Source organism: Nuphar pumila, chromosome 6, assembly GCF_984573655.1.
Source record: "Nuphar pumila chromosome 6, dmNupPumi1.hap1.1, whole genome shotgun sequence".
NCBI lineage: Eukaryota > Viridiplantae > Streptophyta > Magnoliopsida > Nymphaeales > Nymphaeaceae > Nuphar > Nuphar pumila.
The window spans coordinates 441,227-513,315 of record NC_143254.1 but is presented as its reverse complement, the minus strand read 5'-3'; the positions used below and the strand labels follow the sequence as shown (position 1 = coordinate 513,315).

The 72,089-nt window shown below is 39.5% G+C and overlaps 1 protein-coding gene and 2 pseudogenes across 2 annotated transcripts; 2 read left to right on the top strand and 1 right to left on the bottom strand.

The window, feature by feature from the left end:
- The first annotated feature begins 5,406 nt into the window (after nt 1-5,406).
- Nucleotides 5,407-7,976, top strand: LOC149833584 (protein SCARECROW pseudogene; annotated as a pseudogene).
- A 31,098-nt stretch (nt 7,977-39,074) lies between these two features.
- Nucleotides 39,075-39,169, bottom strand: LOC149833583 (U6 spliceosomal RNA; annotated as a pseudogene).
- Nucleotides 39,170-41,141: 1,972 nt separating this feature from the next.
- Nucleotides 41,142-69,185, top strand: LOC149833582 (putative galacturonosyltransferase 7). Of its 2 annotated transcripts, none has more exons than XM_090010881.1 (8): nt 41,142-41,811; nt 42,423-42,454; nt 48,775-48,883; nt 48,975-49,027; nt 49,199-49,494; nt 67,056-67,413; nt 67,501-68,052; nt 68,394-69,185. In XM_090010881.1, the coding sequence occupies exons 1-8, from the start codon at nt 41,673-41,675 to the stop codon at nt 68,667-68,669; spliced, it is 1,815 nt and encodes a 604-aa protein (XP_089867007.1). In that variant the 5' UTR covers nt 41,142-41,672; the 3' UTR covers nt 68,670-69,185. The 2 variants fall into 2 exon arrangements, with proteins under 2 accessions (XP_089867007.1, XP_089867006.1); XM_090010880.1 differs by having other exon boundaries at nt 49,193-49,494.
- Nucleotides 69,186-72,089: the final 2,904 nt, after the last annotated feature.

The following is a 72,089-nucleotide window of genomic DNA, read 5'->3' as shown; positions in this document are numbered from 1 at the left end:
TAAATTTCAATCCAGATTGAGTTTTAAAAGTTTTCAAAAATCAATTTCAAACCCTGTGTTTCCAAAATTGACATTTTTACCCCCAAGATTCTAAATTTGAAAATATTTTCTCAAGAAAAATAATCTGGATTTCTTTCAAACTCAACTTTTCGAATTCTAAACTGGATTTGCTTCGCAACGGGGTATAAAACTTCAAATTCTGAGCTTATTTCAAAAACTGCAAAAAATAGCTCGTTTCGTCCAAATTTTTTCTAAAAAGACTATTCTAACCCTATGATTTTCAAAATGAATTTCAAAATTAGAAAGTGAGCCCATTCTGAGATGGCTCCTTCATTTATATATATATTTTCATTTTAAAATATATATATATATATTTTGTTTTCTTTGTTTTCTTTTCTTTTATTTTTTTAATTTGTTTATTTTTGTATAAGAGGAGGTGGGACCCACAAGGGGGTCGACCCCGCCTTCCTCCTTCTTTCTTTTTTCTTTCTCCCTTTCTCTTTCCTTCTTCTTTTTCCTTTCTTTCCTTTTTCTTTTTCTTCTTCTTCTTTCTTTCCTTTCTCCTTCTTCCCTTTCTTTCTTTCTTCCCTTCCCTTCCTTTCCCTCCTTGGTCCAGCTCATTCACGTAGATTCATTACCCCCCTCTCATTAAACCCTAACTTCCTTTCTATTTTTCCTAAGTTCAACAACCCAAGCACTATACGATGGATGTTTTTTTTACCTCTCTCAACCCTCTTGCTCTCTTTCCAGCCCTACCTCTCTCTCTCCTAACTCCCTCTCTCTCTATCTCTCCTTTCTCCCTCTCTTGGTTCTCTATTATCTTAATCTTCATCACCCAACAACATCACAACAGCTGTCATCCTCAGTCTTCTATTGCAGCACAGCAGCAACCCCCACCGGTGGCCACCATCTTCTCCAACAAGTGCAGCCACTGCACCAGCGCCAAGCCATCGTTATAGCCCATCTTCAACATCATTGGCGGCAATCATTGTTGCCATCGCTTCAACTCCTCCAACAGCGTAGCCACCATCTCTAGTAGCCCCTTTTGGTCGGTGATCATCTGCTACCTCCTTACAAGATCTCCAACATCCTTGCAACCCTCTGCTTTAGCTGCATCGATCCAGTACCACCACCAACCCCTTAACTCGCAATCTTCCCTTAGCCGATCCAAGGTATTTCCTCTTCCCTCTATACTTTCCCTCTTTAAAAATTTATGGTTATTCTCTTTAGAGAGGTCAGTTTAAGACAAAAGCCCCGATTAAATCCTAGATTTATTGTGTTGATCATTCGTTTGATAGGCTTTACCTTTTGATGCTACGTAGGTGAGAGAGATCCACTCGATTTGTGAATCGGATCTTCCATCTTCATAGCTAAAAAAAAATTATAAATAGGATTCATATCCCCTTGTTGTTGATGTGTTTGTTTTCTTTTCATTATTAAGCATGCATTTTAGACATTTTATTAGGTTAGTTTTGTCATTTTATAAATAGTTTGTTTAATGTTATGAAGATTCATGTTAAGATTCGTAGGTATTAATTATAGTGTAAATTATAGTTGTTATTTCATATTGAATTTTGTTCCAATAAATCTTAAAAAATTTTACATTAATATGCATATGTTATTGATGTTCTGCAAAAAATTTGAGTTCATTTGGGTTTTTCAACCTCGTTAAATAAATCAAATTCCAAAACCGGATTTCACCCTTCTGGGAATTCCAGGTTTGATTTTAGCAGACAAGAACATCCAAGATCTCTCAGATGGACAATCCAAATCCTCCTTAAAAAAAATACAGCGGATTCCTGTTGGAATCTATTATTTTTTAGTGTTTTTCCAGATTTTTTCAATAAGGTTTAGTTTCAGCTAAAAATTGAGTTTTCTCGAAAATTGTAAAAATCTTAATTTTCCCTTGTCAGGGTCTAGAGTGACCCGAATCTGTCGTGATGCTTCAACCTATAGGTTGGATGTCAAAACTTCCAACAGATAAGTTGTTACTCAATTCCCTCTATCATTCTCCCAAAATTTAAGAATTTTAGGAGCATCCTAGATATTTTTCCCAGAATTAACTTTCCTATTTGTCAAATTTCAATGTCTGAGAATTATAGAGATCTAGATCTCTGATAATCCTCTGCTCTCTTCCAAATCATAGCCTAAATTCAACAATTATAAAAAGAGAAATTTTTCCTTTGTTTGTCAGGGACATTCTCCCAAAATTTCAGTCATTTTCTTCACTGTTTGCTATTTTTCCCATAATTTTTCCCGAAATCTGTCAATCTGCTTTAGATCCTAGAGTCGCCGGATTCCGATCTGACTTGCCGAAGCTGTCAAGCTCCAACCATAGGTCAAAACCAGAACCTGCAAAAAGCAAAAATCTTTGTCTAACTGTCCTCTGTCACCTCATGAAATTTTACATTTTTTTATGGTAGTTTAGTACCCAAAATTTAGTTTAGAGTTAGGATTTTAGGAAAAATCTTGTTTTTTAGGTTTTTTAGTTAATTTTCATATTAAAAAAATATCAAAAAATATATTTTCGAGATTAATTCTGTTTTTAAGGTTAGTCTAGGTGTCCATGCCAAATTTGGCTCAATTCCAAGTTTATTTATATTATGTGTTAGTTTACTTTTAAATTCAGAGGCGAAAATAAAGTTAAATTCAGTAATTGATAATATTTTTGCCATTTTAGGGTTTTCATCATGTGAATAAGCATATCATGTCATCTTAGGGTTAATTTCAGCCTCATTTTCATTTTAATTTTCCATTTTTACAAAATTTATTTCATAAAACCCTGGTTTTAAGGCCATAGTCTTGTTATCAGGGGCATTTTGGTCATTTTGACCGTAATTTCGAAATTCCAATCTTTAATTTTCTAAATTTTTAGGTCACCAACAACCACCCTCAAAGCGACTGACAGACTGAGAGGGTGAATTCTATCTTGGAAGAATATTTGCACCATTATGCTTCAACCAACGAATAGAATTGGGTTGATTTACTTGATGTTGCCTAGTTTTGTTATAAGCATCAGAGTAGCTCGAAAGGCAAGAGCCCCTTCGAGTTGGCTATAGGCCAACAACCCTTTACACCACCGGATGTGGCTCTTTCGGTTCAAGGAAGATGCCCTTCCACTGTCAAGATGATTCGGGACAGGCAAGAACATCTAGACGAGGCTCATGACTTTGTCTAAGGCGGTGAAACGAATGGAAAAATGCCGGTAAATGCAGGTGGCCCTTCGAATTTTAAGTTGGTGATAAAGTCATGTTGAAACTTACATCACAAATTTGGAAAAAGATCAGTAGTAAGACGATGCACAGAGGACTTGTTGCCCTGTACGATGGCCCCTTCCCAATGATTCGATGGATAGGCAACATGGCTTATAAGCTGGCTTTGCCGACTCGCATCAAGTCTCATCCTGTTTTTCATGTAAGTTTTCTTAAACCTTACTTGAAAGATGAACAATATCCAAATCGGTCCCATCTTTTTCGTGCTCTTCCAAGCATTTTCAAACAATTCGATCGGTAAGTGGAATGCATTGGTGATCATCGACTTAAAGACCACTGCAATGCAAGTTATTATCATGAATTTTTGGTCCAATGAAAGGGCTTACCAGAAAGTGAATGAAGTTGGGAACGAGACAATACTCTTTGGCAATTTGAAGACAAAGTCCAACAGTATCACGTGGCTTCGATCGAGACGTCGAATACCACGAGTGGGGGAGGCTTGTAACAGTGAAACTTATGGGGACCAAGCGAGAGGTCTTGGTCCCAACGAGCCAATGGTTAGGTGGCTATTGGAAGCTAGCATGCGGCCGGCAGATGGAGTGACTACTAGTGCATAAAGCTTGAGGGACAAAAATATTGAGCAGCGACTACACTAGAAGGCAAGGCAACTCGGCTGAGGCATTCGAGCTCACAGCTACATAGGCGGTGCCTACAAAGCTAACATGAGCAAGCGAATATTGGCGAGAAGTCAAGCCAACTAAGGCAGTTGTTCTCAGGAAGACACTTGGACTAAGGCAAGGTTCACGAAAAGATGGCCGAAGAACAAGTGTTGTGCAGTCCAGACAACAGGTGGGAAACTTTGAAGGGCATGGAGTGACCGGCCGAAAGGCTTGGGCCATGAGAGAGTCGACCCTAAGGAGAAGGCAGGAAATTGATAGTTATTATCAGCTGCCTGACCGCATGGTGCCTTGGCACGATGCCGAAGTCCGAAATTACGGGCTGAAAATTGGGTGGCAGTCGCGAGGCTTGCCCCCTACTCGGCCGTTGTTAAATGGATCCAACCACTGCAGACAGTGAGGTGGCAGCCTGAAAAGGCAGCCACCTGCTTAAAGCCGTTGGCAGTTGCCTCAACGTCCGAGATAGGTGGGAGTCTGTCCAGGCATCATCCGAGTTGTTCAGTTATTTTATAAAGTTATAAAATCAGACTTATAAGTATAAGCACAACAGAAGTGCCAATTAAGAGTTTTGGATAAGTCCCTTAGGGCGTTTGCATACTTCTCAGTTTGTGAGTCGGTGATGAGGGATGAACAGAACCATCACTTAGGCCGCGCACAAAACCCTGGAAAAAGATTGACAGTGTGACACCTATCCTACCTATTTAATATTAACAAAAGAATTAGGTAAAATTAGAAGCGTGAGAGAGACAGAGAGACCCCCCTCTTTTAAAATCATGAAAAATGTTCCAGATTTGTTTGTTCCTCTCATCAGCTACTTATTTTAATTAATGGATTTCCTTGTCTTCCCCTCAACAAAAAAACAATTGTGGGGATGTAACGAGTCGTCCTATTCTATTTCTTTGTTTCAAGTTTGATGGATGTGATGGTGGCGATGATGATGGAATTTGGAAGGGGTCTGGTCTCTCGAGGGTGTTGGGCGTAGGAGTTAAGGGAGTAAGTAGGGTTTGGGGCCAGACGGGTGGCATGATGAGTACGACAGCAGCCCAGACACGCCTTGATGACTCTGACTCTTCCGTTCTAAATACGTTAAACGCTCAACGACGAGCAAATCCTGAAAAAATACGTTTGCTGTGAGTGCCTCATCACACCATCACGTTGCACCCCTCTCAGTTAGTAGTCTAGTGAGTCTTTCCCATCTCTCTCTCTTCCCCCCGTCTGTCGTCTTCTTTTAATTTTCAAATCACAACAACAGCAACAACATCCAAATCCACCAGGTCCCCCCTGACTGCCCCAAAACTGGTGCTGTCCGTTTCCCGGCCTCCTTCCCTCCTCATTTTTCATCTCTTAGACTCAATAATTTTTTGCTCAAGGGAATCCTCCTTGCGTTGCCGAATGTCCGATTCTAACCACCGTTTTCCCCCTTGTCTTTTGAACCCCGATGCCTCCGTTTAACCACATGTATACCCACGCACCTTGCTTGGATTCATCTGCTGAGCCACGCCGGTTGTTCCTTCTTCATGGCTGCTTGCCTTACGCTCGGAAACAGATCCTCCGCCTGTGCTGCACCAAGGCAGGAACGCTCACAGGCACAGGCACGGACACCACTCGGTGATTCCCACACCCCAAAGTTCGCAACGGCATCAGCAGAAGCCAAAATGGCGACCAGGAAGAGAACGGCGGCCGAGATGGACGTTCCATCCACACAAATCCACGGTGACAACCACCCACTACCGTCCTCACCATCAGCATCCCCCTCGTCCACATCTGCTCCTCAGAGGCCTTTCCGGCGATTCGATGGTGCTGCTGCTGCTGCTGCTACGACGGGTCAATACCTCGTAGACGCACAGCTTGAAGTAGGAGGACCGCAACCAAGGTGGTGGTTTCAACAACAGGAGTTCGACAACGCTCCTCCTCCTCAGATGGGGGTTTCCGCCTGGCATTCGGACATGTTGCCTCCCTCACTCCCTCGACAACACATTCCCAATCCCACCGCCACGACTCATGGATTCCCTATGAAGGAGCCTTTTGTCGACCCTCCACAACCACCTACGCTACCCCTAACCCTACCCATCCTCCCACCGCCTCTGTGTGGTGGGACGGAGATCTCCGCCGTTGTGCAGCAGCAGCAGGCATCCTTCACGTTAGCTGAGAGGGAAGGCAGCACGTTCATTTCAATGCCTCCTCCGCACGCGTCCCCATCTTCCACTTTCGCGATAGACGAATGCTCCACCGGGACTAACGCAAGCGCCACCGCCTGGATCGATGACATCATCAAAGACTTGATCCACTCATCCACCAATGTATCCATCCCCCAGCTGATCCAAAACGTCAGAGAGATCATCTATCCTTGCAACCCCGGCCTCGCCCTCCTCATCGAGCAAAGGCTCCGATCTCTCACAGAATCGCTTAACATCGTCGGCAGTAGCATCAGGAAGAGAGATCAGGCTTTCCCCGGCTCTGGCTTGAAGTTGTACCTCGACTCATCAAGCCTGGTGGAGAATTACCCCCCGCCCCCCAACATCGATCACCACCTCAACAACCCCCCCTCGGTGCACTGGGGCTCCCGTGCCCAAAGCCAAGAGGGAGCGGCATCCCACGCTACCTCAGCCGTCGGCATCACCACGACCTCTCCCCATCTCTCCTTGCAATACAACTTGCCCCCTCAGAATCAGAGGTTGGCTTCTCCTGCTTGTGTTGCGGTGCCTCCGACCTCCTGCAGCCAGTCCCCACCCGCTTCCGCCAAGAAGTCATCCAACGATCATCATCACAAGGCGTCGCCCGCAGCCGGCCCGGCCACCACAAGCCGTATCCAGCAGCAACAGCAACAGCAGCGGAATGAGGAAGGGCTGCACCTGCTGACGCTTCTGCTGCAGTGCGCCGAGGCCGTTTCGGCGGAGAACCTGGAGGAGGCCAACAGGATGCTGCTGGAGATCAGCGAGCTCTCCACGCCCTTCGGGTCGTCGGCCCAGCGGGTGGCCGCCTACTTCTCCGCCGCCATCTCTGCGCGGCTCGTGAGCTCGTGCATCGGCGTCTACGCTCCACTGCCGGCGTGCACCCACAGCCAGAAGATCGTGGCGGCCTTCCAGGTGTTCAACGGCATCAGCCCGCTGGTCAAGTTCTCCCACTTCACGGCCAACCAGGCGATACAGGAGGCGTTCGAGAGGGAGGATCGGGTCCACATCATCGACCTGGACATCATGCAGGGTTTGCAGTGGCCGGGGCTGTTCCACATCCTGGCGTCCCGGCCAGGGGGCCCGCCCTTCGTCAGGCTGACGGGCGTCGGCTCCTCCCCGGAGTCCCTGGAGGCGACGGGCAAGCGGCTGTCTGACTTCGCGGAGACGCTGGGCCTGCCGTTCGAGTTCATCCCTGTGGCCGACAAGGTCGGGGACTTGGACCCCGACCGCATCCGGGTGAGCAACGCTGACGCCGTGGCGGTGCACTGGTCCAGGCACTCGTTGTACGACGTGACGGGGTCGGACAGGAACGCGTTGTGGGTGGTGCAGCGGCTGGAGCCCAAGGTGGTGACGCTGGTGGAGCAGGACGTGAGCCACGGAGGTCCCTTCCTCGCCCGCTTCGTGGAGGCCATCCACTACTACTCAGCCATCTTCGACTCGCTGGGCGCGAGCTACGCCGAGGACAGCGAGGAGAGGCACGCCGTTGAGGAGGACCTGTTGTCCAGGGAGATAAGGAACGTGCTGGCGGTGGGTGGGCCCGGAAGGAGCGGCGAGTTGCGCTTCGAGAGCTGGAGGGACACGATGAGGGAGGCGGGCTTCCGGGGGATGTCCCTGGCAGGAAACGCTGCCACGCAGGCCACCCTGCTGCTGGGCATGTTCCCGAGCGAGGGTTACACTTTGGTGGAGGAGAAGGGCATGCTCAAGATGGGATGGAAGGACCTCTCCTTGCTGACAGCCTCTGCATGGAGGAGGCCCATCACCATGCCCTCCACCTGCACCGCCGCTTCTGCTGATACTGCTGGTGCTGGTCGTCAGCATTTACAACACCACCTCTCCTAGCTACTAGCTAGTAGTTATTCTCCCTCTTCTTGAAAGATGAGGATGGCTCCATCACATTTTATCATTGCAGGTAGTGTAATAACAAATGCGCCGTTGTTCTCTCTCTCTGCTTGATTCTTTGTCGTTAGCCATAGCTTAACTAGTCCATTTTGTTATTCATCCATTGCGTGCTCATTCTGCTTGTTCTTGCTATCCCATCATTTCTATGTTTGCATTGTTGTTGTGGTTGGACGAATGGTAATATTGGCCTGGTATCGGCCTTCGTGTGGCTTAGAGGAGGTAAAGCTATTACTGGGAAAAGCCAGCGAGTCATTTGAGCTTGAAGGTTTGGAGTTGTTTCTGTTTAATGCGATGTGGTTGGTTCTGCTGCAGTGGTAAGTTAGAACGGCAATTGAAGGCGATTACCAAGGACACCGAATTTTTGCATTTAAAACGCAGTTCTCTCTCTCTCTCTCTCTCTCTCTACGGCACGCTGTGATGACCGTCGATAGAAAGGCAACTGTGTGGTATTCGGGACGTAGATAAAGTCATAGGCCCTTTTTCCTTGTTGACTTTGTTCCGTCTTTCCTCCCCTCGCTTTTACAGATGCAAATGTAACAGCTTCCTTGTTAATCATGCCGCTTCTTTACTGTTTTCTGGTCGGTAAACAACCAGAGCTTTTTGATGTGGCGTAAAAGGGGAGGTTGGGGTAGTGCAAATGTCCTTGACCTGCCATTTCGCGTACCATCTTAACTGTACGAGCTAATTCCTTTTTTATCTTTTATTTTTCGCCAAAACTTCATTTAGATTTTAGAGTGACCGTCCCAAGGGGAGGTTGGGGTAGTGGGGGTGGGGCTTTGGCTGCTAGACGGGCAATCAAGTTTCGATTATCATGCCTCTCTGTACAAGCCAAGGCCCTTGGGTTAGGGATCCTAGCCTCGAGTTTTATGCTGCCGGATTGCAGGCTGAGTATAGGTCTTCGTTCCAGGTGCGGTTCCTTCGGGTTATAACTTAAAAAAAAAAAATTAGAGTGACCCTAACTTTCGTGTTCCAAAAACTCGACCCACGTTTTCGGTGAGGACATTTTGAAACCGATCTTTTCAATGAATTTTGGTTAACTAACTCTATGAAATATTTGCTTTTTGCTTATATATATTAGCTTAGTAAATTTATCATGCACAACCACGGTTGCCTTGAGCTGATCAGTCTGAGGTCCTTGTTTCATTATTTCATTGAAAAGGTGGGTCATGAAATGTCTCTTCCTAAAAACTTGACGCTGCTTTTGGGTATGAGACAGAAGTCGGGTCGATAATTGGAAATTTTCCTTTACTTTTTGAACTTCAGTTTCATGTCGTAATTGAACAAAACCGAGTCCTGGAAAGCGGAAAACTGAATCAGAGAAAGAGAAGAAGAGAGTGGCTGAATGAAGAAAAAAAACTCTGCCTTTCGTATTGCGATTGTGTGATGTCGGTCTGTGGTCGTTTCCGATTTCCTAATGACGACCTAATCATCCATCTGTAGACTACCATCATATCTCATGCCCATGTGGCTGGCTACGGTGTGTGATTTCCAAGCAACTGCATATTTGTTTTAATATGAAAAATCTTTTTTGGACTATTGATGGTATTCCTAGCACCATTCCTTCTCAACTTGAAATGGTTGTCTGTTCTCGATAATAAGTTTTTTCTGCTTGGCGTGGTTTCTCCGCACTTCACACCTTATAAGGTTACATTAATGTCTGAAATTTTGAAATATTCATCAGATGAAATGGGTGAGGTTTATAGCTCTATCCCTTGCGTTCGTTGCTATTTCTACGGGGAACACAATCTGCTGATTCACCATCCACACTCTCTCTCTCTCTCTCTCTCTAACATACAACTCCAACCTCGTCATTCATTTTCTTCTCCACTACCTTTTTCTCATCTCCTCTCCACACCGGGTAGACTCTGTTTTGGGAGCCTTGAAATGGAGGTGTATTGCAGTATCACCCCGTGCTCACATGTCCTCTACTGTTTGGGAGCAGTTGTGATGCTAAAACAGTGCATTGGGAACGGAGTTGACGGTAGTCATGAGTCATGACACCTCATTTCAACAACCGTCACAAGCAGAGTTTTTTTGGCAACTCAATTGTCATCACCGTATTTTGGCAACGCATGGAAATGGTGTTTCCATTCATTCCATTGTAGGGCTCTCAAACAGAGCCTCGATGGTTTTGAGCAATGTTGTCAGTACCGGTACGTATCGTATGGGCAGAAAATCAATAACCTTCACCCATGAATCAGCTATTTTTTAATACTTTAAAGGATTCATTTGAGTATAGTATCGGGCCCATTCACCTGAATCATTAGCCAAACGATACAGGGTCGATACCGATACTGAACATTTTTTGAGTTAAATACTTTGCCAACATCCTTGAACAATTAAATATATGGCGTCAAATTGTAGTTGATGGACTAGAAATAAATTAGCTTTTTTATAATCAAAAGGATAATATATTAGTGCTAAATAAAATATGCTAAATGAAGCATTCTAAAAAGGATTTTTGGGTTTTTTTTGTTTTCTTTTATTTATTTTTTTTAATTCTGACCGTACAGCTGTGATCTATGAACTTGATTTTATTGTGATCAGCTCTTGAAGCGTTCAATTCTAACACACAGGTGGATTTTTATAAGGTTAAAAAAAAAAATCAACGGTCCAAAAACTTTATAAAAAATTTAGGCTCCAAATATCAATTTTTCATCTAAAGCACATGATCCAGATGTGGTTTTCTAGTACATCGACCATGTCCAACACATTTATTGGGTCAGAACCACGAGAAGAACACCCAAAAAGCCTAAAAACTCATTTAGCATGTTTTATTTAAGCATGAATGTATAAACCCAGAGCAAAATTGTTCCCTAAAAAATGTTCATTCAGTCTCTAAAATGTCATCCTTTTATGGATATCACATTGATAAACCCCTCCAAATTACCCGCAACTCCCCTCCTCCCCTCTTTCCGGTCTATCAAATTAATTGTGCAATATTTACATGTTTTTTTTTCGCCAAATTAGTTGACTCATGCTAGACAGTGGTTTCTCATCACACCCGCAGGCCGCAGTTGGTATTTCAATACTTGTGTATTTGGAAAAACCATTTACGTGAACTAAATAGACACAAGGCTGCGTTCAGTCTCACTAGTCTAGTCTTTTAAAACTTCCATGTAATGATGAATTGATGATTTTTGGCAATGGTATTTTTTTGGTGACGGATGCCAATGATGGACTTCTACAGAAATATGAAAAAGATGTTTTCAGTGGATCCTTTTCTGTCTGTGCTTAAATAATCAATATAAATATATTTATATATAGGCAGGGGTATAGAGAAAATGTTAAATTACCTCAATTTTGTAGGATCTCAAAAAAAACAAATGTAATAGAATATTTTGGTAAAACATTACCAAATTAACTATTATCCAGACAACAAGTTTGAAAAAGCTAAATCAACCGCATCTTTACAGATTAACATCTAAACAACAAAACTAGTTTTTCAAAGTTTTTTTTTTTCGACAGAGTTTTTCAGCTTTTAGTGACATGGTTTTGCTTTAAGCCTTTTACAATTACCGGTTTTTTAGAAACTAAGTTTCTCTATGCCTCATACAAATGCCTCTAAAGAAGCAACGAAAGACTTACCATGGAAATGGAAAAGCTAGGGTGGGTAATTCTTTAGTTTTTTTTTCAACAAGTTAGCGACCCTAATTACTAACTTGTATCCTTCCCTCTTCCCCCAACCATTTGCCAGATCAACAACTTGGTACCGCCGCAACATTGGCTTGGCAGTAACATGTAGCCTATCCTTCGATAAAAACAGCATACGCCAAACAAAAGGGACATCAGTCTTGTCACCGGCTTAGAAGTGAAGGCTCCCGCAACGTAGCTTCGGGTAATCGCAAACACCAAAAGCAGGGCTTTTTAACGCACAAGCAATGCACAATATACGTGCACGAGCAGAAGCAAGAGTGTGTGCAAGCATAATTACAAAAAGAGCAAAGAGGTAAGGATGCAAAAAACTTCTTTATAGATACTTAAAAGCAAAGTATATTAGGAGGAGAAGAGAGGGTCCGAATACACGGGGTTCTTAAACTGTAAGGCCTTATGGGAAAATCGAGAGTACCAAAGAGGTATATACATTAGAAATAAAGAGGTGAAAAATATGGCAGTCTGGAATACACTCCCCCGCCTAAGTTGGCGCCATCCTCGATGCCAATTGTTCATAGTAGTCTTTTACAAGCCGTCAATGCTGAAACATGTCGCTGGCCTTTTCCCAGGTGGCTTCACATTTTGACAATTCATTCCACTGCACTAGGTACTTTTTGACTTTATCAAGGTAGTTGTTGGAATGATTGAGGATAACTTCTGGTTCTCTGCCTAGGGTGTTGACCATTGAAGGTGTAGGCTGTGGAATGGAAGCACGTTGAGGCATGCTTCATTGAGGGTCTCCTTCATCTTCGTAGAACGACTTCAGATTGCAGATGTGAAATATCGGGTGCACTTGAAAGTTTGTTGGCAAGTCCAGCCGGTACACCAAGTTTTTCACGCGCTTGATAATGGTAAAAAAAACATCATACTTGCGAATAAGGCCTCAGTGGTGATCCCGAAAGATAGTTGTTCGATCAAAAAAGAGCTTCGCCAACACCTTGTCTCCAACACAAAATTCTACTGGTCGACGCTTCTTATTTTCCCATTTCTTTATGTGTTTGGTTGCCTTATTCAAATACGTCTTTGCTAACTCTGTCTGATCTTGTCAGTTCTTGACGAACTGGTATGCATAAGGCGCTTTGCTACGTCCTCGCCTAGCAAATGAGTGTGGAGTCTGCGGTTGTTGTCCAGTTGCAACTTCGAATAGACTGTGACCGAATGACACACTCTTTTGAAGGTTGTAGCATAATTGAACTGTATCAAGTAAATCAACCCAATCTCATTGATTGATACTGACAAAGTGTCGCAGATATTCCTCTAACATACTGTTGATCCTCTCTGTATGTATGTCGATTTGGGGGTGAAAACTTATGCTAAATTTTAAGTTTGTCCCCATCAAGCGAAACACTTATCGCCAAAACTTGCCAGTAAAGTAGGCATCATGATCACTCACAATGCTCTCTGAGATTTCCCAATGCTTGACTACATTCCGCACGAACAACTTCGCAGTATCGACAGGTGGCAAGGACAGACACAAAGATAACATACTTTGAAAACTTGTCCACAACCACATAGATGGAACTGCAGCCTTGTACTTTTGACAAGCTCACAATGAAATTCATGGTTATGCACTTTCACGAACAGCTTGGCACAGGTAGGGGCTCTAGAAGTCCACTAGGTCTTTGATTGTTGAGCTTGTCTTATTGGCAAATCAAGCAAGTCCGCACATAAGCATCCACATCATCGCGCATCTGCGGCAAGTAAAATATGCGTTCTAACAACACCAATGTTCTATGATGTCCTCGATGACCCGCTCAAGTAGTATCATGACACTCGTGATACCGGTCCAGCTGAAACCGCACCGCCTAGAGCAAAGACAGTAGAGTGAGTGCTTGTCAGCAACAACAATTAGGCATGGTGGTCTGCAGGCATGGAATAAGATCGTCACCGGCTAGTCTTGAAGTGTGGGATGCCCAATGAGTTGGCGCATACTTCAACCAGCCTATAAATATGTTGTTGCAAGTGTAAAAAGCATTGATGATCATTTTTTGTAAAAGGATTTCAATCAATAGAATTCAACTTCCTTTTGGCTCCAGATTTGGAATGGACTCCACGTGAGGATCGGCTTCTTTAGCTCTTCCACAAGCTAAGGGAGAATTCCTTAGATCGATCCATCGATCTTCTTTATCATCTACAAATGACTTCAATCCTCTTATAGTCGATCAGCCTGCAACATTGGCCGGATTGTGCCTTAGGAAGATTGTTCCAACCTCCGATGAAATTAGATACTAATCTAATTCGCCGATTACTCGGTTCCAGCTAAGTGCATTCACTATTAATTCCAGATCTAAACTTAGAATTGGTTTAAGTATGATTTTTCTGCAGGAACTATTGTAGATCGTCTAGCAAGGACGTTCTCTACAACTGATGCAGATTGAGCTTCACTTCCTCCAGCTCCAGTAGTTTGCGGAAGCTTGAACACCTGCAATCTCAAGTTTACTGGCTGCTAGCTTCTGTGTGAGCAATCTGCAGGCCGACTGTAATATCCGAAAATTTCTAAGTTCTTTTCTATAGCATTATGAAATGTCTTGAATTTCGTGCCACTATAGAACCCTAATTTCTTTAAAAATTAATGTTCGAGTATATTTGTAAGGCTTAGGGAGTTTAATAAGGTTGAATTGTAGTAAATATAAGCCCTACACGGTTTGAATAATTGAGAAAACCCTAAGTGATGCCTAATTGAAAATGTCTCTCTTAAAAAGAAAATGTTGAATTCTCTTTAAGTAAAGTTAATTAAATAATGTGAATTAACAAAAGTAGGTTGTGAACATATACATATTAATATGCTTAATAAGTTGTAATTAGTGGATAATTAATGTCTTTACATTTTATATGATTTGTGGTTGTATAAAACAAAAATGATTTTTGTTGGAATTCTATGGTTATTTAATTATAGTTTAATAAAATAGATTTTTGTTATAAATTAAACCCATTTTATTAGTTTAGTAGGAGCCAATAGGTGGGCCGTCCCATCCTATGTGGCATCTTACTTTAAATTTATTTTGGAAATTTAAAAGTCTAGTGAATTTTAAGTTTATTTAAAACTTGAAAATCAAAGTGGAGAAAAAGGGCTCCAAATTGAGTTTCATTAAAGTGATCAAGGGCTGGAATTAATTTCAGCCCATAACCTAACTTAGAGAGGGTTATAAAACCCTCCCATAGCCCACGCCCCCCTCATTTTGGGTTGGAAAAATTTGAGAGCTTCTCTCTCCCCCAAAAACCCTCTTCTCTCTCTCCTCTCTTTCCCTTCCCTATTCTCTTCTTTTTAGGGTTTCTTTTGGTTCTTGAGTGCAAGATCCTGACCTCAAGGGGTGTGGAGAGGGATCTAAGGTCCTCACCTTGCTGGAAGGAGGATCTGATCGGTGGATCAAGCAAAAAAAGCCGTTCATCTATCAAGAAATACATTTTTTCAATAAAAGGTAGGGTTTCTATGCTTTTCTTGCAAGAACAGAGTTCTTGGCATGGATTTTGATGCTTTTTCATGAGTTTAGATCATGATCAAACCCTCCTAACCGTGGGTTTGACTCAGATCTAATGATCCATAACAAAAACACGTTTTTCTCTAAAGAAAACCATTTTTGAAATCGGGTTTATCATAAAAATCGGTTTCTTAGAAATAGATTCATAAAATATATTTGTATTTGATTTATTCCATGATTTTTATGCAAATATTAGTTTGGATTGATAGATTATAAATTGTTCCATCTACTGTGAATATTTTAGAATTTTCAAAATTTTATTTCATGCGTATTTCCTATTTCTTTTATTTTTTCTTGGGATTCGGGTGACTCGGTTTGATTCACCCAAATGCAAATCTCGGAATTTCAGGTTTTCCACTTGACCTTCGTTCAGTAAAATGGTCGTTTCTCCCTCGTCTGGAAGAGTTTTGACAAACGGATTATTGCGTTGGAAAGCTAACTCCATTTTGCATCTACTGTAGAAATTTGGGCTCTGTTCATGGACCGAGCACGTCTCTGTGACATTCGAAACAAAAACTGATAGGTCTATAGTAAAAATGCATAACTCCCTCATACGAAAGAGTTTTTCCGAACGGTTTGCGGCTATGGATAGCTGACAACAATTCCTATATACTGTAAAAATTTTAGCTCTGTTCATGGAGCCAAAAATTTTTTGTGAGCTCTGTACCAGTCGGACAGAGTTATGAAATTGGAAAAATTAGGGCAAATTCATAAATCAAGGCTTAAAGGGTGCATAGTATATATGTTTTTATTCATTTTTTTTATAGAATTAGTATGCATTATGTGAATGATTATGCATGTCTGATTTTATGCAATCTTATATGATTATGGCATGAATTGTAAATGAAAGGTTACACATTAAAGATTTAGGATCAAAAGGTTCAATGAATACAAGTTTATGTTTTAAATTCTAAAAATGTGTTGACTACATGTATGTCCATGATATCGTGATGATATGATTGTTTCATTGATATGGATGTTCATATATATTCTCCTTATTGCATTGGCCATGTACATGATATGCATTATGCTGTGTGAAAATGAATAAGATGTTTATGCTATGCATGTGCTCAAATGTCTGTTACAAGTTTAATTATATGACTTTGTCCAATGCTTTATAAGAATGCATCCATGACCATAAAGTGGTTTAAGTTTGATGTCTCATAAAAAGTATGACTGTAATCAAGTAATCATGTGACATTAAACTCAAGATACTTGCTTGGAGATAGCAGGTGATACAAAACTTCGTGGGGTAAGTTCTGTTACGGGCACGAAAGGTTGCTCCTCCCCTCCCACGATTTTAGGGGGAAAACCTCTACATTAGACTGCAGCGTAGAGGTTATAGTACTCATGAGGGAAAACTGATGCATCGGGTTGAAAGGTGTTGGGAATCTCTCTCGTATTAATGTTCCTCACCCCGTCTTAGTGAATGGACCTGGCTAGGCTAAAGCCACCCCTGTATGTAAAACACGTCCTGTGTCATGGTCCTGATCTGAGAATGTCTGCCTGTGTCTTATCAGCAGGGCTAAGAAGTGATAACTTAAATGGTGTGTGCATTAATTTGGCATCGCATGCATCATCTAATTAAGAAAATGTAACTAAAAATAAGAAAATATGCATGCAATGAAAGAGCTTCTGCATATGGTAAGTCATGCAATTTAATGGTTCATGCATTTTGCATTTTGCATTTTGAATATATGGATTTATGTTTTTCTGTTAAATATGAAAATTCTAAACATGCATGATTTGTTGTATAATTGTTTAAGTTAAATTAAATGTTAAACCATGAAATTTCTATTGAAATCTTTGTCTTGTTATTCTGTCTTACAAGTTTAGCATATTTACTCTACTGAGACATGTTGTCTGACCCTATATGGTTTAATATTTTTCAGGTAATGAGTAGGTACTTATGTGCGAAGGTGGAAGGTTGCGACGATGACTGAGCCTACCTTTCCTCTGCTTCATGAATTTTGAACTCTGATTTTTTTACTTTAATTTAATTCAAGGACAAATGTGATTAATTTGGATATTTGTGAAACCTAAATATTATTTCATGCACAATTAATTAGTTGTTAAAGTTTAAATTCTATAATTGTATGGTTGCAAGCATTCATCTGAAGTAGCACGCCAAGTTTTATGCCCAATGTGTTTTTCCGCTGTTAATTGCTAAAAGATTTAAATGTATTTCAAAAAAAAAATTTTCCACCAATTTCGGGTTATAAAAATTGGGGTGTTACACCGACAACTTAGTGTACACTCTAAATTGCTGCAATTGAGGTGCCTGTGTGCGTTGAGCAACTAGGCAGCGTTTTAGGTGCCTGCGAGCACTACTTAGCTTTGGCAGAGATCCACAATTCTAGTGGGATTGTATCACTCGTGCATCAAGCACCTCCGTAGAGTATCCTATCACAAAATATATAGGTGGTCGCCGATTGAGCGGAGCAAATCGTTTTCCAGCCAAAATCTTTGCGTCTTTCCTTCCTTCACTAATGCGGGCAGTTGTTGAATCGTTGGGTCACTCTTTAAAGCTTCTCGAACCTACTCTAGAAGATCACTCATCGGTTGGGTCACACTGTCCTCCCACGCGAGCAAAGCTGCAAGTTCCGCCTTCCGACCCAAGGTATCAGCAACAACATTGGTTCTGCTTGGCTTGTACTTGAGGACCATATTGAATTCTGCCAAAAAATCATGTTAACGTGTTTGCCTTAGACTCAGCTTGTTCTGAGTCTGAAAATAGCTTGTCATAACATTGTCAGTGCGCACAACGAATTGTGATCCCAAAAGATAGTGTCTCCATGTACAGGGACAATGCACGATCGCCAACATCTCATGCTCGTGCACAATGTATCGACGTTTGACGTCGTTCAACTTTCTGCTTTCAAAGACAATGAGATGTCCTTCCTAGATCAACACCCCTCTGATAGCAAAGTCAGATGCATTGCTCTGTACCTCAAACGGTTGCCGATAGTCGGACAACTTTAGCATTGGCTCATATGTCAGGGCGCGCTTCAACCCATCAAAAGCCTTTTAACATGCATCAGACCATAGCCATGGTCTGTCTTTCTTCTGCAGATCTGTGAGCGCAGTAGCAATTTGCGAATATCTCTTGATGAAGCACCGATAATAATTTGAAAGCTCTAAGAAAGAGCGTAATTCAGGAACCTTAGAAGGCGACTCTCTATTTTATATATATAAAAGAAGATACATATACATATATATGTACATGTATCCATCTACTTATATATATATATAATATATATATTTTCTTGTATTAGCTGTAGGGGTATTTTAGTCATTTTACGCATATTCATGTTGTTGAATATGATTGTAATTCTTCTTTTTAAATTTTTTCTTATTTTTGTAACTTTTTCTTTTTACTTTATCTTTTATTTATGTACTATTTCTGTACACAGTCAGTAGCTGACTGTGTACAGTGTACAACAGTCAGCCACTGACTGTTGTACACAGGTAAGAATAAGAGACGTTGGGCTGACTCCCAACGGCTCTAATTAGAGCTGTTGGGAATCAGCCCAACAACTCTTATGAGTTTCTAAAGCTTATAAATAAGGGCTGTAAGCCCATTGTAAAGAGATAATTTCAATAAGGAGTTGTCTCCTTAAGCTTATAAACACTGTGCATTTATTGCACTTCTTTTGTGGTGTAAAACTTATAAACATTGTGCATTTATTGCATTCCTTTTGTGGTGTAAAGCTTATAAACACTGTGCATTTATTTTGTGTCTTGAGTATTTGAATTATCAAGTTATTTGAAAACTTGATTGTTTGCAAGGATTCTTCACAGTATTCACCTCTAACTTGTGGGGAATATTGAGACATTTTTGTCTCTCTAGTTGATCATGTGTATATACCTTTTTTGCCCTTTTTGTGTTTTCATACCGACGTAACAGAGAAGGTTGAGGGAGATCTTTTTCACTATCTCACTCTTCCTTATTCTATTCTTCTTTTTCCACCAACTTTTTCCTTTTTTTCTTTCACTGATCAATCCAAACCCATCAAAGATGTAGATTTCAGTCTTTTAAGACCAAATAATTGTTTTTTAATCAATAGTGGACAAGTTTTGATTTCTGCTATAGTTTAAGTCTAACTATTCCTCTCATTCTCATCTCCTACTTGTCTTCTTTTTCTTCTTCTACTCTCACTTTCTCATACTCATCTTTTCACTGTGGTTGATTGATGAGGGAGCTTATCGATCTTATAGAGCAAATGCAGAAGCTTGGGTTGCGTGATGAGGGAGCTGGTTGGAAGTAACTATTTGTTTATTTATTGGAGAAAGTTTTGCGTAAGCCTTCTGTAGCCTAATTGCCTGAAAGCCCTGCATTGCCCACACGGCCCATTGGCCATGAGGCTTGCACTTACCATGGTTACTAGTTGTGGCACATTAGTCACAAGGTACCTAGAGGCTCAGGTACATGTGTAAGCAAGAGGTGGCACTTCCATATGTGGGCGAGCTGTCATGTTACTTAAATAATCAAATGTTTTGTCCTAAAAATATAATTAATCAAATATTCTAGGAAAGCGATTAACTAATCTAGGGTAATTAAAGGAACAATTTTTGACAGCCTTCTTTTCCTTTTGGAATATCTGGGTTGCTGAAAGTAGCAAACTTGTTGCTGAGGCACCCTATCCAGAACAGGTAACCCAGTTTGCAGTTCAAAGAATCCTGTGACCCTGGTTGGAAGTTCGATACTAATGATCCAATTTCATGGGGCTTCAGCAGATGCACATATAGTAGGCCATACTGATCAGGAGAAACTGTAGGCAACTAGTAATTATTGAAGGATCTAGATCAACTGAAGAACAAAAGACACTGAAATCTTTGCTGTAAGTTGAATTTTGTTTCCTGTAAGTCGAGCAATGAATGCTTTAATGTCTTCATCCATCTTTAATTCTCCATTGCTTTGGGTGTCTTTTTCTCAATGAAAGTCACTTTTCACTTAAGCTTGGGACAATCGGATTTGATATGTCTTCACTCATTACAAAAATGACATACAATTTTTATTCCTCCATCATAGTTATTAATTCCAAAATTTAGAGGCTTATATGATTTTACATTAGTTCTCAGTCTAGAAACCACATATACTTTATCAAGTTGTTCATAGATAGACGAGTTTCTTCTTGGCCAAGCTCGACGAGTGCTTCATTAAGAAGATGAGGAGAGGTTCTATAGAGCAAAGATCTTCTTATTCAAGATCGGGACGGAGGCCGTGAAGAAATTAAAATAATTATTTTGTCTCTATTTGACGTTGCCTCGTTTCAATAGCTTTTTCAACCTATTGAGGTTCAAGAAGAGCAAATTCATCTAAAAGTGCTATAATAGTCAGGAATCCTTGCTTTGTAGATCTTTTTTTTATATAAGAAATAATGCCTAGCAAGATCTTTTTGTGTTAACATGGTTTTTAATCTATCATTGACTATGGTTGAACTATGTTCAATGTTAACTCCCAAACTAGTTCAACAGTCTCTATTAGGTATAACTAGGTTTTGCTCTTTTTTACTTGATTTAACTAGATATGACCTGGTTCACTCGGTTTAGCTAGTTCACCTAGTTTTGACATTTTTTGACCAGATTTGGCTTGATTCCAATATGTTTTGATGTAGGTTCATCAAAGTTGGTCTTAGTTGAAATTATGTGTGGCACCTATGATATGAGCTTGCTTGAGGATCATGTCATCGCTGATGTCTATTTCTATGAAGAGGATTCAAACTCAGTTACAAACTCGATGAGCGCTCAGATGCGCTTCTTGACCGTTACGAATCATCGTTCGGTACCGGCAAGCAAAGACTCATGCAAGAGCTCACAACTTTAATGCGCACAGGCGTTGCCTTGCTCAACACACAAAGTCCTTGACTTCCTTCAGTGCGCAAACAGGGACACCATCGTTACAGGATATGATGTGCCTTTAAGTGGAGAGATTGATCAACTGTTGCAGAGGACCAGCTCCAACCTCTAGTCCCTTCTGCAATACTGAACTCCAATTTGCAAGTAGGAACAATAACTAGCTATCTCACAAACAGAATTGAGTTGGAGGCTATGCACTTAGCTCTCAGCGTTCGAACAATGATTGAGATTGGCTCAATCCACTGGAGTCATCGGACATTGTCCAAAATCAATGTTCACTGGTGGAGTGTGCGTCAATGCTACCTGATCTGTACTCGTTCCCTGTAGAGAGACACGCTTAATCATGTTCTCAACTCAAAACTAGATTTAGTTAAGAATGCACTTAACTTTTAAGATCGTCACAGTGAATGAGATGTTCACTGAAGCATTCGATCTGGATCTGATAGAGAGAATGATGTTATAGTGCTAGACCAGGAGGCGGCCGCCGCAATCCATTCAGCAGATCGCCTATTGGATTGTGACGGAAGGACGCGTTGAAAAGAATGATTGAATGACGATCATTGAAATCTTCTTCAGCTGGTTAGAGCTCAAGAAGCATCTCCTCCTCTTGGAGGCCACTCCAAATTACAATTGGTTGAATTCAAAATGATTGTTCGATACCTTATTTACACTTGATGAGTCTTATTTATAGACTATCTGGAGTGGGCGCCAGCTCACTGGGTGGCCCTCACTTCAAATCTAGTTGATGGCGTCCCTAATCCTTGGTTGCAGACCACTGAACCCTTGTTGACCACATTCATGCTGACTAGGTAAGTTGCTCACATATGCGGCCTGTTGCAGATTGATCCGACTTTGCACATTTACTCTGATGACTTTGCTAGTGCTGACGTGGTTTCAACTGGACCCGTATCAATCCCCCCTTCTTGAAATGATCCTAGTCCTCTAGGATTGAATTCTAGGTACATATTCTTCATGTTGTAGTCTCACTCTCACGTGGTTGTCGCTTCTCCCTCACCATGCCACTCGATCAAGTATTTTCTCATCCTTCGTGCCAATTTGGAATTGAGCACTCGCGTAGGCTATCTTATTGCCTTCTCTTGTATTTTGGTTTGGGGAATTATCCCATGATATGGTTTAAGGCGGGAGACATGAAAGACTGGGTGAATGAGAACATCCTTAGGCAATCTCAACTTGTAAGCCACCTCTCCAATACGTGTCACCACTTGATATGGCCCAAAATATTTTGGAGATAATTTGGTTATGGGATCCTTGCTTAAAGAAAACTGACCATGACGTATACGCTTTAGCCAAACCCAATCTCCTACTTGAAATTTTTTGTCTTTCCTATGTTTGTTGTACACTTGTTTCATTTGCTTTTGAGCTCTTTTGATGTTTCTTTTTAGAATTCTTAGGATCTCATCTCTTTCACGTAGTTGGCGATCCACCATAATAATGTTTGTTGTACCTTCTTCATAAAGAAGAGTCTGAGGAGAGGTTTTTTCATATATTGCTTCATAATAAGTCATACTCGTGGTATTATGGAATGAAGTATTATAACATCATTTCGCCCAAGGTAAATATTCAACCCACTCATCCTATTTCTCACTTGTGAAGCACCTCAAGTATGTCTTAAGAGCTCGATTAACTACCTCAGTCTAGCCGTCAGTTTGAGGATAACTAGCCATACTAAAAAACATTTTTGTTCCCATTAACGAAAAATATTCTTTCCAAAACCGACTAAGGAAAGTGAGATCTCTGTCACAAGTTATGGTTCTCGGCATTCCATAGAGCTTAGTCATATTTTGAATGAACATCTTTTACCACCATTTGAACTCTGTAAGCACTTGGTAGAGATATGAAATGAGTTCCTTTTGAAAGTCAATCCACTACTACCAAAATGACTTCCTTTGAGATATTGGTAGTTTTTCGATGAAATCCATGCTAATGTCTCTCCAAATTTGATCCAGAATGGGTAAAGGTTGTTGTAGGCCGGGAGGCTTAATCCTCTTATATTTACTTGTTTGGCATATTCGATATTCTCTGATGTATTGCTTGATATCTCTTTTAATTCTGACCCAATAGAGCTCATTTCCTATCCTTTTCCAAGTTTTTAGAATACCCTCATGTCTCCTTACTCGTGAGTCATGGAAGTATTCCATGATCTCCTTTATGAGAGTTGGGTTTTTTGGCACAACCAACTTACCTTTATAGAATAATTTTTCTCCTTTTAGGGTATAGGAAGGACAACTCGTTGGTTCTTCTCTTAGCTCTTAGATCATTTTCTCATCTTCACATTGCATTTGAGTTATACTTCCCGCGAGTGGGGAAATAACATGTGAGAGGACTAAATAGGAATAATCTTTCATTCTTCTAAACAAGGCATCAGCCACCACATTTTTTACCCCTTTTTTGTATTTGATTTCAAAGTCATACCCCATTAATTTGGTAAGCCATTTTTGTTGAAGTGGTGTAGTGATCCTTTTGTTGGAGTATGTACTTAAGACTTTGGTGGTTGGTTTGTATTTGAAAGTGTCTGCCAAGCAAATATGGCCTCCATTTTTCTAAGGCCAAAACAATAGCGAGTAACTCTTTTTCATAAGTTGACAAGCTCTTGTTCTTGCTAGATAGAGCCTTGCTCAAGTAAGACAAGGGATTCTTCTCTTGTAAGAGCACAACCCCAATGCCTATATCACAAGCATCGGTCTCCAAAACAAAAGTTTTTTCAAAATCGGGTAGGGTAAGGACCGGTGCTTCTACCATTGCTTGCTTAAGCCTTGAGAATGCTTCTTCGGCTTCTTCATTCCATCTCCAAGCACCCTTTTAAGTAAGGCCGTTAATGGATGTGCCACAATCCCATAGTGGCGGATGAAGAGACGATAGTACCCGGTTAGGCCTAAGAATCCTCTTAGAGCCTTTATAGTATGTGGGGTAGGTCAATTGACCATGGCTTCAATTTTCTCTGGGTCGGCTCCCACACCTTCACTTTCCACAATATGGCCTAAGTAAGATACACTTTCTTGGCCAAAACTACATTTGCTTCTTTTGGCGAAGAGAGTGTAGTCTCTTAAAACCTTCAACACCATCTCAACGTGTTTAAGGTGCTCATATCAAGAAGTGCTATAAACCAAAATATCGTTGAAGAAGACTAATACAAATCTTCTTAACATAGGTCTAAATAAGTCAATCATGGTCCTTTGGAAAGTGGTCGGCGCATTCGTTAGACCAAAAGGTATCACAAGAAACTCATAGTAACCATCATGAGTTCTAAAAGCGGTTTTCTCAATATCTTCCCCTGCCATCCGAATTTGATGATAACCTGCCCTCAAATCAAGTTTGGAGAATTATTTAGCTCCACATAACTCATCCAATAATTCATCAATGATCGGTATTGGATGCTTATCTTTCAAAGTAACTTCATTAAGTGCATGGTAGTCTATGCAAAATCTCCAAGTGTTATCCTTCTTGCGCACAAGGAGGACCGGTGAAGAATATGCGCTAGAACTTGAGCGAATTATGTTACTTTCAAGCATTTCTTGAACTAACTTTTCAATTTTACTCTTTTGCGCAAAGGCATATCGATATGGTCTCACACTTATCGGCCCTTGTCCCGACTTGAGTGGAATATGATGATCTTAAGTGCGCATAAGAGATAACTTCTTGGGTTCTCCAAAAACGTCCTTGAAGTTATCAAGGAGTTCACACATATCGTTAGGTGTGGTTTCTTCTTCTTTAATACCACCTTGATTCAAAAGAGGTTGAGCTAGGCAAAGAAATGCCATGTGAGTAGCTTGAAAAATTTTCAAGGCTTCATGACCATCCACGAATTCACCTTCATGTTCTTGATTAGCTTTATGCTTAGCATTTTTTCGGCCTTGGCGAAGGTCATTTTCATGTTTATGAAATTTCATGTGACATTTCCAAGTGTTCAAAGCCAACACATTCCCAAAACAACATCGGCTCCATGCATAGGTAGGATATGTAAGAGCCTTAGATGTTGAGCTCCATATCTTTGCATAATTGGGTGCACTTGAGATGACTCCCATCTCCCACCATGACATCAAACTTAGAATGTTCACACTCTAGGGTATCCCAAGTCGGGTATCCTCTTCTTTGTTCCCACCACCTAAACCAACGGAGTGCTTCCCCTTCGAAACCCATAAGAGCGCAATGCACAATTTGTTTATACTTCACATTATGACTTGTGAAGAAATGTCACACCTTATAGAGCCATTCCTTGAGATGTTGACCCGAAAATGAAGGAAGTGGTATTTTCACGGATCTTGGGAAAGCATTATCCCTTCGACCCTCTTCATTCCTTGTGGCATTACCTAAAAATTCTTTGTTATACCCATACCAAGGTTCTTCATCTTATTCAAGAAACTCATCCTCCCATTGATCACTTTGAGTTACTTTGTTTATGCCTAAATTTGAATTTTTTTCGTTTAGATTGTGGAAATCACCATATCTTCGTGGATTAGGGTCTTGATCCCTTCCATAAAGCATGGGCTCTTCCCGATACTCCCGTTCATGCATGACATAACATTCATCATCCTCGTAGGGACATTTCTCTTTGGAGGATTTGAATCCCCCTTTGGTTTGACGCACATCATGAGCATCCATCAGCCCGCGGCCATCTAAGGCATGGCGTGCATGGGCCACTCCCCACTTGGGAACCTTGCTGCATTCACCCGACGCATAGCGCCTGTCACGCCCCTTCGCACATCGCACATAAGTGTTACGTGCGTCGACAACACCATGCATGCCTCGTGCATCACATGCATCATCAGCCCCACGTGACCTCGCTCGTAAAGCTTCTTTGTGCCAAGCGACTCGCCATGTGCAACAGAGCCATATCATAAGGCTCGCACATCATATGCATCCACGGGCCCGCGCGTGCGCTGCACATAGCGCGTCTGGCCAACGCCACGTGCGGCTCTGCTATCATCTGTATCAAGGATGTCGCGCACACATCGCGTGTTGCACGCATCCTGCGTCTGTGAAACATGGAGTGCCTGAGTCGACTTCTGTCGGTCTCCATTCGGTTGTTTGACACCACACACATCCGGTTCGGGTTGAAAAGAGCTTGTATCCGATCATTCCCTATCCGCTGTAGGTGGCAAAGCACCCTGTGCCTCAAGAGGAACCTTTTGTTTCTCATTTGCTCGCAGGTGAGCCATCACTTTTGCAAACTTATCACACATATCCTGCTGAAGAGATGTCATCCGGCCTTCAAATTGTTTCATTTTGGCCTCGACCGTAGTTGTCCTTGACATGATCAACTCGTTCTTTTCGTCGACCTTCCGTTGTAGCGTCTTCAGCAGGTCCTCCTTAAATGGAGTCTTCGACGACATGCTCTGATACCAGCTTGCTTGAGGATCGTGTCACCACCGATATTTATTGCTATGAAGAAGATTCAAACTCAATTACAGACTTGATGAGCGCTCAAATGCGCTTCTTGACCGTTACGAATCATCGTTTAGTGCCGACAAACAAAGGCTCATGCAGGAGCTCACAACTTTAACACGCACAGGCGTTTCCTTGCTCAGCACACACTCTCCTTGACTTCCTTCAGCATGCAAACAGGGACACCATCGTTATAAGATGTGATGCGCCTTCAAGTGGAGAGACCGATCCGTTGTTGCAGAGGATCAACTCCAACCTCTGGTCACCTCTGCAATACTGAACTTCAATTTGCAAGTAGGAACAATGACTATCTATCTCACAAATAGAATTGAGTTGGAGGCTATACACTTAGCTCTCAACGTTTGAACAATGATTGGGATTGGCTCAATCCATTGGAGTCATCGAACATTGTCCAAAATCAATATTCATTGGTGGAGTGTCCATCAATGCTACCTGATCTGTACTCGGTCCCTGTAGAGAGACATGCTTAATCCTATTCTCAACTCAGAACTAGATTTAGTTGAGAATGCACTTAACTTTTAAGATCGTCACAATGATAAGACGATCTCAGTTTACTGAAGCATTTGGTATGGATCTGATCGAGAGAATGATGCTATAGTGCTAGACCAGGGGGTGATGTCCACAATCAATTCAGCATATCACTTATTAGATTATGACGGAAGGACGCGTTAAAAAGAATGATCGAATGACGATCATTGAAATCTTCTTCAACTGGTTAGAGCTCAAGAAGCCTCTCCTCCTCTTGGAGGCCACTCCAAACTGGAGTCAAACTGAAATCCACTTTATTGAAACAAATCACAGAGTTACAATTGGCTGAATTCAAAATGATTGTTCGATACCTTATTTACACTTGATGAGTCATATTTATAGACTATCTAGAGTGGGCGCCAGCTCACTGGGTGGCCTTCACTTCAAATCTAGTTGATGACGTCCCTAATCCTTGGTTGCAGACCACTGAACCCTTGCTGACCACATTCCTCCTGACTAGGTAAGTTGTTCACATATGTGGTCTGTTGCAGATTGATCTGACCTTGCATATTTAATCTGTTGACTTTGCTAGTGCTGACACGGTTCCAACTGTACCTGTATCACCTGTGTCTACCAATGCCTTGGTAAGTCTTCCGTTGAGCAAAAGTCCCAAATGCATAAGTTCTTTGCATACGATTGGTTTCACAACAACTATAACCTTCATTGCATTCACCATCTGCATTGTTCCAATTATTAGTGCCTCTACAGGTTGATGACCTTCCTCACCCTGAACAACATTCGCAGCTCGAGGTGCACGATTGTCTTCATTCCCTTGACCGTAATTTCTGTTGGGATATCTATCTTTCCAATGATCACCATGGCAAATATGATAGTCATGACGATGATAGTTGTTGCCCTGAAAGTTATTCTGATTCTGATTGTTATTTTGGCCATCCTATCAGCCATGATTTTGCTAGTTTCCACGACCAGCATTCTGTGCATTGTCATTCCTTCGGTTGTTCCTTTGATTGTTGCGATCATTTTCCTGTTGTCTGCTTTGAAATGTCGCATCGTTCTTGTCAAGCTCGACAAGTTTTCCTCCAATCACAAGCGCATCAGCTAGCGTTGTAGGGTCATGCCGAATGAGTTCAGTGTTTGCCCACCCTTGCAAACCATTAGTGAAATAGAACAACCGATCATGATGATTCATTCTCTCAACTTTTAGCATAATCGAAGAGAATGCCTTGACATAGTCCTGCACTGACCCTGTCTGTTTCAGTGCCAGCAACCTTTTGCGATTATTTTTTCTTGATTTTTAGGCAAAAAAGTAGTCTTGTAATTCTTTTTGGAGGTCCTCCTACGAGTCTATAGCAACCAACCAACGTCGAACATTACCCAAGCAACATCTCCACTAAAGTGTTGCTTATCCCTAAAGTACATTATTGCGATTCACAACCTATACACATCTTCTTCTATTCTCGTAGCTTCCAAAAATTGATCCATCTCATAGATAAAGTACTCGAGATCCTTTGAGTCCCACATGTCTTTATACTTTGCGGGGTCAGGTAGCCTGTAACGTGGTCTATCCACGTATGTCGGAGTACCGCCAATTGGAGCAATCCTCAACTGTTGTTCCAACTGATCATTCTTTCATTAAACAACATTCAATTCATCAACCATGATGTTGAACCGACTCAACAGATCATCAAATCTGGTGACAAAATCCTTCACCGAGTAACCAAGTTTAGTGGTCAAACTTTCTAAAGAGTCTTTCACTCCCTCTACCGATGTCTTGATTTCTGCGTTGAGAACCTTAAAAGCAATACAAGTCCCATTAACCAACTTCTTCATATTGATCACTGTCCCAGTCAGTTGGGCAACATCACACGAGATGACTAACACCCGATCATCGACCATAAAATCTTTTTCAGAAGGAACCATACTGCCTGAAAGAATTATGACATTCTTCTTTGACGCTATTGTCAATCCCAATATCAACAAATATCAAGTATCAACTTATCGCGAGCTAAAAGCGAAGGCCCCCGCGACATAGCTTCGAGTAATCGCACAAGCAATGCACAACACACGTGCATGAGCAAAAGCAAGAGTACACGCATGCACAATCACAAAGTGAGGAAAGATGCAAAAAACTTCTTTATAGATACTTGAAAGCAAAGTACATTAAGAGAAGAAGAGCAGGTTCGAATACACGAGATTCTTAAGCCGTAAGGGCCTTGTGGGGCACTCAAGAGTGCCAAAGAGGTATATACATCGGAAACAAAAAGGTGAAAAACACGATGGTCTAAAACAAGTCTATTGCCAGCTTAAAATCTAAATGACATCACCAGCCCAAATTCTTCATGGCCTTGTAGATCTCGATTACTTGGACGATTATTAAAATCAACATCACTATAATTTTAGACCAAAATTGTGTCGCATATGACCAGCCATTACATAGAGATTTAAGATTTTCACTTGACAAGATTTGTCTTATTAACATATATAATTCCAACCATTTTCTCTTTCTAGATATTCGGAAATCATTTTGCATAACCTCCCTGATTATGCAAGAAAAAGTTTTTAAAAATGGGGTGCAAAAGATCTCGAAAACACATGGAACAAATTCCACTAAAAGAATAGCAAAATCCATACTTATCTGACTTTCTAATTTCTGGCAATGACAATAGTAAAACCACCCTTGTGATCGTGACAGCATACGAACGAACAAATGGCTTATAGGGCAGACCTCAAGAGAGCCTGGAATGTTAAAATAGACTAATACACAAGTATACAATTGAGGAAGGCAAAGGTTGATCAGTTTTGACGTCTTGCCCTGGACAAAGTCTTTATCAAGCCCTTCATGATCTTCCAGAACCAAAAGACGTTCATCAACGCCAACACTGGAGGCACTACTAATTAACAGGCCATAGAAGCCCAGTGGAAACACGGTTTTTACCTGGAAAAGGCATAGCATTTAGTCAGAACAGCGCGCGCACACACACACACTCTCTAGCATATGAAGAAACATAAAAGGTGACATTGTCATGATAATTAAAACGGCAGGATGGACAAATACAGTATGCTTAACTGTACACAGTACAAGAGAACATCTTCAACATCTCACGGTAACTTCTATAAATTCGTGTTACACATTCTGTTAGCAAGAAACACGACATTTTCAAAAAAGATTTCTGTGTATGTCGGAGTTCGAGTACGCACTTATGCACCCGATGAAAAAGAAAAGCAGTGGAGGATTAACTCATCCCTTAGCAATGAAAATCTTTCCTAGGTTTTTCCTTGCATCTTTTTCCATTGTTGATTTGAACTGCTATAGTTATTTTAAAGGGAAGAGCCTACAGTAAATGACCTATATGACTTTTCAGTAAAATGACAGAGGGTAGGTCAGTGAATATAAAGCGAAAGTGGCTTTTCCCTTTTATTTTAATCATTCTTTTCTTTTCGGGATGCATATTGAGACTTGGATTGTTGTAGCAACCTGTTCATCCAGTTAAGTTGGGTTTTTATGCCATTCTTCGTCAATTATATCTCGTGAAAATCAATCTTGTGACCAATGGGAACACCCAATTTATTCCCTCAAGTATTGAATTGCTACAAATCCCACAAACACACCCACACCCACACCCACCCACACACGTGGGCAAGGGACTCTCCAGATGTGATCTGCATGTTTGAGTTAATAGAAATTGGTGTTTGGATTATGTTATTTCAATGTGTATGTAAGATTTTGCAGGGATTGAAAAATCAACGGCCTATAGTGTACCAAATTTTCAACCCTCATAAAATTGTATTTTTATGTCGAAAAAATACAATTCAAGAGTCGATTCCTACTATTTTGACCATGCTGAACACAACCGTGGGGTTAGATTTGGTCAAAACAACTTCCTGTTATAAGTTACCACTAAGGGGTTCCTTACCATATATATATATATATATGTGCTCCTGCCAACCTTCTTGTTCTGCCCCCTCAAAATTCATTGTTTTTGCATTTTTTGTCACATCTAACACCATAGATGTGATCTATAGATTTAGTTTAGTGGGAACAGGTTGTTGGTCATCGAAATCTGACTTGTATACAGGCTTTTCCGGCGATCTAATTAATAGCTATGAAGGTATCAAATTTTTTCGGCTCATAAAAACATGTTTTTTCGTATAAAAAAATTGATCCAATAGTCAATTCCCACAAAATCGAACATGCTAAACACATCGAATAGTTCATATCTAAACACCTCAAAACTATGGGGCAAAACCGGGCAGAACGAGAAATGGGACCTAATATGTCCAGTTCTCATATATATATATATATATATATATATATATATATATATATATAAAACAACCCCAACTCGTATCGGTTAAAAAGTGGCAATTTTTTTTTAAACAATTGAGGAAACATTCTCAAAGACCCAAGGCCTTTATAGTTATAACACATCCATAACCACAATGAATCTTATATTACCGTCATCCAAACCAAACCAACTTTATTAATTAAAATCATATAGTCTGAAGACATGCAAAAAAATATAAATAAAATAAAAGGTGGAGTCACAATGTCCCAAAAAGAATCAATCAAGTAGTCGTGCAACCCTTGTAGCTCATCGCAAAAGCAGTTTCCTTCACTGGGCCTCAGAGACTGTAAAAAAAATACAAAAGTAGGAGTGTCAGAATCAAAGATCATGCGTAAAAGCCCCTCTAATACATCAAATAAGTAAAAAGAGCACAAATAAGAATCATGCAATATTTTAAAAGGATGCAATTATGATAAATTCATAATTCAAATAATCATTCAAGCAATAAGAAAATAATTGCTAAGCAAGAGAGAATTATTATTATCAATAGGAAACATCAATTAAGCAATAAAAAATATTTATCATGCAATATGGAACAAATATCATACAACCATTAATTTAACACACGAAAACAATTAAATATGTATGATCTAATGCATAACAGAAATATGCTTCGCTATTGAATGTGTGTGAGAACAGAGGGTGGCCTTATTGTCTGAAAAGGCCTCTAACAACATCCTTTGAAAAGATGAGCTCGATGTGGGCTCCTGAGGAGAAGGCAATCTAAGTGCAGGGTGGGCCAGTGGCAATGTGGTATGTGAGTAACCTTGTGGAAGGTTACCCTATCTGTGTTGTGTCTGAGAGGTCAGATGGGGAGGATCGTGTAGACTTCTCCACGCGAAGTTTGGATAATTTTGCCATCCTGGGTTATAGGTGAGTGCATAAGGATCGTACACCGGTCTGACGAAACTTTGGGCAACATTCACTTGCTCCTAAACAAATTCAGGATATAGTGGTGTTGCCGGACTCTCAGAAACAAAGTGTGCAGGGCTACCGCATAGCTCACACATTTTTCCTACTTAATTTATCAAAACTGGGTTGGCTAGTACTTGATTTACTTTCATGGTCAACTGGTCCACTTTGATTTGCAAATCATGTTCGAACTCAACTTCATAAATCTCTCCCTTCTTAGGACCACTAGGAACAAGTGTTGTCCTATCAATCTGCGAGGACATGGCATGGTGCATAGCATTTTTGCTCAATGTTTCGAATAGGGCCCATGCCTCATTCTTGCTCTTGAACATGAGCATGCCTCCACACGAAGAATCAATCATTTGCCTGTCCTTCTCGGTCATATCATCGTAAAAGTACTGCACGAGTTGCCAACAGAACACCTGGTGGTGAGGGCACTTCCAGAAAAGATCTTTCATCCTCTTTTAGGTCTCGTGAAAATGTTCTTCCTCAATCTGAGAGAAACTGGTAATGGCTTTACAAAACTGATTTGTCTTACCAATTGAAAAATACTTTTTGAGAAACTCATGCTGCATATGTTCCCAAGTGGTAATCTGAACAGTATCAAGGACCTTTAGCCAGTGCTTGGCTTTATCCTTGATGGAGAATGGGAACAACGTCAACCTAAATGCGTCATCCCTAAAATTATAGATCTGCACCATAGAGCAGATCTCGAGGAACTTATCGAGATGACGGTAGGGGTCTTCATTGTTCAGACCATAGAAAGATGAAAGCATCTAGATTATGTTGGGCTTAATCTCAAACTGTGACGCTCCTACAATGGATCTCGTGATGCAGAAGGCTAGAGTGTAAGCATTGAGAGTGAAGTACTCCCTAAGAGAACGATACAACTGTTGATCTTGGGCCATGGGGTCGGATCGACGGGCCCTTCAAATAAGGGACTCAGAGTCCTCAACTAACTCAACAAGCTCGGGGTCAAACGAATATCGCCTGTGCATGCACCAGAGGGTAGACTGATGCAACAACCATCCTAAGACACTGGTTTTTTACTTACCTGACGTGAAAAGCGGCCAAACCACAATAAACCACAAAGCAAGTAAAAAAGGAAATAAACAAACACCACACACTTGCACCCAATAGATATTTTACGAAAATTCAAACTATGAGCACAATACTAATCGTGGGCAGTCACCTCTAAGGGTATCCTAATTGGTGGGTCGTACAAGAAAGATAAGCTGGTATCTAGGGTTTGCAAGCAACGTGGTTCTAACCTAAATGTAGAAAAGAAACTAAACAGTCCTAAGTAAAGAACAAAAAGTAAACTAGCAACTTAACAAAATGCAAACACACATTGGCAATAAAGGGAATACTCATATTAATCGCTGTTCCCCGACAACAATGCCAAAAATTTGGTGTGACTTTTATGAAAATACTTTTTAAAATAATATTTTTAGTCAAAATCAAGTGAAAGCCAGACACCAAAAATATAAAAACTGGCTCGCACGAGTGGTGGAGTCTGGGTCGATCTTAGAGAATGGAAAATACTTCGTATTCAATACACAATCTAAACTACTATTTATTGCTAAAAAGAAAAATTCAATTAATCGACTGAATAAGGGAAGAGTGTAGCCCTCTGCGAAGGACTTTAAACAATAATTAACGACCTTATTACAACTCAAATAATTGAATAAATAACAGAAATAAAATCCTAATCTAAAAAAAATAAAGAAAAGGCTTCAGTGCTTCGAGTCCTTAGTAGTCTTCTTTTGCTTTTCTTATTTGCATATTACTTTGTGGTCCCTCTGAGGGCTTGAGGGGGCCTCAGAGGGTACTTCAAAGGCACAGAAAGGGCTCTATCATACGTTCCAACACTTTTCTGCAAAACACAAAAACAAAACAAAGTAGTATGAATCGATTTAAATAAGAAATAAAATGGCTAATTCACTAAAAATTCAGCAAAACAACCTAAACAAGAACTAATCTAACAACTGACTAAAAGACAAAATAGTAAAACTAACTAACTAATTATGAACAACTTCAGAAACAAACTACTACTTGAATCAAATATAGAACTAACTATTTCCTACAAATCTAATAACATGAGAAAATAAAAGAAATGTGAGCGAAATTAGGCATGAACTATGCTAACATGAATTATTAATTCTTATTCAAGGAACACATGAACTAAGCTATCTAAATTATGTAAGACATGCACTAAATAAATCTCGGCTAATGGATTACAAACAAAACAAGCCAACCGATTAGCCAAATACTAAATTAATCAACCAACTAACTAAAACACTAATTTGAAACCTAAAAGATTCAATGATCCTATACTAACTTTAACTAAAAAAAATGAGAAACCAAAAAACTGATAACAAACAAAGAAAAACTAAACTGCATTCAAAGTTAATTAACTACGATTAATTCAAAACATCTAAATTAACCAACTGAATTGATATAACGTGTTGTAAAACAAAAAAAACTAATGCACCAATTAATCCAAAAGATAAAATGCTTGAATTATTAACCTAACTTATGAATTTTCATTAACGTCAATGCATAAAAATAAAAAGAGAGAATCTGCATCTAACCTAACTAACCTTAATTCAACATGCACACCTAAAGCACTAAATGAAATTAACATAACATACCTAAACGCTACACGCTGAATAAAAAAAATGACTGAGTGAAAATTTAATCATGCAATGACAAGAGAAGATGTTGAATCTAAATAACTAAAACAAACGACTGAACCTAAGGATAAAAAAAAGAAACGCTGCACTATAACTGACTGTTAACAAACATATAGAACACAATGATTTTTATAATAACTAGAACCATGATTTGTAGTGACGGAATAAAGAATAAAACTCAGAGCTTAAAAATGACAGAATAAAAAAACTAAATATGCAGTTATCTAAACCGACTAAACAATTAAAACGATAAACTATGTATTATATTTTTATTTTTTATTTATTTATTTTCAGATGCAAAACATAAACTAATCTAGATGAATATGCATATGTTATGATGATCTACTAAAACTATATGTTATGCAAAACCTAAATCTACGGTGAAAAAGAGGGAGAAAGAAATGACCTGTCATGGATCACCTTCGATAGAAGGGTTGAGAGGAGAAAGTGGTTGATCCCAGCTGCATACATGCCTTCCCGATGAAAAAGGTAAGAAAAGCTGATGGAGATAGGGTTTAAAAGATTGATGAAATAAAGAATAAGAAGAAAAAGAAGAAAAAGAAATAAAAGGAGAAAAGAAATCAGCCAAGAATGAAGAAGAAGGAGGGAGAAGGGAAGATGGAGGCAAGAGGCAAGGGAGGCAAGAGGGTTGCTGGAAAAAATGTGTTTCAACCCTTGAACATAACTATTTATATTAAAATATTAGGTTAAACACATTTTAAAAAACGTGTTTAATAGTTTTTTAATAATTTCCAAAAAAGGTCTTTTGAAAAACGTTTCTTACATTAATTAAAAATTCCTAAACTAAATAAAATATTGAAAAATGCACGGCAAACTTTGAAACACATGATTTTCTGATAAATTCAATTTCAATGTAGTTTCTCGAAACTAACAATAAAAATAGGGGTTTAAAGTGATTTTAACACAGATCATGCATAAAATAAGATGAATAAAATGCAAATATATATGCGTGATCAGTATGTTTGTATCACAAGTGAAGGAAGACCCTGTGTTGCCAGAAAGTCCTAATTGATTGGTGGACTCATGGCTAGACCTAGAATTTGTTATAAATGCAGTTGAACATCTACCTATTAAAGCATTGATAAAGCATCTAGGGTCATAAAGAAAGTATATTGTAAGTGCATGTGTTATTGCTCTGTCTTTTGCCTTTGTGTTCTTTTTCCCTATTGAAAATGAAATAAAAAATGTATATTGGTTTTTCGTAATATATATCAAATTTAATGTTATTCTTGTATAATTCAATTTTGTACAATATAGTCCGATCTAATAATGTTTACATGAAATTAACAAATGTCAATATATAGTGGTTCACGATGAGGACGTTAGCGTTCTTCTACCTTGTAGAACGCTTCACCACCCGCTAGCCAAGGTGAACACCTATACCAGATCCACTTCATATCACATGTGGGTGATACTTCAAGGAAAGAAGAGATGCCTCCCAAACACCATAAGCCACTGCAGCTCCAGAGCCATTCACGACAGACTCAGGTAAATATTAATCCAGTATTTCTTTTGTACAATTAAAATTTTATTATTGTCATTCCTATTAATATATATTTATTTCTTACAATAAATTAACAACTGTAGAATCTTCTCAGTACAAACGTGGGAAGAACAAGTGTATAGCCCACCAGAAGTAAATCAAGTAACGAAAGACTTCAGTAAGTATCAAGCTTGGGATGCAAGGAGTCGTTGGTGAGGGTGCCTCCATATTCTTTATGAGACTTTCGTGCATCGTTAAGGAGAGGGCCAACAAGACTCACAAGTCATAGACAAAGGTCACAGAGGATGATAAGATGGTATTGCATGAGAAAATTTATGTAATTATATTGCCTAACTATGTTTCGATAAATAAATTAATCCATAAAAAAAGTGTTACTAACTATATTATGATAATTTGATGCATGTAGAGTTTGATTTAGATAAGGATATAATTAAACATCGTGCTACCATGGATAAGCAACTTCAGCTATCATACTCAAGGGTGCAAGAAGGTTTTTACAAGCATTACAAGAGGTTTGAAAACCACGACGAAGCAGCAAAACATCATCTCGAGGGAGTTAACTCTTAAGTGTAGAAAGAAATTTGTAACTTTTTCATCAGAGACTATTGGACAATAAATATTGGATATATATTCATAATTAAGTAAATACATATTCAAATTTTTAGATTTTCGTAAACTAACTGATCTTCCATTTGTTAACAACGAATATCGAAGACAAATTCCTTGAATAGAGCAAAACATACAGTCCAACATACCACTTAATCATCTTCGTACATCCATAAGTTTCATACGAGGGTAAGTTTCTTATTCCTTAACTTTATTTATTTTTATACAACAGTATAGTGTTAAATGTGTTTGATTTAATAAATCTAAATTTGTTATTTGCAAACTAAAATAGATGAACAAGAACCGATGGTAAGTGCATTCTACAAAGAGACACAAACCCATTCAGATCACACGACATTCATCTGCAGTAAAGTAGAAGGTAACTTTGTAAGTAACTCGGACTTTGTAGCAACGAAGCAGAAGCCACATTCAATCATTCTATTTTGTGCATTATTATTAGTTACTGATAACTAAATATTAACATTGTGCAAAACAAGATGCACTCTGTGGAGATTGAAAGTGATGAAACATGTTCTTCACAAGGATGCCCGTCGATGTCACAGCGAGACGTCTTTGCCAAAGTCCTCGGGGAGCGATCTGGACATGTAAGAGGGATGTGTGCATTTATCATTCTATTCAAAAGCAAAACCCATATTTTAGAGCTATCTTCTTAGTTGGAGGAGACACAGTTAGATCTCCAATAATTAAGAGAACAACTGGAGCGAGAGAAAGAAGACCGAAAATGAGAAAGAAAAGAAAACAAGAAGTTCAGAGAGTAGATGCAAATTTTCATAAATTCTCTTAAAGAGAACCCCATCCTAGATCTCTCTTATTTTCTCATAAATAAAACCGCTAGATGTATATTTGTTGGATGAACATGTCGTGGTTTTTTATGTCATGTTATGTTTTAAGGACGCATGTCTTTTATAGTTTCTTTTTCTATTTGGCTTGTATTAAATATTTTTCTATTATAAGTAGTGTAAAATTGATTATATATATATATATATGTATACATATAAGCTAATATATATATATATATATATATATATATATATATATATATATATATATATATATATATATATATGTGTCATTGTTATAGGCCTTAACGCTGTGTCACTATTGCAACCTATAACGGTGGCATAATTGTCATCGTCATAGCCTAAAACGATGACTTGCTTCTCGCTGTCATAGACTATAACAACGAGTTAATTCTTCTTGTTACAACTTAAAACAATGACACAAAAATGTTGCCATTATAGGGTGGGTCGCCGCTAGTGGTGTTCCCAGTTTCTACGAGATTAGTCGCCGGTGTTGGGTTAACAACGACCTATAAATGTCGCCGTTATTACTCAACTAAGACAAAAAAATTGGCAGCCGTTATTTATCATCACTATAGACCTATAACGGTAATAAATAAGCCAATAGCAGCGAGAAACGTGACCTATTGATCATCCTTGTAGCGATGCTACATCAAGTTTCGTTATATTAGAGTAGAGAAAATTATCAAAAATGAGTTTTTTTGGGTCTCGATGTTACTTTCTTTGACTAACACCATGGTGTTGTACTTCATTAAAATATTAATAATAATAAACAATAAATAGACTCCGTGTAGTTGGGGTAAGGCTTGATGATGACAGTAAGAAAGCATCTTTTATGAAACAAACGTATGGTTGACTGATCCGTACCGGTTCATATTTACTGGATTACTGACTGAGCTGGACACAGCAAGTTCACATGGGTTGAACACAACCAAATTATGGGCTGATTCATGGTTGAAACCGGTTCAATCAGCGAGCCTTATCTGCATTATACAACACTAGACCATTTTTTATGGGCAAAGTCTCTTCTTTTCATAAAAAAAACCTGATTATTAAGAAACCATTTGCCAGATTAACAAGGAGGGAGAACCAATACATTCGTCCCCTTTCATCTAACAATCCTGGAAAAATGTGCAGAGTCAACGTTTGTTAATTTCATTTGCAAAAGACATTTACGCAGTCGGCACGATGACCGTAGGGATGGAATGCTGAGCCAGCAAGATCAGGTTTCTTTGGGTTATAAAAAAAAAGAAAAGAAGAAGACATTTTCAAGTGTCTTAAAATGGCTTTTTTTTTATGTGGAAAATTTGAACCATTTCTCGATTTGTCTGTCATCCTTATGCAAGGGCTATGCTAATCTTCCCCTAAGATCAAAACAATCTGTATCAATGAAAGCTCAAAGAGGGGCATGAAGAATAGGGATGACTTGGGGGAATGAGTGGAATTTGACTTGTATACTTCCAGGTCCTTCACGGTTTGTTTGCCATTTCTTGGGATCGGTTCCACTACTGACCATGTTTGCAATTGGTTTGTTGGATTAGTTGCGGGCATACGTGTGATTGTGAGTGCATGTGCGGTAGAGAAGTGGTTTGTCAGTTGAACCAACATTCAACCCCATGTCAGCGACCATTGTTTTTTTAATATATCATGATTTTTTTTTTTCTCTATGTTATGACTGTTAAGGAATCGTATCCAGACCTGGGTCCATTCACGACCATATCAAAAGAGAGTCGTGACGTGCAACTATCCTTGGAGAAGAAGACTTCTACGTTATTTAGAAGTCTTGTGGGTTGCATAAGAGAGAAGATAGGAGAAGATCAGTATTTTCTCTCTTTATCTCATAAGTTGTTGAGTTGCCTAAATTTTGACAATATACAAAATCATGAAAAAATGTAAGAGTGAAATTAAAGCGAGTCTTTTTCATTGTGGACGTAAGCATTCAAGCTGCCGAACCACGTTAAACAGTCGTGCAATTGTGCTTTCATGCTCATATCATGTGATTCAGCTTGTTTATACCATTTACAATGACCTACACACACGTTATAATTCTCATGGGTCAAAGGTCAATTTCTACTAAACAAACAGTATTGATCACATTTATAAGACCAGACCAATATAAATACACCAACGGTGGCTCCGCGTGGTTGATTGGAGCTGTCAGTGTAAGTCTCCTTGGGGTGGAACCAGTGTTGTGAGAGCCTACGCCTTAGAGGCAAAGCGCAGGCTCAACGCCTTGTTTCGTTTCATCGCATTTACAACCATGCTTGAGAGTCTCAGTAGGTGTACGCCTCAGAGGCAAAGCGCAGGCTCAACGCCTCGCTTCGCCTCATCGCATTTAACAACCTTGGGTGGAACATTGCAAGTTCAAAACGCAATGGTGCCTAACCCCAGCTTGCCTTAAAAAAAAAAGACCAATGAAAATACCTAAAATGTATGAAAAATGTAGTGTTTTCTTGTAAATAGTGTATGTGAGTGTATGATCATACATGTGATATTGTTTTATTGTTGTCTAGTATACTCTACCGGTTCTTCAACTTCCTTTCATATGCCAGCTTCGCTGATCGCTATTGGTAAATGGCAAAAGCACCTGAACCGATCAATATTAACATGATAAAACAAAGTTTTTAATCAATTTTGTATTTTTTTTTTATGTTATCAGATTAATATGTTTATATATACTTTGTATATGATGGTACTTTTTCAAGTTTTTTTATTTTCAAAAGTCAACAAATATTAATTTATTGTGATAAACGAAATTTGATCGATAACGATATTTGTGCTACAAATTAATAAAGTAGTAGTATTATGGATGTTATTACTCGAAAGTAGTTTTGAGTCGGTGTAATTAGATCATAATAATTTGGAGTCCGTCTACATGCATCATGATATATCATTTCTTAAAATAAATAAAGAAATGATCAGCATCTTCGTGACGTGACGACTAGGTGATCTTACTTTTTAGGATTTCAAAGTCCTGGCTTTTTAGTTTTCCCTGTTTTTTACCTTATTCTACTTTCTTTTTGAGACAACTGTGGTCCATCCGCCATCTTATCCAGCACCTACAAATTATTTTTGTTCTTTTTTTTTTTTTAGACTTTGTCGATTGACAAAAATAGCCTTCTAACATTGTATAGGCCATAAAAACGGTGACTCTTCTACGGGGGTACTTTTGTCTTTAAGCAAAAAACCAGTGGTCGATTAATTTGGTCTCGGTTCTCCCAAAAGAAGGCGAAAAAGGTGATTGTATTTGGTTGAAGTATAATAATAAGAATATGACATTCAGTTACAGAAAATAGAAACAACAAAGGATGATTGGAAATTGTGAGGTATCTATTTATATGTAAAAACAGGATACTGGATATACGTAAAGGGGGTTGTTGCGCTGGGGGTCCAATGTTATGAGGGTCTGGATCTTTGAAAATTCAGATCCATGGTCCTCCTGCCACCGCATTCCATTTGGTCTCTCTCAGCTTTCATTTGCCTATTCTTCTAGACGTCCCATAATTACTCTCCCTTTCTTCCTGATATAATGATATACGAAATTTAAACTACCGGTGTCATTAGTTTGGTGCAAAAAAGTGATTACTAATTTTACAATTTCACGAACTCAAAGATTTTACGCCCAGATGGGGTGAGAGAGTCTGTGCGATCTGTCTGCATATCAATATCGATCTCGATCTGCTCTCTCTCTCTCTCTCTCTCTCGTAATGTTGTTTTTCAAGATATCGATTATTATCATTATGTAACAATGGCATCGGTGATAATCGCCGTAATGATAGTAATAAACGTGATGTGATGCGAAGGTGATTTTTCGATCGACGTTAGGGAGATTGGAGTATCGATTCCAAATCCCAGGGCGTGGGAGGAAGAAGGGGGCGAAGGCTCAAGGAGGAGGGACGATGAAGGGTTCGTCGGTTTCAGCGAAGAAGGGGGCATGGAACAAGTTCACAACGGCCGTGATGGGGTTGGTGGTGCTCTCCCTGTTGGTTCCCCTCCTCTTCTCACTCGGTGGCCTCCACAGCAAGGCCGGCTACTCAGGTCTGTATTTGCCCTCCCTTCAAAACCAGATCTCGATTCTAGAACTAATTCCGATTCACGTCTCCCTCCTCCTTCCGTCCTTTGTGCGTCCCCTCCTTAATCTGTTCGCTTCCTTACCCTCAAATTAAACCAAGCACAAACCTTGCTCTCTTCTCATCGCCACCGGATCTGGTGTCTCAACTTTGAAGCGTTTCGCTTCTTTGGTTTTCTACATCTGTTATTTGTTTTTCGCTCAATCCTTTTCCTTCTTCCAGATGTGGATTTTTTCTGTTCGTAAAGGAGTCCCTCTTCGTTTTGTTATTGTCAATTATTGCTCCGGTTCTTCTTTCGCTTCCCAATTGGTCTAAAGTATCCGTGCATTGGAGCAACTCCAGTTCCTATATGTAACCCCCCCCCCCCCTCTCTCTCCTAAAACAGATTTTGTGATCGGTCCAGATCGGAAAGTTGCATTCCCACACCCTTCCCATCTCCTTACCTTCTTCCCTCTCTCTTCATTGTTGGCTATCATATTGCCGCAATCAGCATATTTGTATTTTTTGATTATTTTGCTTTTGGCTTGTGTGTGCAATCGGCAGCTAATTTTTTGCATTTCCCTCCCTCTTTTCCTTCAGGATTTGAGAGCGAGGACAGAGAAACTATCTTGGTAAGAACTCTTTATTCCTTAATATTCTGAGTTGATTGCTTTCATTTATCCTGAAAAGGAACACGATCTCCCATAATGTCTATTCAAGTTTAAGTGGATTCTTCTGTTTTTGATGAAATTTTGTTGCTCTTGAGATCAATTGGTTTTGCTTCTCCTGTATAAGTGTGACTGTAATACTTTCATTAGTTCTGATTCTGTGGAGCGTAGTTCACAGCCGACCAATGGTATTCTTTCAAGGAGTTTAACTACTATCTTGTTGGATTAAGATGCATGTTTTCTCATGCTTTTGAGGGTGGTGGCGGATAACATTTTCTTCTAGTGAATGAGGCAATTTTGTGCTTGTATCATGTTCCTTTGACCATGTTTGACCATTTATTTAAAACTAATCACCAGCAATCTATTTTCTGACTTTGAATGAAATTCCTACTGATCTTGGCATATCATGCATGATAAAAGATGCTGGCTGTTGCATTGTTACTTTGGTTAAGCATGTGGACTGGATTAGTCAAAAGGCACAGAATTTCTTTTGGGGATTTTCTTACCATGAAATTACTTAGAAGATTGTAAACAAGAGAAAGCCTTTTGTTGGATATTTAAGAATGAAGGCACATAATTACTTTTTTGAATGTTAGAGTTCTAGAAAAGGCTTCGGAAAATCTTGTGATACCCTTGCAGGAGATTCTGATTATATCTTTTGAAAAAATAGCATAATTTTGTTCTTGGTTGTTCAGATTTGCAGTGTGTGCCTCCAATATTGCGAAAATTCCAAAGTCTGACTAGATTCAGAATAGAATCTGCTTACAACCACCCTTATTTCTATCTTTTTATTCTCAAAACATGGTTTTATGTATTATTTTAGGCGTATTTAGTTGCTCTTGCTGCTGTTGGTATTGAAATAAAATGTACATTTATACACCATAACACGAGTTTTTTGCCTTTAATGTGTGCGGACGAGCATGCGGGCATGTGTGTGTTGGTCCTCACTCAAAATCTACTGAAACTAAGGGATTTCAGCTTGGCAAGTGTCTACTACAGACAAATGTGCAAGCTAGCTGTTAGTGCTTGTTTACTGAATGCCTATTCTTCTCAGAGGTTTCTGACCTTAGCATGTGTGGGATGGAGGTTGTACAGAGTTAAGCCATCCTCTGTGAGTTACCTTATTCTGGCATATGGGGACTTAAATGGGAAAGAGATTGTTGTTTATTTAAACTCAGTTTTAAACTGGGATTTGCACATAAACCAAGTTTTATGCTAAAAACCAGATATTCTTTCTAAACCTAGTTTAGAAAAACTCACCCCCCTCGGTTTCTCAACCTGGTCTGTCAGAGCTGTGGTCCCTGATACACCCCTGACCACCTCGTTCTCCTTACCGCCTCAACACCCCCCTGTCCACCAGAAGGAAAGTGGTTGGAATGTAAAAGGATTTTTTTTCATGGCTGTCCAGCCATTTGTCTGGCGGAGAATTGGTTACTCATTTTTTCTTTTCTGTTCGTTTTTGGGATGTATGGCCATTTTTTGACCTGGCACCAGTGGGGGAATGGGCAGATAACCATGACCCTTGAAAAACAAACAAATATAATGGGCTGTTCAGTCATTTTTTAGCTGGTGACTGGCTAGAAACTGGCCAGCTATTTTTTTCTCGGGTTTTGGAAACCCAAACTCGGTTTTTCAGGTATTGGGTCATTCAATCACCAACACATCCAGGTTTCTAAGAAACCTGGTTTTACCTCTTGTTATCCAAATGGATCCTCAGAGCGGGTGGGTTTTCCAGGTGTAGTGGCTTATTTAGAAGGAGAGAACATAGTGACAAAAGTTAAAAACTCATGAGAATTTGATTTTTTTTAAATCTAGTGTTTTTTCGGCAATAAAAAATAAATTGAAAATATAAAAAACAATTTTATAAGAAAATATAAATAAAAACATTTAAAAATAAAAACCACAGTTTTTCACGATAAATAGCCGATAAAAACATAAATATCACGTTTAAAATGAAATATTTATGTTTTTGACGAAAAACTCGCAAGAAATTACCGTTCTTAACTTTCGGGTAATTTCTCACGATATTTTCATGAGATCTTCATAAATCTTGCGAGATTTGTCACTATTGGAGAGAAATGCGGGATTGTTTCAGGCAATGTTGTAAAACTCGGTTCACTAGGTTTATCAGTTTCTTAAAAAAGGGAAAAAATGAATCGGTTGGCTTTCACAGTCAAATGGCATGTCTCATTTGAGAAAACAATATTAAAAATATATTAACTTGTTTTTAACCCCCTTAAAAAAATATTTAAAAATCGAATTGAATTGGCCCTTTTAGAATCGCTGTTGAACTGGTTCGATCTGAATCGGCCGATTCAGACCGATTTTAATAACATTGGTTTGAGGATACATCTGTGAAGGTAGAGGATATTCATGGTTCATTACAGAAATACCTTCAGTTGATTGCAATGGCATGATGGGGAGATGAAGATATTTCTTGGATTGCTTATGGGAAAATTTTTGTGGATCTTGCTTTACTTGTTTTGTGGGTGACATTTCACACCTTTTGTTGGTGTATTGTTGCTCTTATTTGTTCTTTTAAATAAAATTTTGCTTTTCTTCAAAAAAATTAAGGGTTAGATTGCAGGTGAAGTTTTGGAAGGATATGTGCTTAAGTTGGGATGTCAAACACATGTCCAGGCTTATATTTATTGGCCAAGGACAAGGAGGTGTCTGTGGCTGAATTCTGTATTGGTGATTGTGCTTGGAACATTATCTAGATGAAGAAACCATGATTAAGTGGAAGATTTTGATCCAAATATTCGTTCAGGTAAATGTTGTGAAAGTCGGTTTGAATCAGCTGATTCAGATCAAATTGGCCCAACAGTGATTCTAAAAGGGCCGATTCAATTCGGATTTTTAATATTTTTAAGGGGGTTATTTTTTAAATATTTATTATTTTCAAATGATACGTGTCATTTGATGGTGCAAAATTGACCAATTCAGCTCGATTCTATTCGATTTTTTCATTTTTTTAAGAAACCGATTCACTATTTTAACGACATTGGTTCAGATTAAAGTTTGTAGTAGGGAGGATGATGTCTTTTGACGAGTGGAAAAAATGGGACATTTAAGGTGAAATGCTACCTATCATTCTTAGAACCAAAAATGCCTCCCTTTCTTAAAGGTGTTCTCAAAGGCGCCATTGTTTTTTTATGGTGAATATCACTCACTGATTTCTAACATTTTAAATTTGCATAGATGAGAGATAGGAAATCGAAGGATTTGGGTATGGTTAGATGTATCAAAGATGAAACGCAAAGGGTTTTAGTCAAAGATGAGGAGATTAAGGAGAGATGGAAAGATTATTTTGATAAGCTATTTAATGATAGTCATGCTCAAGATCTTGGAGACTTCTCCATTCCTTTTCATGAGATAAATCGTGACTTCATGCGCAAGATTCAAAAGAAAGAAATTGCAGAGGCTTTGAAGAAAATGAAATCAAGAAGGGCAGTTGGCCCAGATGGTATACCTATCGAGGCTTGAAAATGCTTGGGAGAGAAAGGTTTAGAATGGTTGACAAATCTTTTTAACTTGATTTGGCGAACAAATAAGATGCCTAATGAGTGGAGGAAGAGTACTTTGGTGCCTTTATATAAGAATAAGGGTGATATACAAGATTGCACAAACTATCGTGGTATAAAACTCATGAGTCATACTATGAAACTTTGGGAGAGGGTGATTGAGTCTAGGTTGAGGAAGGTTGTCATGATATCGGAGAATCAATTTGGTTTTATGCCTGGAAGATCAACTATGGAAGCTATACATCTTCTTAGACAACTTATTGAAAGATATAGAGAGATGAACAAAGATTTGCATATGGTTTTTATTGATTTAGAGAAGGCATACGATAGAGTACCTAGGGACGTTCTCTGGTGGACAATGATGAAGAAAGGTGTTTCTCTCAAGTACATTAGTATAATTAAAGATATGTATGAAGGAGTAGTAACCAATGTCCGCACTTGTGGAGGGGTGACAACCAATTTTCCGATAACGGTTGGGTTACATCAAGGATCTGCTTTAAGCCCTTTCCTATTTGCGATAGTGATGGATGAACTTACGAGATCAATTCAAGAAAATGTACCGTGGTGTATGTTGTTTGCTGATGATATTGTTTTGATTGATGAGTCTAGAGCTGGGGTTAATGCTAAGTTAGAATTATGGAGACAGACATTGGAAGCTAGAGGTTTTAAGTTGAGTAAGAGTAAGACTGAATATATGGAATGTCGGTTTAGTAAGCAACGAAGTAGTGATGGGAGTGTAGTGAAGCTTGGTGAGCAAGATATACCGGTGAATGATTATTTCAAATATTTGGGATCCATCATTCAAAAGTATGGAGAAATTGATGGAGATGTAAATCATAGGATAAAGGTTGGGTGGATGAAATGGAAAAGTGCTACTGGAGTGCTGTGCGATCGTAGAATGCCATTGCGGTTGAAGGGAAAGTTTTATAGGACGACTATTAGACCCGCTTTACTATATGGTACGGAATGTTGGGCTGCCAAGAGACATCATATTCAAAAAATGAGTGTAGCTGAGATGCGGATGCTTAGATGGATGTGTGGAAATACAATAAAAGATAAGATTCGGAACGAAGAGATACGTAAGAAGGTAGGTGTTGCACCCATTGAAAATAAGATGCGAGAGAATCGTTTACGGTGGTTTGGACATATTCGGCGAAGGCCTAATGATGCTCCAGTTAGAAGGTTGGAGAAATGGGAAAATATATTAGTTAAAAGAGGTCGGGGTAGGCCCAGGAAGACTTGGATGGAGATGATAGGAAAGGATATGAATGCTTTGAACCTCACCGAGGACATGGCGTTGGATAGAAATGATTGGAGGAAAAGGATTCATGTGGAAGACCCAAAATGAATTTCTTTTTGGTTCATATCGCTGACCCCAATTGTTTTGGGATGAAGGCGTAGTTGTTGTTGTTGTTGTATAGTGGGGTTCCCAACCAGCTATTTATTGTTTTTTTATGTGGAAGGATTTTACAATCCACCATTCACTTATTATGGTTTTGCCCTTTTCTAGAAGACTTTATATGCGCCTACAAGGGCTCTGCTCATCTGGCTAGGGGGCGGCTTGTGATGTCCGAAGTTGAAAGGCCATCATGGGTTCAAAACCAGGGGCACACATCCTTCATTGCAAGGCCAAAGCTGGGTGTACTCCCTTATGGGCAAGGGGGATCTGAGATTTTTACACTGTTGGACACCACAAACAGGGCATGGGCCAACTGGTCGTACCTTTTGGTGAATAGAAATCGGCAAGTTTCTCCCCAAGTCCCCAGCATCCAAAAGAAGAAAAGGACTTTATATGCTAGCCTTGTCAAATCTAATATTGGATTTTCACAACATTGCAGATTTGAGACGCATCATATCAGCACATTGAATAAAAATAAAAAGCCATGTCATCCATATAATAATTCGGAGCTCACTCTGTCTTCTTGCTTGTGAAACCTGGAAAAATACTGCTTGGATTTGTTTGGAGCATCCAAGCTCGGTCCAGTTTCAAACTTATAATGGTGTTTTTATCTTGTATTTTTTTCCCTTGTTTCAATATACAATTTTATGGCTCTTAGGTTGACAGTTGGTCTACTTTACATTAATGCATTATTTTGGTTTGCTTTCAAACATGAGAATTGCTTCCATGACTGGAAGAATGTAGAAGAACGACATTTGAATTTCACTTTAGCAGCTACAATTTCAGTTAATTAAGCATCACAATTTATGTATTCACGTAGGTGCACTCGTTCTGGTGACATGAGGGATCTTAAAGGGATACCTACAAGTAGCATATAAATGGTTCCAGTCCAAAATTTCATGAGATCATAGTTGTTGCATGCTCTGATGCAGATAAAAATTAGAAAGTCGATATATGGCTATTGTGTGTATCTAAATTACATTTTTATGTTTAGGTCCTTTAGGAATAGCAGCAAACAATCAGCATGTACTATAGCTGGACTTGGAGTTTCACTCTCTCTCTCTCCATGGAAATTTATGTCTTAAGCTGTATTATTATTATTGTTGTTGTTATCATCATCATTATTATTATACCACAAACGTGTATCTATCTGCTGCCATTGCAAATATAATTTTCAGGCCTGACAATTCAAAATACTTCTCCAATCCACTCTTTAGATGCTGCTAACAAGGGGATAGGTAGTAAGCCCTTAAAATCATTTATGTATTCTATTGATAGGATCTTTATATTTTTAAAATATTTATAAATAATGGCTCTTCATATTCTGTTTCTAACCTGATTTAAGGTCTTCATGTTGACAGAATGCTGTAACAAATACTCGCAAAGGGGAAAATGCTGCGCATTCTGGTAACCTTGATATGAAAGTCAGCAGGAAACCAGAAGGAATTATCCATTCTAGTGATGTTCAAGGTATGAACTGAATTTAATTTCATTACATGCATACAATAAATTTTTGGATCAATATGCTCTTTCTCCTCAAGTTTCTATTTTGATATTTCAGGAGAGAGTGACAAACCGGGGAATTTGGTACAGCCCCCTCACAGTGACAAGATTGTAAGTTTTCAGTCTAATGCATGTCATTTTTTCCAGTTTAGGCACATCTCTAGCTACACTGTAGCTGAAAGTGTCAGTTGCTTGGCGTTTATTGCTGTTTCCTGTTGACTTGAATAAGCATGATCATCTTTTGTCTTTCTTCTAAACATGTAACTTCAAAATAAGCTGAAGGATAAAGTTGAGGAAGGCATTGACCGAACAAAATCTGGGGACAGTGATGAGACAGATAAATCGTGTGAAGATACATTTGGAAGCTACTGTTTATGGTGCAAGGAAAACAAAGAAGAAATGAAAGATTCTCTGGTGAAAAAATTGAAAGATTGGTTGTTCATGGCTAGAGCTCTCTATCCAAGCATTGCTAAGAAGAATCAAACCCATGAAAAATTAACTCGTGAATTAAAGCAGAACATTCAAGAATTTGAACGTGTTCTTAGTGACGCGACTACAGATGCTGACCTTCAGGGCAGGTAATTAATTTATGCATTATTTGAATATACTCTTAGATATTGGTGCTAAAATTGGTTTACCTAATATCAATAGTCCATGCATCAGATGAATTACATAGCTCCTCTACTTTTACTCCTGCAATATCTTACTGGAGACAATATTTATAATGGAAACTCCATGGGAATATCCATATTCCATTTTCACAGCTGTATCTGTTCGACACAATCAGAAACCATTTAATGACAGAGGGATCACACTGGCTAAATCTAACTTACTGAAGTCAAATCAGATCCATTTATGTTTCATTTGAGTGGTGATTTTGTCATAATAAGGGTTGGTTGTCGTCTAGCAAACTGTTCATCACATATCCTCAACTATTTGCGTGCAATGAGGCCTATCTTGCATTGCTGCATTGTTTTTTCTTAATCCATCTCGTGCACTTGGGAGGATGGGCGATCTGGAAAAGTAGTTACTCTTCTCTCAAATTCAGAATTCAAGTGTTACACATACCCACATGTTTTATAAAGTTTATCTTGTCTGTAAAAGGGCTCGCTAAAAAGTGGGATGAAATGAAAAACATTAGGGTCTTTGTGTCGCTTGTGGATGTGTGCTTTATGCCTGGTTACCAACTATGTCACACGGACTCAGTGTTATAAAAAACGCGCCTTGAGGCGCGACCCTCTGTGCCTCAAGGCCCAATTTTTTTTTTTACAACAAGATTTTTGTAGGTTAATCTCATATATTTTCCAGTTATTTCAGTTATGTAATCAGTTTTTTAGTATATTACTATATTTTAACTTTTGTTGGTTAATCTCGTATATTTTTCAGTTATTTCAGTTATGTAATTAGTTTCTTAATATATTTTAACTTTTGTTGGTTTATCTCATATATTTTCCAGTTATGTAATCAGTTTTTTAGTTACTTTTATATGTTAATTTCATATTTTTTAGAATAATCTCATATATTTTAATTTTTGTAGGTTAATCTCATATATTTTCCAGTTATTTCAGTTATGTAATCAGTTTCTTAGTATATTTTAACTTTTGTTGGTTAATCTCATATATTTTCCAGTTATGTAATCAGTTTTAAGTTACTTTTATATGTTAATCTCATATTTTTTAGAATAATCCGATATATTTTAACTTTTGTAGGTTAATCTCATATATTTTCCAGTTATTTCAGTTATGTAATCAGTTTCTTAATATATTTTAACTTTTTTTGGTCAATCTCATATATTTTCCAGTTATGTAATCAGTTTTTAAGCTACTTTTGTATGTTAATATCATATTTTTTAGAATAATCTCATATATTTTAACTTTTGTTGGTTAATCTCATATATTTTCCAGTTATGTAATAGGTTTCTTAGTATATTTTATCTTTTTTTGGTTAATCTCATATATTTTTCAGTTATGTAATCATTTTTTAGTTACTTTTATATGTTAATCTCATATTTTTTAGAATAATCTCGTATATTTTAACTTTTGTAGGTTAATCTCATATATTTTCCAGTTATTTCAGTTATGTAATCAGTTTCTTAGTATATTTTAACTTTTTTTGGTTAATCTCATATATTTTCCAGTTATATAATCAGTTTTTAGTTACTTTTTGATGCAGCGAAGGTGCCAGATTCCTTGGGTGCTCGGGGTCGGCTCAAAGAAAACCCCGATTTCAGCGTGTGCAAGGAACAAGAGTTGAAACAAGGAACAGGCCACCGACTCGGTGGTGTAAACTGAATGCTTTGTCTTCTTTTATTTCAATAAGAATTAACTTAACAAAGGAATCGACTGAATGAAATATTAACGATCCACTAATCTTAGCTTAACAATGGAAAACTAATGACAACGATTAACAGGGAAAGAAATAAGAACAAAAAAAAACATAAAGTTGTGATTGTCTTTTCTTCTCTGCCGCGCACAAAACCCTAAGCAGGGGTTTTAAAGGCCTCTGATGGATCTGGGTCTCGGGTCCAACTATGGACCCGAGATGCGACCCAAACCTGTATCCTGCAATACTTGAGGTGCTCGGACTTGCGCTCGCCTGGAATATGTCCGCGTCACCTCCTTGCGCCGGGTCACCTTACCTGTGATCGGATCATTCGTTCTCTGGAGTGGATCCGGTTCCGAGGCCAAATCAGGGTCACGAGGTATAGACTCAGTCGGGTCCTGCCCTGCATCATTCTCCCCTGGTTGGGAAGAAGTCGACTCTGATGACTTGTTGTCGCCACAGTAAGTATATAGATCAGACACATTGAAGATGGGCGAGATATGCCAATCAGCAGGCAACTCAAGGAGGTAGGCATTCGGTCCCAGTCGGCGAAGAATCTTGAAAGGGCCGTACTTCTTAGGACTCAATTTGCTATAGGTACCCACTGGAAAACGCTCAGGACGCAGGTACACCCACACTAACTGACCGACTTGAAATTGGATATCACGACGACCCTGGTCTACGAAAGCTTTGTAGTCATCATAGCTCTCAACTAGCTTGGTTCGGACCTGCCTGTGGATATCACGCATGTATTCAATGGCATCAAATGCATCCGGGGCTGGGTCTGAGACAATAGTCACCGGGGCTAAGTCAACTACGTGAGTGGGTGTCCGACCATAAACCGCTTGGAAAGGGGACCTGCCTGTGGACCGGTTGATGAAACTATTATATGCAAACTTAGCTTGAGGTAATACTAAGTCCCAAGTTTTGACATTTTCCCCTACAAGACTCCGTAATAGGTTCCCTAAGGTGCGATTGACAACTTTGGTTTGGCCGTCGGTCTATCGGTGGTACGCACTACTGAACTAGAGTTTGGTCTTCAACAAAGCCCATAGTGATTTCCAAAAATGGCTCATAAAACGCATGTCACGATCTGAGGTGATCGTGTGGGGTAGGCCGTGGAAACGGGCGACGTCCTTGAAGTAATAGGAGGCAACTAATGATTGCGTCGGTGGTTCGCTTACACGGGACAAAAATAGCCATTTTGGAGAATCGGTCAACAACGACTAAAATTGAATCAAAACGACGCGGGGTTTTGGGAAGACCTACGACAAAATCCATGGACACATGCTCCCACGGGCGCTCAAGGATGGGTAATGGGGTATACAGACCACTATTTTGACGATGACCCTTAGACGCTTCACACACCCGACAACTCTGGACGAACTTGACAACATCTTTGTGCATTTTGGGCCAAAAGTATCGTTCATCTAGCAGAGCAAACGTCTTATCATGCCCAAAGTGCTCGGCTAGTCCCCCCTCATGTAACTCGGAAATCAATTGAAGCCTAAGGGAGAAATCCGGTATGCACAACTGATTACCGCGAAAGAGATAACCGTTGTGTATACTAAAACGATGGTCAGCTGTTTGATGAGAGGAGAGGCAACCTTCCCAGACTTGCTGGAAGTCAGGGTCCGATGGGTACAACTCCTTACACTGCTCGAACCCAATGACCTGCACTGTCATAGTCATTAGAAGGTTGTTCTTCCTACTAAGAGCGTGAGCTACCTTGTTCAGAGTACCAGATTGATGGGGGATCATGAAGGTGTACTCTTGCAAGAAGCTGACCCACTTGGCATGACGAGCACTCAACTTTTTTTGACTATTCAGGTACTTCAAAGCCTCATGATCAGTGTACAAGACAAACTCCTTATAAATGAGATAATGCCTCCAATAACAAAGAGCCTGAACAACGACATAGAATTCCACGTCATAAGTGGAATATTGGCACCTGGCTTGAGTCGGCTTTTCACTAAAGAAAGCAACGGGTCTGCGGTTCTGACTTAAGACGGCACCAATCCCCACTTTAGAGGCATCGCACTCCACCTCAAAGACTGCATTGAAATCCGGAAGGGCAAGGATAGGGGCACTAGTCATTTTTTCTTTGATGAGCGTAAAGGCCTTTCCCGCGACAGGCATCCAGTGGAAACTAGTACCCTTAAGGCATTCTGTGATAGGGGCCATGAGGGGTGCTGAAATTTCGCACGAAACGACGATAGAAAGTGGCTAACCCGTGGAAACTACAGATCTCTCCTATAGTCTTTGGGGTAGGCCAATCTATGATCGCATGGACTTTCGCGAGATTTGCCTTAACTCTATCATATGACACAATAAATCCCAAGAACACGACACTGGATGTCAGAAACTCACATTTTTTGGCATTGACATACAACTTCTCGCTTCTTAAGATCTCTAAGACCTGACGCAGGTGACCCAGATGGTCAAACACAGACGAGCTATAAATCAGTATATCATCAAAATACACAATGACAAACTTTCCTATACAGGGACGCAACACTTGAGTCATCATATTCATGAAGGTACTTGGTGCGTTAAATAACCCAAATGGCATGACCAACCACTTATACAATCAAACACGTGTCTTGAACGTCGTTTTCCACTCATCCCCCTCCCGGATACAAATCTGGTGATATCCGCTTTTTAAATCGATTTTAGAGAAAACGGAAGCGCCAAACAACATATCATCCAAACGAGGAATGGAAAAACGGTATTTGACAGTTATGCGGTTGATTGCCCGACTATCAACACACATGCGCATGGACCCATCTTTCTTAGGGGTAAGCAGGGCATGCACAACGCAAGGGCTCACACTCTCACGAATAAAGCCCTTTCGCAGCAATTCCTGAACCTGCCTCAATAACTCAGCATGCTCAGATGGATTCATGCGATACGCGGGGAGGTTAGGGAGACTCGATCCAGGGACAAAATCAATAGCATGTTGCACCACCCGCGTGGAAGGAAGACCATCTGGGAGATCCTCTGGCATAATGTCACGAAACTCGTCAATGAGGGAAGTGACGCCCGCGGGAACGGGCACGGGCGTATTCGTTGAAGGTTTAGCCACAAGGGCATAACAATAACCATCCTCCCGACAATAGTCCAAGAACGACCGGTAGGATAGACCTGCAAGTCGAGGAACTCGTTCAGGCTTATCTACCGTGGGAAAACCGATCTCCTTAATGGGGAGAAGAACTATCTTCTGACCCTTGAATATGAACGAGTACGTGTTCCTGCGGCCATCGTGAATGGTCTTGCGATCAAATTGCCAGGGTCGTCCCAGAAGGATGTGACACGTGTGAATAGGGGCTACATCACACCACACCTCATCATGGTAATGCTCCCCCATGGAAAACCAGACTAAACATCGCTGGGTAATAGGAACCTCATTTCCTTTCTTGAACCAGGCCATCTTGTAATGTTGGGACAATTTCTCTATTTTCAGGCTCAAGGTAGTCACGACACTCTCGGACACCATATTCTCGCATGCTTCGGTATCAATGATAACATCACACGCGTGACCCTCACAGTTGCATCGTGTTCTAAAAATATTATTTCTCAGCCATCTCGATGGGGCCAACTCTCGGGGTGTGGTCAACACATGGCGGATAGACAACAGATTTTCGACATTGTCGTCGAACTCTACAACTTCCCTCTCGTCACCCCCCTCAATAGGCGACCCACCCTACTCAACAATGCCCTCGACGAAATGTGTGTTTTTGCTCACGGTGGGGCATTTGGATGCAACATGACCTAACTCCTGACACCTAAAACAACGAATGACAGGTTCACTGGGTTTGGCTCTGGATCTGGTGTGGTAAGCGGGGGCCAGATTGGTCGGGTTTGCTAGAGTCAGCTCTAGGGGTGGACCTTGAGTCCTCCTTCCTAGGAGAGCTCGCTCCCCTGGTTGGGAAACTCGACTTGGGTCGACTAGACTGGTCACTACGGGTGGTCAGATATTGCTGCCTCCTTTTCAGATTTCCTCTACATTCATGATATAACTGCTTGCCTGATCTATTGATTCGACTGTGATGCAAATAAAGTCATCAGAAATGGTAGAACGGAGACCAGAAATGTACCTCGTGACCTGCTGGCGGGCAATTTCCTCAATCTGCACTCGTAGAGAAAGACGATGAAACTCATCAGTGCACTCCGCCATAGTTCGGGTGCCCTGACGCAAGGTGAGGTACTCTTTGTAGGCTCGCTCGGCGTGATCTGATGACACGAATTTTGATTGCATCAACCTTTGCATCTCTTCCCACGTTCGCACGTGCTCTAGGCCCTGCAGCTCTCGCGACCTCTGCAACTCCACCCACCATGTCTGTGCTAGGCCTCTCAATCGAGTGGAGGCTAGGGAGACACGACGGTGCTCAGCTACCTCGTGGTAATCAAAGAAAAACTGGACGACATAGGACCAGTCGAAGAACTGCTCCGCATCGAACCGACCTGCGAATTTTGGAAGCTCCAGCTTTACTCCGTATGTGCATGGGCGCTCTAGTGCTCTCTGCTGTCGGGCCTCCACCATTCCTGCAGGATGCTCGTTCCAGAAAGTGTCGTCGTCTCACACTGCTTCATTATCGCGATTTTGCTCGCCTGACTGCCGGTGCTGACGTACTCCGTAGGCTGGTCGACGCTCGAGTTGCGTTGGTCCCTGCTGAGTCTGCCTTTGTCTGGTTTGACCGTGTAGGGTAGCCATCTGTGGCCGGTGTTGTGGCATCGGGATGACAGGGGGTCCAAGGTAGGGTGGATAGGTTTGTCGGATCTCGGGCTCTAGGTGGGTAGGAATGGGGTAAAATAGGTCTGGATTAGTGGTTATGTTAGGATAAGGGTAGTGGATTGGTTTTGGGATTGGGTTTTGGATCGAGACTCGGTTATAGGTTTGGAACTGGTGAGGGTACCGGGATTGGGTGGTGTAATATTGGGACAAATCACCCGATTGGATCTGGATCGGGTCTAATCCTAGACTACGCGTCAGACCCAGATTTGGATAGGTCGGATCGGGGATCGAGTTGTGGGGATAAAAGGTTTGGTTTGAACTCGATCCACGATCTAGATGAATATGGGTCTGGTCTTGACCCGAGTCAAATCCAAACTGAAGCTCCGTCCAGGTCCGATATGGGTTTGGGTCGGTAAGGGGTCTGTTTTGAGGGTCAAAATTAAGGGGTCGGGTCAGATTCGGGGCGACCCGCGAATCCAACCCAACAAGGTAAGCCGGGTTAGAGGGTTCGACACTTGGACCCGCTCCCGGGGACCCAAAGGGTGGTCCCCGAAACCCGGGCCCTGTATTCGCGAACTCGGGTCTGGACCTGGCCAGTCGGTTGCTATCTTCTTGCTTCCATACGCAGGATCCTCGAAAATTTTTACCTTCCCAGGTCGTGTCGTAGCGCCTCGATCGGTAGTCAGGCCCAGCGCGATTCTGGGACCCTGCTGGCACGACCCACCATATGGGACCATTCCAGCAGCTCGCGGCCATGGGCATGGACCTTCGGCAGGACCTAGCATGAAGCTGGGTCCTGCAGAGCAGGTCCGGCCGGTGGTGCAACCGTAAGGGCTTGCTGCAGAGAAAGGGAAACACCCAGGGGAGGCGGCGTACCTGCGTGGTTCTTCTGGCTCGCATGGAGTGGAGGAGGCCACTCGAAATAGGGAGGGAGAGACGACATTGGAACTTCATCTTGGACAGGCTGAGCGTGAATCGGCTGGCGACCCTGATCTGCCCCCTACGTTTGGGTCGACGCTGCACGCCCCTCTCCCTGTGTTTTGAGGTCGACTAGTCGGGTCTCCATCCCATCCAGTCATTTTGAGATGCCCACGATTTCTTTGTTCATCCTCGACATATTTTCCTCCATTCTAGTCATCATTCCCATCATACGCAGCATTGGATCCTCGCTGCCGGCAACCTCCTGCTCGTTTCCGTTTGCCGGATCGCTCCTCGCCTCTTGAACCATATCGCGGATGACGGAGGAGATGTTGTTGCTCTGATACCACTTTGATGCAGCGAAGGTGCCGGATTCCTTGGGTGCTCGGGGTCGGCTCAAAGAAAACCCCGATTTCAGCGTGTGCAAGGAACAAGAGTTGAAACAAAGAACAGGCCACCGACTCGGTGGTGTAAACTGAATGCCTTGTCTTCTTTTATTTCAATAAGAATTAACTTAACAAAGGAATCAACTGAATGAAATATTAACGATCCACTAATCTTAGCTTAACAATGGAAAACTAATGACAACGATTAACAGGGAAAGAAATAAGAACAAAAAGAAAACATAAAGTTGTGATTGTCTTTTCTTCTTTGCCGTGCACGAAACCCTAAGTTGGGGTTTTAAAGGCCTCTGATGGATTTGGGTCTCGGGTCCAACTATGGACCCGAGATGCGACTCGAACCTGTATCCTGCAATACTTGAGGTGCTCGGACTTGCGCTCGCCTGGAATATGTTCGGGTCACCTTACCTGCGATCGGATCATCCGTTCTCTAGAGTGGATCGGGTTTCGAGGTCAAATCGGGGTCACGAGGTACAGACCCAGTCGGGTCCTGCCCTGCATCACTTTTATATGTTAATCTCATATTTTTTAGTACTTATTTGAGATTTTCTATTTCTTATTGGCTGTTATTTCATCAATAAAGCATTTATTTATATATTTGTATTTTTAGATATTTTTTATAAATTTTTTAAAGTTTTCAAAAAAAAAAATTTGAGGCTTACGCTTTACGCCTCGCCTCGGTTTTTGGTAGAGCACCTTGCTACGCCTCAACGCTTTTCACAACACTGCACAGACTCTTCTAACATGGCACCGCACCTGCACCCAGGCATGTGCGACACTTGGACACAACTTCCTTTGTGTGAGGTGAAGTCAACCACAGTGAGGTCCATTTCTATCCAAAAGTAGATTTAGTTAACCCTAATCAAGTCCATTTTTATCTATATATATAAATACATAAATACACACAAATACACATAGTGTTAACTTAAAACTGTTAAAAATTATATATATATGTATATATATATATATATATATATATATATATATATATATAGGGGTGGCAAAATCTGACACGACCCGCCAACCCGTTTCTTAGGCGGGTTCAGGTTTGGCTTAAACGGGTTCGTGTCGTAAACGGGTTGACCCACCTAACCCGTTTATTAAACGGGTCGGGTTCGTGTTAGGGGTATGCCAACCCGCCAACCCGGCTGACCCGTTTAATAAACGGGTTAGGCGGGCGGGTCAACCCGTTTACCCGAACCCAACTCGCCAACCAGCCCGCCAACCCGTTTACCTGACCTCGACCCGCCCGCTAACACGAACCGACCCGCCAACCTGTTTACCCGACCCGACCCGTTTGTTAAATGGGTTAACCGTGTCGTGTCGGGTTACCCGTTTAATAAATGGGTCGGGTTCGTGTTTGCCACAGCCGACCCGTTTAATAAACGGGTCGCGTTCGTGTTGAGGTATGCTGACCCGCCAACCCGCCGACATGACCCGCCAACCCAACCCGATTGCCACCCCTATATATATATATATATATATACACACACACACACTCCCTGCACCCCCACACCCAAGTTTTTTTAAAGTGCCACATCCGCACCCGCATCCGCATCTGCACCTATGTGACATAGGTTACCAAGTATTTTTACAGGATCGTAGCATAAATACAGAACAACAGAATTTGATAGAATGATTTTCATCCATTATCTGTTTTAGTACCATAAGCAAATTGTTTTATGGTTATGAAATTAAAACTTGTTATCTTTTTCCCTCACTTCATTTCTTTGGACATTTCTGATTGCTTTTTGGGTAAAAAATCCTTTAGATACAGCACACACTTCTTTGCTTGAGCTGTGTATCATTTTATATGGTAAACCTGTGTGCTGAAATTGATACTTCTGCTTATTTCACCTATGTTATTCTGTGATCTTGTAACCTGGTTGTTTTGTATCTTTTTTGTAGTTTATTCTTGAATCATAAAATTCTTGGACTTTTTTTTTCCAACATAAAGTTCATCACCCTTTGGAGAGTTCGAAAGGGTGTGTATCTAGATTCTAGAGTCTTGCTCCAAACATCATGAATCATGGCCACAGTTAGCGAAGTGAAACATGGAAGTGAGAATGTAATGAAATGGTAGGCTCCACGAATGCACTTGAATCTACTCAAAAGGAAGTATCTAAAAGATACTTTAGACAAGACCCATAAAAATAAATGAAAAAGCATAAAAATAAATAACACTTTATTTATGAGAGCAAAATGCTTAAAAAGCATTTAGAGGAATGAATTACACAAGGGGATGCACCCCTATTTATACAAGAGTATTAAGGAGAGTTCATAAGGAGCTCTCCCTTTCTAGCTGTTGGAACCTATGTCACATGGGTGAGGGTGCGACACGGGTGTGGCGCAATTTCAAAATTTTTGGATACGGGGACACAGCTATTTTTATATATATATATATATATGTATATATATTTTTAAATATATATATATATATATATATATAACAATAACAAAACTCTGTCAAAGTTGTGCCCATTAGGGACACGACTATATATATATATATTAAAAAATATATAAAAAAACATTTTTTTTAGTTTTTTGCCCTAAAAAATAGACAAAAATAGACTCAATCAAAGTTGACCGAGTCCAAAATGTGGACGGACTCGGCCCCGATGCGTTGATCGAGTCCGACACTTGGTTGACCATGTTTGCCCCGTGTCCGAAGTCGCACCTGTGTCCGCACTCGTGTCGGGGCGTGTCGACGTGGGTGCGTCGACCCCCTACCCGAGTCCGTGTGACATAGGTTGGAACTAGTCCAACGGCTAGAATTCTATCCGTTGGACAAGTTCCAATCGGAACCTGACCAAACTAGATGTATGTATCTAGTTCCAAAACAAAAATAAAGATTACAAAAAAATAAAAAAAAGTATAAATAAAAAAATATAATAATAATAATAATATTATATATGTGTTTACATTTTAACACTCCCTCAAACTTACGGTACAATGATCGAAAGTTTGTCTAAGAGGAAGTGAAATTTGGGAGCCACTAGAGGCTTGGTGAAAAAGTCTGCTAATTAGTATTCTGACGTCACATATGGCAGATCAATGGTTCCATGCAAGTACTCCTCTCTGACATAGTGACAATCCATCTCAATGTGTTTTGTGCGCTCATGGAAAGTCTGGTTGCTTTCGATGTAGATTGCACTCTTGTTGTCACAACACATTCGTGAGACCTGTGTTGCTCCAACTCCCATATCAGCGAGCAGTCTCCTGAGCCAAACAACTTCCATTGTGATGGTTGCCATAGCTCTATATTCAGCTTAAGTGGAGGAAAGAGAAACCTTCTGTTGCTTCTTGCACCTCCATGATATTAGAGATTCACTTAAAAATACACAGAAACCAGTGGTTAAATGCCTATTATTAGGATCGCCTCCCCAGGCAACATCAGTATAAGTAATTAAATCTAATGGTGACGATGCAGACAAGAAGAGTTTTCGTGAGAGAGAACTCTTTAAATATCTAATAATACGTAAAACCGCTCCCATGTGAATAGAAGTGGGAGCATATTGAAATTGGCTAGCTGTGTGTACAATATGTATATGTGCTATGTCTGGCCGAGTGATGGAGAGATAAGAAAGCAGTGTTTTAAAACTCGCCGAGTCAACTCGTTGACTTGGCTGACTCGGCTCGGCTCGGCCCTCCAGCGAGTCAACCCGGCAGGGCAAACTCGGTTTGCCAAAACTCGGGCTTGACTCGGCCTGACTCGGCTTGACTCGGCCTGACTCGGGCGAGTTCTGGGATGTTTGAAATTTGTTTTTTGAGTTTCAAATGGTAATGATATATATACATATATGCAGTCTACTGTTTACTGTCTGTACAATCTAGTTGAAAAATCATAGGTGCAAGTTGTATCTAAGCAATCTGACCTCATATATGTGTTCAACATGGTTTATTTGCTAGGAATCACACCTTTATCATATTTTTTTATGTAAAAATATGTTTTTTTGAGTCATGAAATTTTGGCATATTGTAGGCCATTGATTTGTGAAGCCCTTGAGAAACTTGCTTACATGTTGACAAACTATTTTAAAAAAAAAATTGTGTTCTAATAGATTGTATGTACAATTGACTGTGTAAAAACATACATTGAAAAACTTACTCTATTGGCAAAACCAGGGGATTTTTGTATGCATTTGCTTTTGTCAAATAAAAAATGGTCTATTTTGCAGTTTCAGACCTTGTTTACCTCAAAATTAGGATTGATATGAAAAATCAGATAAACTGTTGAAATGGAGAACCAGGTCTTGAGTAAGGCTAAAAGAGTCTAGTACTTTCTGCAAGCTGATGAAATGGTTTGGGAGTCTGGACTTAAACTAGCAAAATTAATGAATTTTTGCTAGTCGTGGCCAACTGTTCTACATCTAATAAACTTTTAATCTTTAAACTCCCAGATTTCAGTGGCACATGACAAATTGACTGTCAAAGTGCTTGTATAGATATCAAATTCAATTATTCAAGCAAACCTCTATAGCTCTTTGCAGTTGTTTTTATATTCTTACAGACATTTGAAGACTATGTTTACTCAAAAACATGGTTTCAGACAAATTATATATTGTTTTTCTTTTAAAATCAAAAGTTAACAAAACCCGGTTCGAGTCACCGAGTTGACCCGCCGAGTCACGAGTCAATAAAGAACGAGTTGAGTTCCGAGTCACGGGTTTTAAAACCTTGTAGGAAAGTGCTCCAACAAGTTGTTTGAACAGAGTGGGATCATCAAGATGTTCTCCATCATCAATTTTCATTTTAACATTGACCACTTCTGGAGTGTCTACCTTCTTATCATCTGTAATGCCAAACCTGGAAATAATATAAAAAACAAATTTAGATTGAGATATCAAATATCCACGAGGGGAATAAGCAACTTCTATTCCTATAAAGTATCTCAATAATCCTAAATCAGACATTTCAAAATGAGTTTTAGGAAGAGTTTTGGTATTGGTAACTCCCTGTTTGTGGCGTGATCATCATATCATCTACATAAAGAAGAAGTATGATGATACCTGCATCAGATTGCTTAATAAACAAGGCAGTGTCAGTCAAACAAGAATGAAATCCAATATCAATCATAACATGACTAAATCTGTCATACCAGGCTTTTGGTGCCTGTTTGAAGCCATAAAGGCCCTTCTCAAGACAAAGTGTTTTACCCTTAGGAATATTAATACAAGGCGGAGCTTCCATGTAGACTTTTTCAACAAGACTCCCATTTAAGAAAATATTTTTGACATCCATTTGAAATATGGGCCATTTTTTGATAGAAGCCAAAGCAATTAAAGTTCTAACAGTGGTTATACGGGCCATAGGGGCAAAGGTTTCTTTGTAGTCAATGTCATACTCTTGAGCATAACCTTTGGCTGCGAGTCGTGCCTTATATCTTTCTAGGGTCTCATCACTTTTGGTTTTGACTTTATAGACTCATCTACAACTTATAGGTTTCTTTCCGAGAGGAAAGTCTTGAATAGACCAAGTGTTGGCCTTCTCTAATGTATCCAATTCTATTTTCATAGCTTCAACCCATTCTTTATGGTTTTTGGCTTCAGAATAGGAGGAAGGTTCAACATAGGATTAGATTAATGCAGGGGCTGCCCTATACGAGGGTGAAAAAGATTCGTAAGAGACAATTTTTTGGGAGGTCGAGAAATTCTAGAAGTCCTACGAGGGGGAACTTCAGAAAACCTTTCTAATGCACATGGTGCGTGTTGCTCTCCAACTCTTCGTCTTGAATATTGCAGACCAACATCTCTACTGGTTTGGTCTTCGCTATCATTTTAAAAAATAATAGGACTTTGATCACTGTCAAAGTTATATTCAAAATCCTCTTCATTGAATTTTGAAGTTAAATCGATTAAAAAGGAATATTCAGTAATATCTTTGGATTTTTCACTTTAAAAAAACCCTTCTTTTTTTAGAAAAGACACATTTCTTGATACATATAATTTGCCATTTTGAAGATCATAGCACCCATAGCCTTTTTTATTTTTAGCATATCCTAAAAAGACACATGGGATTGCACGAGGGGAGAATTTATCATTTTTGTTTGTAAATATAAAACATTTGCAATAAAAAACTCTTAATTTAGAGTAGTCTGGAGTTAAATCATAAAGTTTTTCAATTGGAGATATATTTTTTAATGAAGAAGTTGGCATTCTATTGATGAGATAGGTGGCAGTTAGAGCGGCTTCTTCCCAAAAACCTTTTGGAACTTGTCTTGCAATTAGCAAAGTCCGAGTGGTTTATATAATGTGGTGATGCTTGTGTTCCGCAAGACTATTTTGTTGAGGGGTGTGTGAGCATGATCGTTGATGAGTAATGTCATATAGATTAAGATAGTTTTAAAATTCTCCAGACATAAATTCTCCCCTTAATCAGTGAAAAAAATAAAAATATTACTTTGAAGTTTGTTTGTGACCATTTTATGAAATATTTGAAAGTGAGCAAAAACTTTGTATTTATGTTTAAGAAAATAAATCCAAGTGTATCTAGAAAAGTCATCAACAAAGATGACATAATACGCATAACCACCTTTAGAGATAACTGGTGCAGGTCCCCAAATGTTCGAATGTATTAACTCAAAAGGTTTTGTAGAGACAAAGGTTCTACTAGAAAAATGTAATCTTTTCATTTTACCAAGAATGCAGTCTTTACAAGCAAAATTTTCAGATTTACAAAATTTTCCCAAACTTGGGAAGTATTGGATTTTTGACATATGAGGATGACCAAGTCTTTTGTGCCATAATTCTGTTTCTAATTTCTGAACATTTAAACAAAATACATTCTTTAGTAGTTCCAAAAAGTCCATGTAATATAGTTGTCTTTCTCTATGGCCTTCCCCAACCAGCTTCCCTGACTGGCGATCCTGTATCCAGCAACCATCAGAAGAGAAGGATATATTATATCCATAATCAGAAATTTATGAAACAGATAAAATGTTTAAATTCAATTTTGGGATATATCTAACTTATGGAATACAAAAAGTTTTGGATTTTTGAAAACTTTCAAAACATCCTATTCCTTTTATTTAAATAGATGTTCATTTGCTGTAAAGACTTTTGATATACTTGAGTTATTTTCAAGATATTCGGATAAACATTTAGCATTTGAGGTCATATGAAATGAAGCACCAGAATCTAAGAGCCAAGGAAAGTTACTTGGATTGGATACAGATACAATTGCCGCTCCAGTTGAGGCTTCAGTCGAAGAAGATACGCCTTTGAGAAGAGGTTGAAGAATCTCCATCAGTTGAGCCATGAAAACAGGTGCATCTTGATCTTTTGGCTCGGTTTCAACATATGCAACCCTCTTTTCGTCTCTCCTTTTTAGCTTCAGACATTGAGGCCTATAGTGCCTCGGTTCATGACAGTGGTGACAAATAACTTTTCTTTTGTCAAACTCACCACTCTGTCTCCCAAAATGAGGCGGCCTATAAGTAAGTATGATTCCCTGGTCTAAACACAGCTAGAACTGAATCATCAACTTTTGGAGTACTCTTTCTAAGACGATTTTCCTCCATAGTTAGTTCTTCAATAGTATCCACAATAGTAGGGATTTTACCACGATGAAGTAAAGCCGATTTGGTGGATTCAAATTTCGGCCTTAATCCATTCACAAATTGGTAAAAGTGTTCCATATATAGTTGTTTTGGATGAAGCTCGATATCTTCGGCGCAATGCCGTTTTGGCTCTAGAATAGCCAACTCTTTCCAAGGTTCGGACAACTCATTATAATATTCACGAATAGTTTTGTCATTTTGAGTTAATGTCCGAACTTTTTCTTGAAGATTGCACACATGGGCAATATCTTTAAGGGAATACATATTTTTGAGGTATTCCCATACCTTATCGACATGTTCAAATTTAACGAGACTAGAACATTTTTTAATATCTACGGTATTAATAAACCACGATATTATCTTTGCATGCTCCATCCTCCATTCTTCCCATTTCTTTTCATAAGAGGCTAGAGCCTTAGTCTTCTCCTCTTTCGTTAGATGGACTTCCTTATCACCCTTTTTTTGGGTGAGAGATAGTTTAGGTTCCGAATCGGAACCATCCACTATTCTCCATAAGCCTTTTCCTCATATGTGGTGCTTCATAATTGAAGGCCACATCACATAATTAGTATCATTCAACTTCATGGGTATGATGGTGACCTTATCATGGTCATCCATCATTTACAAGGGTGTAAAGAAGATAGTAAGGAGAAGAAAAAAAAGGAAAATAGAGAAAAAGAGATAAAGGGATACAATACAATGTTGTTGCTCAAGTCCTCTTGTAGTCGATAGAAGAGTGATAAAATACTCTTTTGGCAAGTGATGAAACATTCCTTTGCAAGTGACGAAACACTTTTTGTAAGAACAAGGTGATAACACACCTTTACACAAGAGGCACGGAAATCGAGGCCAGAGTTTTTCAAGATCTAAGAGTTCCATAGCTTTGATACCATGTAATGAAATGGTAGGCTCCACGAATGCACTTGAATCTACTCAAAAGGAAGTATCTAAAAGATACTTTAGACAAGACCCATAAAAGGGTATAAATGAAAAAGCATAAAAATAAATAACACTTTATTTATGAGAGCAAAATGCTTAAAAAGCATTTAGAGGAATGAATTATACAAGGGGATGCACCCCTATTTATACAAGAGTATTAAGGAGAGCTCATAAGGAGCTCTCCCTTTCTAGATGTTGGAACTAGTCCAACGTTTAGAATTCCAGCCGTTGGACTAGTTCCAACAGCTAGAAAGTTGGTCAGGTTCCAAACGGAACTTGACCAAGCTAGATGTATCTAGTTCTAATAGAACTAGATACCAAAAACAAAAAGAAAGATTACAAAAAAATTAAAAAGTATAAATACAAAAATATATAATAATATTATTATATATGTGCTGTTTACATTTTAACAGGGAAGTCATGTCCTTTTAAGTTCTGAGAGGATCCGGGAAGCAGGCAGCAATGCGTGTGAGGATTAATTTAGCAAAGAAATGGGATTCAACTGGAAATGGTGGGAGATGAAAAAGGATAATGTTTTATAAGAAGAGAATTATATGTAAAGTATGTCACTAAATCATTTCATTGACAAAAAAAGGCATTGACATTGCTTTCATAGACAGCAATAGATACAAATCACACTTCTCAACCAGTTGCAGTTCTCATTCTTCCACTCTTGGGCAACATGATTCCAACTGCTAGGGCTCACAAGATCCAATTATAGGAAATTGTGTACCCATATCAATTGCAATCATGCTTCCTCAATGCTTTCTGACTTCACAGAACTGTCTTGCTTCCCACTTCTGGCTCTAGCTTCTTAGAAAGCGAGCTTTTCTACTCTGACCTGAACTTCCATTGCCTTGGCCTTGAGCTGTCATGGTGATGAATCATTTGTCCAAAAAAATAAGAGGGAAGTCTTCTTCTTCTAATGGGCACCACTGAACAATCCATCTGAGCTGCTTTTCCACTCTAACTGTTGAATATCATAAAAGTGTTGTTTTTTCATACACATGATAGTGGGTTTGGTTGCTTGAATGGAGGCTTTTCCAGCTCATGATTGGATTTGAGCAGCTGGCCCTTTTACACTGATCTGATTCGCATAAGTTTCTCTCTTATTTCCAGTTGGCACTATGATGATACCAGTATGAATGCTTTTAGAATAATATTCTTTTTTACTAGTTTAATTGTGCAATTCTTTAGTCAACAATGAATATTTTTCTGTACTAGTTCTGACTGAGAGTATAAAATGTCATGGTCAATCCGTCTCAGTGTCGAGCAGAAGTTACAGAACATGGGAGCTGCAATAGCCAAAGCTGAATCCGAGCACGTGGGCTGTTATAATGTGGACAAGAAGTTGGCACAAATACTAGATATGACTAAGGATGAAGCTCTCTTTCACAGGCGCCAGAGTGCATTTTTGTATCATCTTGGTGTACAGACCATGCCTAAAAGTCATCACTGTTTGTCAATGAGATTGACCGTGGAATTTTTCAGATCTCATGCAGATCATGCTGTGTCATCTCAGATTGACCATTCTGATGTCTCAGGTCTTCATCACTATGTTATTTTCTCCAAAAACATACTTGCATCATCGGTTGTCATTAACTCAACTGTAACAAATGCTAAGGTATATTGATTTAATGCATCAATGGGTTCATTTCCCTGTCTTTTTGTTAAGCTAGACTGAACCTTGAATTATTCTTCTGTGACACAGGAAAATGATAAGATGGTTTTTCATCTGCTTACAGACATGGAAAATTACTTTTCTATGAAGCACTGGTTTTTAAAGAATCATTATGAGTTGGCAACCATTCACGTCGAAAACATAGATGATTATAAGCTGAAATATATCACTACCGACCCTTCTAACATGTTGCATCTGAGTGGGTCAGAGGAGTTCCGTGTTACCATTGGAAGTGGCGAGCGTGCCTTGGTCGCCCCCAGGAGAACCGAATACTTGTCTGTGTTTAGCCAAGCACACTTTTATCTCCCAGAAATTTTAAGCAAATTAAAAAAGGTGGTTGTCTTGGATGATGATGTAGTTGTTCAGAGAGACCTTTCACCTCTGTGGAATATTGACCTGGAAGGGAAAGTGATTGGTGCATCGGAGTTTTGCAGAGTAAAGCTTGGTCACCTTAGGGGATACTTGAATACAGAAACTTTGAATGGTGATGGCTGTGTGTGGATGTCAGGACTCAATGTAATTGATTTGGAGAAGTGGAGAGAGCTAAATCTGTTCCAGAAATACCAGGAGTGGCTCCAAACAGTAAGTACTGCAAGGCTTATCCTTGTAGCTTTCAATTCTTGCATCTTTTTTAAGTTGAAAAACTAATCCAACAGTTTGATAGACCAAAAGTTGGTTTCAACTTTATTATGAAAAAATGTTGGTTTCGACTTCGTCAAATGATGCAGAGAGGAGTTATGTTAGCATATATTCTTTAAAAAAGATTAGAATCTGTTGCCTTTATTTTTTTTATTTGTCTATTTGTTTAGTTATTAATTTCTGTTGATCACAAAATTCATGCTAGTTTTCTATTATTCTTTACTTGCTATTAGTCAAAATACTGTCTGACTCTCCTCTCTTCTGTTTTAAAAAATGAACGGCAGAAAAATGATGGGCCTTTGTTCAGAGCAGGAGCATTGTCTGCAAGTTTGGTGACATTTGACGGTTTGGTCTACAGCCTTGATGATTCATGGGTTTTGTCTGGTCTTGGTCACCAATACGGTATAGATAGAGATACCATCAATAAAGCTGCAGTACTGCATTACAATGGCAACATGAAGCCATGGCTTGAGCTGGGTATCAACCAGTACAAGTGGTATTGGACAAGGTTTCTGAAGGAAGATGACCAGTACATGGATGACTGCAACGTGAACAGGTGACGGATGATGAAGAGCCAACAGTGGACCCATGTATATCTCTATTTTATTGGTGTGGACTGGATGGAAAGAAGCAAGCGTCAATGCTGAAATCAGGTTGGGTTCATCCTTTTTGGTGATGATTCAGGTTGGATTCAGCCATCTTGCGGCATGATCCTTCCACAATAAACGAGGTATCACTCGATTATTATCTTTCCATTGCTCCGGGAAGGGTGTGTACGTCGTTATGTGATACTAGTTGATTGGATGAGTAGGGGATTCCTGTAAAAAGTTGAGATGGGGAAGTGAAATCGGGATAGATAGGCGTGTTAGCAAATCTGCGCAGTGTGATGTGCAATTCTTTCTTGCCCTGTCATGTACAAGGTAATCGGTGGGTTTGGCTGGCAACCGAATTTGGGGTGCCACTCTTCGGTTCTCTTTTTCTTTTGGTTTTCTTCTTCTTTTTTCACTTCATCAGTGGACATTCATTTTTAGCATTTCATTTTCTTAATTATAATTTTTGTTATTCGATTATCTCAATCTGGTTGGTTTTGCTATTCCATTCCTCTTTACTGGACGGACCTTTTCGAAGTTCAGTGATAATGGAATCAATTTTGCGCAGGCACATACGTACAAATGGTATCTGGAGCTGAGCAAATCGTTTAAGATCATGTGATCTGTGCATGTTTTCCGCTACATCATGAGTGCCATTGAATAAGAATGAAAATTTCATCCTTTAAAAAGATGTATCATAATTCAACTTATAAACAGGATTTGCAGAAGCGTTGAATACAGTCACCTTTTTCTCCCTTTCAGTGAGAGGGATTAGGTTACACGGACCTCTATGTTCATCTTATGTCACACGGATACTTTAATTACTCCTGTTGTGTCCGCTTATATGCCATTCTTAACGAGAAACTAAACAAAAAAAAAAGTGTCTGACATGTCTCGATTCAGATGATGATCGTCATCGTTATAATCACATCAAGCTTTATGCAAACGACACGGTTATGGGATCTAGAGTTCAGACCCCCAACAGTTATTATTCAACGGGTTTTGAAGTTGCAACGTCCCACTACAGGGAGACGTGCACTGACAGCTCCTACCAACCACGCGGAGCGGTTATGCCATCTAGAGTTACAATGAGAATGGGGCTCAGGATTAGGTTGCGCTACCAACTGGGGTTTTGGTCCAAATTTTGAAGTTAGACCAGTCCTACCCTTTTGACAAGCCTGGTATGGGTGTCCACCAAGTCAGCAGCAAGTCAGTTCGTGGGCCTAAACTGTTTTACTTGAGAGAAAAAGGAAAACAAAAGATTTTTTTTGAAGAATCTTGCTTGTTCTTTTGACTTGGAAGTTCTTCCTCTCATCGTTGCTAAACTACAGTATTTTTTCCAATGACGAAGACTGTGCTGCCAACACATTCTTCAATCGAAAAATGATAGTACTGTATGGTGAAAATGATGGGCTTCTTAAAATACCTTACAATTTATCAAATCCTCCGAATGGACAATATCACAGGTTATCAATTTTCTTGTCGTTTTTACCTTTCGTAGGTACAATTTTTTTTATTTTTGCACATCATGATGCTAAAATAATATGCCCATGAAACTCGTCAACAAAATTGCATTTAAGGTTGCAAAATTTCAAAAAAAAAAATGCGAAAATCCAAACAATTTGCAAAACTCGTGACGAGTTTCGTGCAAAAACCTGCAAAAATCATAAAATTTACAGAAGTTCGATAATTGTGAAATTGTTGATGAGTATCGCATAAAGTATTGCAAAAATTTAAAATATTTGCGAAAGTCTAATATTGTGAAATCTCTTATTTGAATCGCACCTGTATTGTGAAATTATTTTTTCTTGTGAAATTTTGTCTCATATAAATGTGTAGTTTTTTTTTTCTCGTTTGTATCTAGAAAGTGCGGTAACCTCAATCCTCTTGCCTCTAGAACCCCAACCCTTCTGGCCATTTTCATGAAAGTTGTTCACTCCACCTCTTACATGGTTGCAGTATCCTTCTCTTCAACTTTTCTGATTAGTTATTAAGGTGAGTTCCATACAATATATCTATTGTTTTGTTGTATTTTTTTTCTTTACAATGTTGTGTCTTCTTTTTTTTGTTTGGTTATTGCTATGGACTTATTATGTATGTTTCGCTGATGTAGATGTTACTCTATGTAAACATATATTTATCACCAGATTTACTATTTAGGGTTTTATAATTTTTAGGGATTTTTATATATAATATCTATTATTTTTTTTTTACAATGTTCATAGTCTTCTTCTTTTTGTTTGATTGTTGTTGTGAACTTATTATGTAAGTTTCACTGTTTAGGGTTTACGATCTTTAAGGATTTTCATATATAGTTACCTACAAAAGTCTGCACCAATATACATCTTAGAGTTTGCCTTTAAGTAGCATGTTGCTATTATGGAGTTTTATCAACAATTCTTGCTACTTGTCCACTTTGTTTTGCAGTTCATAGTTTCTTGAATGCATCAAACTCAACTGTTCCTAAGAAAACTATGTATGTCTATAATTTAGGTTGTTATCATGAGTTAAAAGTACTTACTGCCAAATATTGCATTATTATGTGATATTTACTTCAATCGATACATCATTTCTAAAGAACATGAAAGTCTTCTAGCCATTAGAACATGAAAGTCTTCAATTTACAAATTTACATGGAAAGGTTGAACATGATTATATGATCTTTTTATTTTTAAATCATAGGTTGGTCACAATGTCTATGTGTGGTGCAAGCAAATGAGTCAACGACCATTCATCCAACATGATTATGGTAGCTGGGACTTTAGAGGATCAATCGAAATATAGTGAAGTGTTATTAGTTTCCAAAGAAACTTTTTTGGTTAGTGAAGTAAGTATATTACAAGTTTTTTTGGGTGTGTTTGTTTTGATCGTATGTGCATTCTTTTAAAAATAACATAAGTCTATTTAATTATTTGATGCAACATCTAAAGAGATTCATACTTAGACTTAGTAGTTTTCATAGCAAAAAATAACAGAAGGATACGCTCTGTCGAAGACCATTTACATGACCCTGTACTTCTCTGTGAGTCTATAAAGCAATATTTCTTTTTTTTCCTTTTAATAAAAACTAATTGGTAAATATTAAAATTTACATAATGTTATTACCTATTATATATTGTGCTTATTTTGTTCAAGTACTCATTCAGTTTAATGTTGTATTGCAAGTTCATTTTTTTCATGGATGAATTAGTTACAATATTTACTGAGAATGGTCAGTCATTGTTGTGCAAAATATTCTTAAGAAATCAAACTAGTAATTACTTTTGTACACGTTTGCTAACTCATTTTGTATATGTTTGTTCACTTGTTATATAAATGTTACATGTATGATTGCAAAATATGTCTTTTTGTATATGCGATACTTAGGATCAGGTAAACCATTAAATTTTA

Coding starts and splice junctions, on each gene's coding strand:
- LOC149833582 (XM_090010880.1), top strand. CDS start 41,673: ATGAAGGGTTCGTCGGTTTCAGCGAAGAAGGGGGCATGGAACAAGTTC. Junction 49,028..49,192: donor CCCCTCACAGTGACAAGATT/GTAAGTTTTCAG, acceptor CTTCAAAATAAG/CTGAAGGATAAAGTTGAGGA. Junction 67,414..67,500: donor CAACTGTAACAAATGCTAAG/GTATATTGATTT, acceptor TCTGTGACACAG/GAAAATGATAAGATGGTTTT.